Raw genomic sequence first — 72,089 nt, 5'->3', positions numbered from 1 at the left:
ATGAATTTTATCAATGAACTTCATTTCTTTTTTCATTCTCCTTCTCAAAATTTTGTGAACTTTATACTACAAATGATGAATTTTATCAATGAACTTCATTTCTTTTAAAATTTTTTGATGATTTTATAGGGACCATAGTGAAGTGGAGGGAGCTTCATATGAGTTCCTTGTAATCGTTCCTTTTGAAAATTCAACCATACCTTATCCCCAACCTAAAAATTATGAGGATTTTGATGATGATCATGCCTCTATTTGTACTTCTTAGTGGGTTTCGCCAAAATTTTGTGAACTTTATACTACAAATGATGAATTTTATCAATGAACTTCATTTATTTTTTCATTCTCCTTCTCAAAGCATGGTACCAAGCTAGGTTGCATAATTGGGATAGAAAATTTTATTTGTGCTAAGGGCTGATATTTGAGGCAAATTTCAAATAGGATTTGGCTAGTTGAAGTATCAATTTCCTTATTGTAGCTATGTCGTACATATGGAAGGATCTCATCCCATCTATGAGGATGTTTGGATTGATACATAAACATGATTTGAATAATCATTTGATTAACAACCTCTCTTTGGCCATCTACTCGAGGATAGAATGTGGTAGACTTTGTTGATTTTGTGTCCATCATTTCCCATATTGAAGACAAAAATTTACTAAGAAACCTACTATCCCTATGTAAAAAAATGCTTTTTAGTAGCCAAGAATGAACCCAAACATGCTCCAAAAAGAGTTTTGTTGTTTCTTTTGCAAAGATTGTCTTCCTATAGGCCACAATATTGTCATTTTTGAAAATATATCTACTATAACATATACACAATCATGCCCATGTTTAGTGATAGGTAGACTGAACATAAAATCGATTGAAATTAAATGCCAAGGTTTATCTAGAATAGGAAGTGGTAAATATAAATCTATCTTATGAACTTTAGGCTTTGCAATGACACACACTGTACATGCTTGAATGTATTTAATCACATCATTTTTCATTTTTGGTGATTAAAAATATCATTTTAGTATACCAATAGTGTTACCCATTCCAAAATAACATACAACCTTACTATAGTGATCTTCCTATTTTAACTTCTTATGTTCTCCCTTTAGAATACAAGTTTGGCCAAAGTGGTAAAGAATTCTATCTTGCAAGTAGTATTAAATCACATGTTTATGTGGCACAAGCTATGTATAACCATTAGATAACTCATTATCATGTCCATACAAGTGGTCCCAATTTTATGTTTGGTGACCACATTATTCTATTACCATGGTTATTCCTACAATTGGAGGCCTACTCACAAAATTTGTTACCTTATTGGCAATTCCTTTCTTATGATGAATGTTGAGATGAAATTACTAAAGAGAAGATGACCATCTTTAGTGTCTATCATTCTTTAATTTTCCTTTTGTTTGAAAAAATTGAAGGGCTTTGTGATCTATTTGGATGATAGTCTCCTTCCCAATATATAATGTTTCAATTGCTTGAAAGCTTGCATAATAGAATATAATTATTTATCATAGGTGGGATATCTAGTCACTATAATAGAAAAAGTGTTAATATGTTAGGAAACTAGATGTCCATGTTGCATGAGGACTTCTCCCAGGGTATATTTTGATACATCGATTTGTATTTCAAAAGAATGTTGTAAATTAGGAAGAGATAAAACTAGTGTAGAACATATCCTTCATTTTAACTCCTCAAATTCTTGTTTTTGAGCACCTTTCCACTTTGATTTTTCTTTTATACCTCCTTATAATGATTGATTCAAAGGACAAGACAAATCTAAAAATCCAAACACATACATGCTATAAAAGTTAGGTAACCTCAAGAAGCTACACAACTCTTTGAGATTCCTTGTAGCAAGCCAATGCTTAATTACATGGATCTTTTTATATCAACATGAATAACCTCACTATAAATAACATATTCCATGTACTTAATACATTGCATACCAAAACAAAAAAAAATCATACTTGCATGGATTCCATGGTCTTGCAATGCAGAAAATATATTTTCCACATGTTGCAGATCTTCTTCCCAAGCTTTACTAAAAATTAGAATATCATCCAGATATACAACTACAAAAGTGTCGATGAATGGCCTAAGCACATCATTTATCATCCTCATAAATGTGGTTGGGTCATTTGTGAGAAAAACAATCATCACCAACCATTCAAATAGTCCCTTGTTAGATTTAAAAGTAGTCTTCCATACATCTATTGGATCAATTGGTACTTGATGGCACCTAGGTTTCATGTCAGTTTTAGTGAATACTTTTTCCCCTTTAAGTTGGTCTTAGAGATCATCGATCCGAGGAATTAGATATCTAATTTTAACAATTATTTTATTCAATGATCTATAATCAATACAAAGCCCTGATGTACCATTTTTTTCTTTGCAAGAACAATTGAGCTACTACATGGAGATGCACCTAGGTGGATATGTCCTTTCTAAATAAATTCTTGTATCTACCTTTTTATCTCATCATTTTCTAAAAGTAACATCCTATATATCGGTGCATTAGGAAATGGTGTTAATGGTATCAAATTAATAGAGTGTCTAACTTGGCAATGTGAGGGTGCCCCTATTGGTAACTCAAACACATTTTGATATTTTGTTAAAATCTGGTTCATTGATCTTTGTTGTTTTGTTGTGATGGACACCATGGAATCAAAATTACACACATTTTTCTTTTTTTTCTTAATATGAATCAATATTAATAACACAAATGTACTATTTTGGGCTATTAGTCTTCTATGTTGTTTGGCACTAAAAAAATATGCAAGTGTGGAAGACATGCTACTCGAATTTGGTATTTTTGTCCACCTAATTTTACTATCACTTTTTGTAGTCTAGACTCATACACCCCATGAAATTGATACATGTATGGATTCCTTAAGAAAATATCACACACATCAAGAGGATCTACATCATTGATCTCCTCGTATTTGAATGGTTTAATGGAATATGAAAGATGACATTTCTTGTTCACTTGAATATCTCACTCTTGGCTCACCCACCCCATAGAAGATCGTTTCATGTGTGATGTTGTCTTCAGATTCAATATTTTATAGTCTTAGTAGATATCAAATTCTTTTGACTATCATTATCAACAATAAAATGCAATACTTTCCTCCTACCCATATTTGTGAATGGAATAATATCTCTTCATCATCATGAGAAAATACCTTTACAATGACCACTGTGACATATCGGTCAGCCTCAATGATTTTTTTATCTTCCTTTTCTTTTCCAAAATATTTCATGTCAGTTTCAATAGCTTCTTCATTGGTTTCCATCATTTTCTTTATAGTTCTATAATCTTTAGTGTTACGAGAGGGACTTTTATGGACTTCACACCACATAATTGATTATTTCCCTATTTTGTTTATGCCCCACATATTCTTTTATAGTGAATTTGGAGATGGATCCTTGGCTATTTGTTTATTGATTGGCTTATTACCTTAACCTTTCCAATTTTGGTTCATTGGATTTTCAATCCTCCATTTTTGTTTGAACTTCTCCTCAATTTTTTACACATATTTGAAAGCACCAAACAATGTTTCTATATTCAATAAAACCATTTTACTCTAAATATATTTATTGAGACAGCTCTTATACTTAATAACTCAATTTTTTTTTGAGTTTTTGATGCCAAGATTTGTAGAAAGAGCATGAAATATGCTGGTCTACTCCTAAATTAACTAGTCTTTCTTCTATTAGAGTAATTTTCATTACATTTATTTATGTTCAAAGGTATCCTCAAGGTAATAATATTATTTTATATGCTCCACAAATTCTTCCCATTTTGGATTTCCATCAAATATCATAGAAAATTCATGTCCATCCTGAGATTCTTGGGTTTCTTTAGTTGTTAAGTGAACCTCCCATGCCAACTTCACATGATTCTCAACTTTGAGGAGGGTAGAAGTTATCTATTCAATATCTGAAAAATCATTAACAAAAAGGTAACTCTCCAATTTGGACAACCAATTGTCAACATCATCTATGTCAATTTTTTCTTGAAAAGTTGGACTATAAATAATCACTTGCACCTTGAATGGGGTTTTCTTGCCGAATTTTAAATTTCTAGGACTCGCCTTGGACTCTTGTTTTGCAAGAATTTGTGAAAATTGTTGGATCATTTCTTCAAATTGTTTACTTAATTCATCTTCCACTAGTGTTTTGAAGGATTTACCCATCCCATCAGGTTGTTTTTTTCCCATCTATGACCATGTGCATCTCAAAGGAAAATAATCTAAAAGATCTCATGTGCCCAATCACAACCTTCAATATGATGACCATGTGCAATGGGATATATAGGAGTGAAAATTCTCTGATACCACTAATTTGAATTAAGAATTTAGATTACAATACCTAATGTAGGACCTATGGTATTATGATTTAATTGAAAGAAATTAAAATGCAACAATATATATTTTTCCAACCTAAAAAGTGATCCATTCAATTTGAAAATATATTTTACATAAGTCTGATGGATCCCAATCCCAAGGGTCACCATATTCCTTGGAAATGAAAATCAAGAGTCCGCAAGATAATTAATTAAAAAATAAACTGTAGCAACTATGGAAACTAAAAAATTCTACATTACAGATTACCTATACTTGTAGAAGTCATAACTTTCTATTTGTCTCTCAAAATCATGAACTATCAGAATTTTTGGAAAGATCTTCTAAACCTATACATTCATTGACCAATTGTTTAAACATTGTTACACCCTCTTTACACTATTGAAGCCCATAAATACCCTAGAGGCCTTCCAAAGTATGAAATACTAGAACATAGAAAATACCAAATCAAAGATTTTGGTATTTTCCCATTTTTTCTTGTGATAACATCCTCGACATCTTATTGGACTATGTTATGATCATGTGTAGACCCTACTAAACATGTCTGAGTGGACTAGAAATCTTGGCCTATCTAGGAACATTATGATCTAGATTGATGTTTGATTTTAAATTCTCTCCTTGAGTCATCATTTTAGGACCAATTTATAGATTTTCATAGAAATTGATGTTAGATTATAGACTATCCCCTTCATTCATCCTATTAGGACCCCTTTAGACACAAATTTATGAACCATGTACAACATGAACAAGCATAGAAAATTATGATAGAATGATGTTTAATTTCATATTCCCCCCCTGAGCCATTCGTCTAGCATGCATGTATGAGCTATATGTTGTGATATACTTTAAAAAAGATGATGGATTGATATTTGATGATTGAGTCTACTCTTAAGACATCCTTTTAGGAATATTATCAAGCTTGATGTTTCATATATTATGTAGACAATGAGTGTTTGATAGATTATCTAGAATATGTTTCATAAATGATGTATATCAAACATTTAATAGATTAGAATTTTATCAGTTAGCTTATAAAATTATTATCTAGATTGATGTTTCTTAAATAATGTTTGATTAATTGTGTAAATTATTGTTCATTTATTATCTACAAAAAATATTTCATATATAATTTATATTGTGTTTCATTTCTTATATACATTACATGTATAGTTTAATAGCTTTTATGCTTTTATACTTTTTAAAATTAAATTAAATATTTAGGTGCATATGTGCATACATATATTTGTACTAGAGAGACATCCTACTCATCATGGATGATGAGAATATTCCACTTGAATAGCCTATTTGACCCTAGGTTATTTATTAGTTCTCTAACTAAGAGATTTAGAGACTGCAAGATTCCCTAATTAGTGGTAGCTTCTCCAACATGTATAGTAGTACATGTCAAACTATTTTAGGAACCTTTCTTAGCATTTTGGATGAGATTCATGGTGCTAGTATACATGCTTCTCACACTATTCAAAGTACTTGGGAGTAAGAGATGAGAGGTCTCTTCAGGTATTTCTTTGGATGAGGTATAGGGCTTAGTTTCCAAATAGATCCTATAGAGGGAAAACTTCCCTCATTTTGTGGACAAATTTTTTTTGAAGGGATATCAAGTTACAAAGTGCACAAATCCACTCATGGCATCACTGATATAACCGTGCTTCCTTTTTGCTCATGGTCATTATCAAAATAATGACCACATTCTACTCTATTTTGCACATCTTTCTATAAAGGTTCTCTTAGATAGGGTGGTGAATTATAATGACTTTCTAAACCATTTAAGATAGGGTAATGCTAGACTTCCTAATAGGGATTCTTTCCATTGAAAGGGTCATCAGACACTAGTACAAAGGGTTATTATCATAGAGATGGCACCTATTATTTCTCCTACATCAGGTACCTCAATAGATGACTTTGTTCATAGCACCCATTTGCAAGGTGCAATTTAGAGAGTTGGGGAAATTTTAGTGTCTTTTAGATCCATATCTATTGACTAGGATGGTTAGTACTAGATGTCTCATAGGTGCTCTAGATTATCATATGCATTATCATTAGCAGATATGTATAGTGCAACAAGTTTCCCTTCACTTTCCAGCTTAGATGATCTTACTAGAGATATGGAACAATTATCACTACCTAGTTTGGCTTAGGATATACAAGATGCATATTATTTCATAGAAATACAACATGGTATACCCATATCAGATGTTTGAGTTTGCATGAGTAGTATTAGATCACATCCCTAACCACATTCTTTGCATCACTTAGGTGATTTCCATAGTGGTAGTTCACATAGTAATCCACCTATAGAATGATCTATTATTGTAGAGGCAGAGAAATATAATATAGAACCTTCAACCCATGCATGGCAAGGTCAATTTTCATATATAGGGTTTGATGAAATTGTCAATATTATCTTGTTGACCATAGATTGGATGGATTTTTTGGTATGAAAGCATTCTACTTCAATGTCATCTCATCTGGTCAATCAAATATTTTCTTCATTATTAGGAGATGGCCCAACCATTTATTTTTTAGATGTAGATGTAGGGCTAGATGAGGCCCAACAAAATGTTGATGCATTAGTGATGTAGTAACATCTTGGATACTTTAGATATCTTGCATCACCAAAAAAGATTTCCTTTCTTTGTTCCTAGTTTCTTTTTGAAGGATGGTTGTTTCTATTCACGTCTTCCCTTTCTACACATCATCCTCTTAATGTGGATCTATCATGGACCCTTTGGTTGAGAGAAAAAAACATAATTCCATCACTTGGGGGAGTTATCCTTTTCTTTGTTTGATGTGTACTAATCTCTTAGTTTCTCAAGTAATGTAGAGGTTGGCTTTAGTAAGGTTTTATGTGACATAATAGAATTACATGCACTTGGAAATAGCTTTGTGGAATACTTTGCTATAAAATTAGAAAAAAAATTAGATAGAAAGAAATTATAAAATATTTCTATTCACATATTTAGAATAACTAGGGGGAGGCATGGATTAGTTATCCAATGTCCAAATTTCCAAATCAAAATATTTAGCAATTAGCAAATTCATACCCATATATCTGTATCATGCATACATCCATTAGATCATCCAATACTTAAACTTTGTAGTTTACTGTCCTAGGTCAAACTTTGTAGTTTATTGTCCTAGGTCAAAACAAATTTTTAGAAATGTAAACATGAAACATAACATATTCAATAACAAATTTGGCACAAGGATTTAATGTGGAAATCAAAATTTGGGAAAACAACCAGTAACATGCTACCAATTTTCACTCTTCTAAAGTAATCCATGTTAAAGGCTAACCCTATTAAAGGTTACAATGCACACTGTTAAATGCAACCAGGTTAGAGGATTTCAATCACCTTGTTAGGAGTGAGCCTTAAAGGACTTTAGAAAATTCCATTAGAATGTTAGCCCATTAAAGTATTTACTAATGATTATTAGTTCAACCTTAATCCAAAGGATTTATCCAAAATGATACAATTATTAGAGAGTAGAAGTAGGACTTGATTAATAAGAAAATGCAACTCATTTGCAGATTACAAATCTCTGCTTAGATCTCGATTTTTCTTTTCTTTCATTCTCTTTCATCTCTAATAGCTTGTTCACTCCTTCAAGAATTCAACCCATTAATCCTTCTTGCTCAATATGTCATTTGAAGATTCATCCCTTAAGCCTTGATATGAAGAAATACAACTTTTTCTCCTCTAACTCTGTCTTACGCTTCAACAACCATTGCTTCTAGCTTAGTATCCCCTTATAAAGAGAATTATGATCATTTTCCACTTAATCATAATCATCCATCTTAGGGCTAGGTAAGATTCATTGAATCTAACCATATTTCTATTTTGTTCTTCCTCTTGAAGCTTCCTTTGAAATCCTTATCATATTCACCTCAAAATAGTTTATATTGAATTCTATGCCACCAACTCATCAAGCTTATCTTCTACATGCTTCACACAATCCAAGAAATCATCTTTGTCAACTAAGATTCAGTGAGTCTACAATCAACCTCTTATTGTTGTCACTTGGCAATAACTTGTTTCTGCTGCTCGACACAAACTGGATCACTCAAAATCCACTAAACTTTACTTAGCACATACTATTTTTTTACTATCAATTAACACATACTAAATTATCTTGACATATACTATTTTTCCATTTTACTTGATACTAGCTGATTTTCTGCTCGGCTTGAACTAACATCACTCTACTCTGATAAATCACTTAGTCAAGCTTACTAGACACATTTTTCTTTTCTTCTACTTCTATAATTAGTTAGTGCATCCATCCATTGCTACACTAGACTAGGTTCCTAAAGCAGTGGTTAGTCATGTTTATGACTATGTTTGCTTATGTGTTTTAAGTGTCTTTTTTTTTTTTCTTTAATCAACCTTTATTAAATGCTTAAATGATTAGAAATGGATTGTCCTTGTGGATTATTTGGTTATGTGTTGTGGACATTTACCTTGTTATATTTGATCTAAGAGATATTTGTTACTTATGCTATGTTTCACATTTGAGATGACCTAAGGGTTGGATGTTATACTTTGATTTTAGTATCATAGATGTTAAACTACTATGCTATTCAATTGATCATATTACATGATGATGCCATTTTAAGATGACAATGTGTTTTATGGTGATATCTGGTTATCCATTATTTGGACATATCTCTGATTATGTTATGTGATATATTTAATGCTATGGTTATTTACTTCTTTCTTGCATTGTTATGCTTTATACCAACATGAGTGATGTAAATAGATTATTTTTATATAATTAAATAAATGGTTAAATTAGATGATTTAATGCATTTATTACTTTGGCTATGTTATTATATGCAATTGCACTTGATCGTGTTGTTTAGTGTGCAGGATTTATATCCCTAGCAGTGGCACATGGAGTTAATGTTTCAACTATTCATATTTTACCAATGTCATCCCTATTTGATTGACATATCTCTATTTTAATTATTTAATTAAACCTTTCAGTAATTATTAAATTTGAACTCATTTGTATTATTTGATTAGACTAGTGAGCATGTCTGTGCACTTAGAGCTTTGCATTTTTGTGAAAGTTATTAAGGAAATTTATGTGTTTTTGGGTTTTTGGGCCTTTTAATTGATTTAATTTAATTTTTGGCAGCTTTTCCATAGATGAATTCCTATTTCTAGGATTAGCCTATTTTAATTTTGGGTCAATTCAGGATTTAACTAGGTTGGCTAGTTATTTTCTCTAATCAATTACTCACTTGAAAAGTGAATAAATATCAAAAAAGGAATTTAATTCCTAGCCTCTCATTTTTAAATTTGAAAGTTGGAGAGTGAAACCCAAAAATCCTCTTCATGAGGATTTACTATTTTGTTTTTTGTGTGAGCTATGGTCATGGGATCGTCAAGAGGATGAGCTCATTGGATCCAGCTCGGGGAAACCTTGGATTGTCATGATTTTTAGCTACTTCTATAGGATATTTATTTTATGGTTCAGATTCTCATTTTTCCCTTCTAGCTATGAGGTAGGGCTTTCCTATTTTCTTGTTTCTACTTTTGTTTTTGGTAGCCATTTGTTTGGGGGCTGAGAACTAGTGTTCCCCTACATTTTTGTATGTTAGGTCTACCTGGTTGGTTGGGTATGAGCATTTTCCTATTTTTTGAGATGAGGGTTTGGGGTTTTACACTGTTATGCTTCCCATTTTCGCATACGGTGTCCAAACTTGATTATTTTTGGATTTTTGGGTGTTTTGTACCCAAAGGTTAAATGGGTTTTAATTTCAATTTTTTTCCAAAATTTGGGGTTTTTACCTCATTTTGCATGTTGTCCTATTTTCTAAGGTTTTCTTGGCATGAGTTTAGTTATGGACTTGGATCATCCTTTTGGATGTTGGTTAGACCTTTATTGCACATTTATGTTTGCATTGAGATGTGTGTCACATTCATATTCCTAACATTGTATTTAGTTGAGTGATTTTATACCTATTGTTTTGGTTTGTTTGGACCTTTGTTATTGTTTCATGGACACCAAGATTTCTGTAGAATCCATACTTCTAGATTGAGGCTGATTGACTGAGTTCATGATGTTTTGTCTTGTTGCATCATTCAGATTCATGTAGAATCCATACTCCTAGATTGAGGCCGATTGAGTGATTTCATGATGTGTGGTTTTATTGTCTTTGGTATTCGTGGAGAATCCATCTTCTCGAGTTGTTTTTGATTGAGTGATCTTTTCCATTATGTTCTCATCCAGTCCTTGTGTTATGATCTTTGTGATGGTGGTGCACTACACATGAGTATGTGCACATACATTTTTTGGGTGACTTGTGAGGCCCGATCTTCCATGGATTTGCCAAAAGTTATGAGCATCAGGGTTGGGTTGGGAGTATGCATGCCCATGGGCACTTAGCATAGGATGAGCATGGGTAGGGTAGGGTAGCATATGGAGTTAGCTTCTATCTTGTAGCTTGGTGACCTCAGTCTCATAGGGTTGGAAAAGGAAGTTTTAATTAAGTCATAATTAAAGAAAATGTGTGAATGGTAACAAAACTGAAGATAATGAAAAAGTTCTATGCGTTGGCCTTCAAGGGAGTACCTTGAGGGAGTGTCTGCATTCGTATGATGGCCTCAAAGGGAGTACCTTGAGAGTGTTTCCACATGTGATCCAAGCTTGGGATTTTGGATTCCAAGTGACTCTCCATGATGTTAGCCCATACTTAGTAGCCTATTGAGTGTCTAACCAGGAACTGTACTCCTTGCATTGTCTTAGGTTCTTGGTTACAACCATCATACTGTTTGGCGTGAGTGTTAGCCATGGATTTTATTTTGTGTATTTTTGGTTGGATCATTATCTCCATCAGCATGGTGGGTGTAGACCTATAGGTGCCATGTGGTTGGGAGACATAGCTACCTTCACCACTACTAGGGATCGGTGTACAGAGATGGTCTTTTTCCTAGGGTGACCGTTGCTGGATATTTTCACTTGATACTTCAGGTTTCAAAGTATGCCTTCTTGTGATTTATGCTTTCACTGGAATGCTTGGATATCATGTTTAGATGATTTTAGTTTCTTTAATGCATTTCCATATTATGATGTTTAGCATATGACTAGATGATGTGAATTGATGTATTTGATTATCTATTGCTTATTGGTTTAGCATGTTAGATTTCCATATTATGATGATTAGCATGTGATAGGAGATGTTATCTATTGGTAGAAATATCTTATGTTTTAGCTCTAGCATGTTAGATTTTCTTATGCTTGTATTGTAGCATGTTTTAGTAGTGTCATCCCTATTACAATAGTACCAATGATCTGATCGATGGCTTGGGATGTTACATGTGGGGGACGGCTAGGATCCATGATGGTCTTATGATGCCATTAATGGTTGGGAGGAACCACATACTTAGTTTTTTTTTCGGTTATTTTGATGTTATTTCTATACATTACGATGTTACGTATGTTCACTAGGATGTTTAATCTAGTATTTTTCCCTTCACTGATTGTTAGATTGTTAGATGTAGATTTTTTTTCTTGTAGTGTGTTGGAGTGTTTATGCCTTGAATTGTGGATCCAATGCTCGCCAGTGTGGAGGCTTGTTTTCTCATTTCATTCCTTATTTTGACCCTTAGAGTACTTTTCTCTCTTTTCCTAGGTGACCATGTGTCAGCATGGGGCAATAGAATATTGTGTTGCATGGCCATTGAAATTGTATCATGGATCCCTTGATTCTATCACTTGCCTCTTGGAGAAATATCATGCTATACTTTCCAGTATCGCACCTGCTTGTAAGAATTATCGTATGATACCTGTAAACTATTGCATGCATTTGAGAGAAGTATCACCCAGTCCCTAAAAGTGTCACTCTCCTTCTTTAGGAATGTTGCACGATACTTTCTAGTGTTGTATTATAGTATCACCTAGATTTTTGCAAAGACCTGTGCAGGTGGGCAACATGCACTTTTCGGTTTGATCCAAAAATTTTGGGAGTTGTTTGAGGTACCCTCTTAGGTTTTATTCATTCCTTTGGTGTCACATTTTGAATTTAGAATGTGTTCGATTCCAATTTAGTTATCAATTCTTCATCATTGATCATTTTGGTTAGTAGTGGCATTTGGAGTTTCATTAGTTGCTGGGATGCTGGCTAAGTCTTCCAGTATGATCTATGTGATCCCTATATTATGTTGACATGTGCATTCATACTTATTAAAAAAAATAAAAATAAAAAATTATTATCTTAGCTTGAATTGAATCCTTGTTCCAAGGATCTTCGGGTGGGGCATAACACTACCATGGTAATTTGGTATCAAATCTAGTAGTGTGTGGTTTATCATGTTTGGGGTACTTTGTGTGTAACTCTAAGTGAGGGTAGTTGTGAGTTTCTCAAAGTGATTTTATTTCTTGGAAAGTTTTGGGATCATGATGAACCTTGTTGAACATCAATTCTAGGGTGTTAGAACTAGTTTCTAACCTATAACTTATAAAAGGTTATGATCTTTGCAAGAATGATTGTCAAAAAGGTTTGACGTAGGGGATATGCATACAATTATATTGTGGATATGTTGAGACAGATTGTAACCACACTTGAAACTATCTAAACAACCATGAGAAGAAGAGTGCATCTTGAGGATGCTAGGGATAAAGAAGAAGAAACTGCAACAACAACAAATCATGAAACTAAGCTAGAACAAACTAAAGTGAGACTTATGAGAGATTTTAATAGAGATAATTTAGTACCCATTTAAAAAATTTATACATATAGTAGAAGACTTGGCACTTGATGTTTCTTGATTGAATCTATTGGATTAAGAAATATTTTGATTGTGAAAGTACTCTTGAGGATAGGAAGGTGTGGATAGCAACTACAAAGCTAAAAGGAAAAATATCTATTTGGTAAGAACACATAAAAAATAATAGAAAAATATGAGTAAAGGGAAAGATAATGACTTGGTTAAAGATACTTGATAAGTTGAAAAATAAATTCCTTCCTCATGATTATTAGTTTAAGTTTTCAAGAAAAATGAAAATTTTGAGATAGAAAGACATGATAGTGAAGATTATATTGAAGAATTCTATAAGTTGGACATTAGATCTAGACATATTAATAATGAGGTTGAGAAATTTTCTAGATGCTTCAATGGATTGAGAACTTCTATGCACAATGAGACTAACTTTGTAAAGATTTAAAATGTTGAAGAATCATATTTGTAGACCTTGCAAGCTGAAGAAATTTTGGCAATTAAATAAGAGAAAAGATAGAGAGAAAGAGGTGCAAGATTTAAGAAAAGTAGAGGAAGAACTTTTGGAGAAAGTGATAGATTTGATAGAACATCTAATAAAAATGGTAAATCTAAATGGAAAGAACATAAATGAAACAAAAGAAGAGGTAAGTATATTATAGGTAATTATAATGGTCGCTCTAGAATAAATAATTGAAAGAAAGAAGATAGATCTTGTTTAAAGGTACTTGTTTTAAGTGTGGTGGAGAAGGACATTGATATTTTGAATGTAAAATTTCTAGTAAGAAAGAGTTAAGTATTACTAGAAATGATTTTATTTAGGGAAAATTTATTTATGTACCCAATGAATCTAATAAGGGAGAAAACTTGAGGATGAGAAGAACTTTGTAGAACGAGCAGTTGATTAATGAACATGTTATGAGGAAAAAAAAATTTAAGTCCAAATGTAAGATTGAAGATAAGTGTTGAAAAGTGATTGTTGATAGTAGTAGTTCTCAAAATTTGTCATCTCAAGAATTGGCAATGAAGATTAAATTGCAAAGGTTGGAGCACCCTAACCATTATCACATTGGTTGGATTAAGGATGAATAGTGCCTTATGAAATTTAAAATTGGGAATTACTTTGATGAAGTTTTGTGTGATATGATGCCTATGAATTGTTGTCATATAGTTTTGGGAAGACCTTGGTATTATGAAAGGAATGCTTTTCATGATGGTATATAAAATCAACATACTAATTGGGCTAATGGAAAGAAATAAATATTAGTGGCTTTGATTGAGGAATCTGAGGAAGTTTAGTTTACTTCTATAATAGTTTGTTTGGTTGAGAGAAGTTAGTTTGCAAAGATATGAAGAAATAGAATGTTTCCTTTATTTTTATTCCTAGAAAGACTAATTAGTAAGATAAACTTGAGCATGCAACTAAGGTAAGATGTTTGTGTTGGTTTCTCTTAGTTTTCTTGTCTATCAGTGTCAAACACTTAGTGTTATCTAAGGAAGATTCAGTCCATCATCACTGCAATTGAGTTGCTCCATATAGGTTAAGTCATGTAAGGACTCATAAATAGTCATGTATATGTCAAGCTCTATAGGAGCCAACCAAGTCTTTTGTTGCTGTGTACTTCCATACAAGTTGAGTTTAGTGAATGATGATCAGCCAAAGCTTATAGATGTCAAGTTATACAAAAGGAGTCAAGTTAGTTAAGGTTGAGTAACTTCAAGAGGAATAGCTATGACCTAGCATTAGAGACACTGTGCAATGAGTAACATAGGGTGAACAAGAATGTCTAAAATGGTACAAATTTTGAGATAAACCATTTTAAGGTGACATGTAAATAAAATTCAATGAACATCTATATTTTTACAATGGTTATTACACATTTTGACATGGATCACTGATCCCTAAGAAGGTAGGACAACCAATCAGATGAAGAGGAAAAAAGGGAAATATCTAAAAGACTCTATAGTTATTTTGAAATAGACAGGTCAAAACCCTATTTCGATATAGACAAGATGAAGGAAGTGAAGTATTATGTGAAGGAATTAGATTTTGGAGACTACTAGAAAATATTATCAAGCAACTGAGTTAGTGACCTAATGAAGAAGTGAAGCACATAATAAAGATATACCACATGAGAGATCAAATCATACATTGGAAGGAGTAGATCCATAATAAAAAATTATAAGTGTAGATGAAAGGATCATGTACAAAATGAATTTTGATAGATGGAATAAGGGTAAATCTCTTAATAAAGTGGTTTTAACATACCTTTGTAAATCATTTAACAAATTAGTTACTTCATTGTAAATGTTAAATTCTTTAATCAAGGTAGACCTAATATTCCATTATATCTCTTAACAGAACAAACTGCTTACATGGTAGATCATTAGAAGTGATCAAATTTGTAGTCCTAACAAGCTACCTTTGTTACTATAGTAGTGAATATTTGTGGGTGTCATCCTCACCCTAGTTTTACCTTCACCTTGGAGGGTTTCTAGGTTATTGAAATCTTTTACTTTTACATTTCATGGATGTGATACATAGTTACATGTATTTAAGCAATTGATATTTCAAGTTATTCTATGCCTAAACTAGATATCAGATGGTTAAAATGGTGAATATAGTAAAGTTTCTTTAAAGGATAAAAGTGTTATAGATCCTAATTCACCCCCCCACCTCCAGAGTATCATGGTTTCACAATAAAATTTCAACAATTGACATAAGAGTATAGTTCTCTTGAAAGAAGTTAAACAACTTAAGAATTTTGATCTTTAAGATGGAGGCTTACAAACTAGAGTACACATAAGAGATTTATTTTTCAGAGTGATTGTGATGCTACATGGATTTCCTTACACAATTATTTCTAAAAGAGATACTAAGTATATTGTTTATTTTTGGAGGACACTTCAAAAAAAATGGGTAATTAGCTTAAGTTTATTTCTACATTTCATCCATTAATAGATGGAATAATAGAGTTGGCAATAGAGGTTTGGGTAAACTTTTGAGATGTTTAATTGGAAATAAAACTTCTAATTGGGTCTTGTTTGTGGCACAAATGTGGTTTATGTATAACAATTCGATGAACTAGAGCACTAAGAAGACTACTTTTGATAGTGTGAATGGTGTAAGTCCTAGAGGAATTACTAAGATAAAGAACTTAGATATCTTTAAGTGATGATTACTATCAAAGATGAAGATTTTGTGGACTTTATGAAGAATTTACATGAAGAAGTATAAAATATTCTAAATGAAAATAGTCAAGGATATAAAGATAGAGAAAATAAGGAAAAGAGACATGAGATTTTTGAGGTTGTAGATGAGCTAATGGAACATTTAATAAATAAATAAAAATATAGTTGGTACATAAATTAAGTTGAAAATGAGGAAGTTTGAACCTTGTAATATCTTGAAGAAACATGATAGTGATATTTGCTTTGAAGTTTAATTGCCTGAGGATATGGATATTTCACTTGTGTTCAATATTTTAGACATATTTAATTATCATGAATCTGATGAAGAGATAAATGATTAACTTGATTACCTTAGGAAGAATACACATTGAATTGATAAGATTCAAGATACTAGAATAAGTAAACGAGCAAGAGGAAAATATTAGAAAGAGTGCTTGGTTTAGTGGTTGACTAAACCTATTGAGAATAGATCAAGATAAGTTGGATATTTATGATACTTCTCATATCATTAGGGCTTCCTAATGTGGACATTGGTTTTTATTTACCCCAAGTGTTTGATGCAGGAGCATCTGGGGTACTTTGGCAATCTTGCATCAACCAAATTTATAGTTCCTTTCATTGTTCCTATCTATTTTTTTACGAGTGGCCATTCCCATTTGGGTTTTACCTTTTTCTAAAGTTATCTATTTAATGTAGACCTATTTTGGATCCTGTACATAAGCTAACAATAATTAATTCCATCATTTCTAAAACTTATACCTCTCTTTTTTTGTGACATGCTTATTTCCTAGTACCTAGAGTAAAGTACAGGTTAGGCTTTGATGAGGTTTCATTTCATACCAAGGATTTCTGTAGGCTTAGAAATTTCTTTGAGGATCACATGTGGATATATCTATGTCCTCGATAAAGTTAATTTTCTTGCTTGTAGGTCATTGAATTCTCCTTTTTCACAAGACTTATTTTTTCATAATAAACAACTAGATAGGCTAACATGTGGTCTTCCATTATATATATTTAGAGATCTAGGATTAGAAAAAATAAAGTAATTTTTTTGAAATTAACAAGAAAAAAAATTGAGGGTTGACCCATAGTAGAGAAAAACATCTATCCGAAGATTAGTTGGAAGTCATTAGAATAAATTTACCTGACCATCTGACTAAATTTCAAAAACCCTCCCATAAGCATAATAGTAAAGTAAGTTCCACAAATAACAATGAAAGTATTAACAATATACATAAACTTGGCCATCAAATATGAGGTGTCCATAATACTAGTCCAACATAGAAAACCTAAAGGGCACAAAGATTTAGAGAGAAACTAACAAACATAAGCAAAAAAAACAAAATAGGAAGCACACTAGCATGAGGTAACCAATCAGTGGTTCCTCAAGTTCTCCAATAGTAAGTGAATATTGTCATCGACCAAGAATTCATATAGAGTGCAAGTAGTCACCACCTCCTTGTCATTAGTTACACCATCCTTATTAGTCTACATGAGGTAGAGTGTAGCGGTGGTTGATTGCATAAGACGTAGCAATAAATTAGAAAATCTATCAAACTTATCCTCCTAGTCTATATTCCTTTTGATCAAGATCAACAATGGACTTCACAAACATCTCCACCTCTAGGTTTCCCTACATTTTGTCATTTTTTTCCACCATTACATGTTTATGTTGAGTGTGCTCTCTCCAAAATCCTTTACCCTTATCTTCCCCATCTCCCTCAATGATATCCACCTAGGTGTGGCTGCCTAGGTTACCCATCCTAACCAGTGAAGTGACCATTTGCTACTCCTAAAATTTCTCAAATCTCCTAGAGTTATGGGTAATGGTATCAATTTTGAAAGTATATGAAACCTTGGAGGGAAGTGGACTATTCTGACCCTCTTTCATTACATCCTCATTCTTATCCTCACTCTCAATTTCTTCCTCATCTTTTTCCTTGTAATTTATTGGAGTAGTCATGCATTTAGGTCTAGGGCTAGAATTTTTTCTAGAGTTGTCCAGCATAGACATGCCTAGAGTGGTCAAGGATTTTTTATCTCTCAACTTTTTGCTCAACTTATAAATGCCCTTCCTAGAAGTGGTGCCAGTATTTTTAACATCCAAGATCTCAATTTTTTCCTTCTTAATTTTCTTAGGAAATGAAGTGGGGTCCTCATCAAGCTTGGTCTTGGTAGGGGGGGAGGAAATTTGACTATTAATTTTCAAGGGCAAAGGATTAAGGCTCAAAATTTGAGAGTAAAGGCCATTGTAAAATTTCAAAACAAGAAATACCAAAGCTTGATGATAAACAAAGTATTTTTTTCACTCCTCAAGTTTCCTTCTAATATTGGACACACATTGTTAGGATTAACCTTAGATAGAAATAATAGTTACATGCAAATATAACCAATATTAGAAAATAATAGTTCACACATTAGAGAACCCAAGACACCAAGGTTCACCCAATCCCTAGGCTACGTCCACCAACAACAAGTCCAATATTATTATGATCTAGTGATTACAACTTGATTACACATTGTAATCCCTTACAACTCAATACTACTACAAGAACCAATTTTTACATCACACCTTATGAAAATCCCTAACCCTATGCCCTTTTATACAAGCTTTTTGTTGATTAAAAAATTAGAAGTAGAATAGTAGAAAATTAGTATCCAAAGCCTTTTACAATATAAGGTCATCTTTGGCTTTGGGGGAATTTCCCTTGAAAACCTCCATGAAGGCATTGTCCCTCGACCTTTCCTTGTACTATGATAGCGAGCTCACCTAGGGCACTACCCTAGAATACTGTAGGGGTGGTGCCCCTTGACCCCATCTTGGAGGATTGCCCCCAAACTCTTGTAGAAATAATATGGGGAGAAAATCATGTTGAATAAACCTCTAAGTCAGATTAGGCTCCATATCTCAACAATCTTCCACTAGGAGACTAATCGGACTCCACAACAATAACCTCTCACTTGGAGACTAACCATAGCACTACCAAACCTATAGCTCCCACTAGAATATCAAACCACACTAGATTCAATTGTCATTTTGTTTCGTTTAGTCAAGAAGACCAACTAAAGCTGAAAAGGAGTTCACCTTCTCCATTGCTACTACCTTGGTAAACATATCTACTAGATTATCATCTGTATGTATCTTCTATAACTTTAATTGTTTATCATCCAAAACTGATTGAATAAACTGATACTACAACTATATGTTTTTCTTCTTTGAATGTAGAGTAGAATTATTCACAAGATAAATGACACTTTGACCATCTATAAACAAATAATTATCCCTCTAAGGATGTCTCAATTCTTCCAAAAAGAACTAAAGCCATATCATCTCCTTGGCTACCTCTATAGAAGCAACATACTCTATCTCTATAGTAAATAAAGAATTAACCTTCTAAAACCTAGAAACAAAGCTCTCTACTACCCAAATAACAATAAATATATAATCTATAGTACTCCACCTGGTATCAATATCCAATGCCAAATTTGAGTCAACATAGCCCTATAAATTAGTAGTAGAGCCTCAAAAATGTGAACACTTACTGGAAGTACCTCCCAACTATCTAAGAATCTATTGAACTATATTCCAATGCTCAATTCCTGGATGACTCATATACCTACTAACAACTCCCACTACATGTGTAATATCTAGCCTTGTACATACCATAGCATACACCAAGCTTCCTATAGTTGAATCATAAGGTACCTTGGACATCTTATCCTTCTCTTTTTATCTCTTGGGATACATCTCCTTAGTTAACTTCAAATGACCAGTTAAAGGTGTGTTGATAGCTTTATCATTCTCCATAGAGAAATGTTGTAACACCTTCTCAATATAATTAGCCTAAGATAATATCAATTTCTTGTTCTATATATCTCTACAAACCTTCATACGAAGGATTTTTTTTTCTACCCCAAAATCCTTCCTAGCAAATGCATGTGCTAATTGGCATTTTAGCCCCTTGATGTGATCTATGTTAGACCCAACTACAAGCATATCATCAACATATAAACATAAAATAATGTAGCTTCCATCATCCAACCTCTTAAAATAAACACAATGATCTGAGTGGCACCTATTGTATCCATGCACCATTGCCAAGGTGCTTGCTTTAAGCCGTATAAACTTTTCTTCATTCTACACAGTAAGTTCTCTTTACCTTTGACCTTTAATCCCTGTGGCTATGCCATATATATCTCTTCATCTGAATCATCATGAAGGAAGGATTTTTTAACATCAACCTACTCCAACTATAAATCTTCAGTAGCCACAATACTTAAAACAATGTGACTAGAAGTCATTTTAACAACAAGAAAAAATATGTCATCAAAATCAATGCCATTTTTCTATGAAAATACTTTTACCAATAACTTGGCTTTAAATCTTTTCTTATCTTCATTCTCTTCTTTCAACTTGTAAACCCACTTACTCTATAAAGACTTTTTACCTACAGGAAACTTGCATAAATCACAAGTCTTACTTTTTAGAAAAGAGTTCATTTTGTCTTTCATTGTAGACTACCACTGAATCTTAGTATCCACTTGCACAACGTCATCATAACATTTCGGTTCACCAGCATCAGTAAGTAAAATAAAATACAAAGGTAGGAGAAAATATTTCTAGATGTCTACTTATCCTTGTTGACCATCTAACATTCATTGGGGTGTGAGGTATTTGTTGTTGTGATTGTTTCAAATCGTGAGGAATGGCTGGAACATCAGTTTTTTTGAGTATCATCTAGAACTACATAATCATCTTCTTTATTCTCGTGTTGCTACAACAGATCTTTGTACAATAGTTTCTCATTGAATATGGCATCCCTTCTTCATACAATTTTATGATTTTCAAAATCCCAAAGCCTATAACCAAATTCATTAATGCCATATCCAACAAATATACATTTCTTTGACTTAGCTTCTAGCTTGGTTCTATTTTTAGAATCTATAAGAGCAAATGCATCAGAACTAAAGTTCTTGAGAAAAGAATAACTCACCTTCTTACCAGTACATGGTTCCTCTAGAATACCATATCCCAAAGGAGTGGAGGGACCTCTATTAATCAAATATAAACCAATATTTATAGCCTTTACCCACATGTTTATGGGAAACCCTGCATGCAACCTAATGCTACTTGTACACTCTATTATAGTCTTGTTCATGGGTTTAGCCACTCTATATTCCTATGGAGTCCTTGGAATAGTTTTCTATCTATGAATACCATTAGTGGATTAATAGTCTTCAAATTCATGACTACAATACACACCACCATTATCAAATCTAAGACATTTTAATTTGTTTTTAGTCTCATTTTCAACCAAGCATGTCCATTTCTTAAAAGTTTGAAATACATCATATTTTTGTATAAGGAAATAAACCCATACATTTCTAGTTGCATCATCAATAAATGTAGCATAATACTGAGAACCATCAAGGGAAGATACTTGAGTTGATCCCCATACATCTATATGCACAAGCTCTAATCTTTCACCTTTATTTTCTCTCCCAATCTTCACAAAACTCACTCTATTTTCTTTTCCATACACACAGCTTTCATAGAAATCATTATTAACACATTTTAGAACTGGTAAAGGAAGTACTTTCATACCTTTCTCACTCATTTGCCCAAGTCTATTATGCCACAACGCTATATCAAAATCTATAGAAGCTATTTATTCTCCCTTCTCAATTACAACAATTGTTCTTGGACATTTCTTTTTTCCTAAAATAATCAAATTAGAATGAACAATATGACCTCTACAAAGATATAAGTTTCCTACTTTCACACCTTTTGCTACTATAAGGGAACCTTTTGAAACCTTCAAATTTTTATCATTAAAAGTAACTATACAACCCTCATCACCAAGTTTCCCCACTGAAATTAAATTCTTACTCAGCCTTGGAACATTTCTTACCTCATGTAGTAGCCAATTTTTCCCTTTCCAACAATCTTACAGGGTTCATTATCCCCCAAATAAACAAGCCCAAAATACCCTTGTGTTAGTTTGTGGTGACTAATCAGGAAAGTAATGTACATACTTCATAAAAAAAAAATTGGTACTATTAATAGATTCGCCATTCATAGATTCACCACTAAAGTAATGGCTAATATTCACCAATTTGAGGGTGACATATAGTAACCCTAAATTAGTTTAATACTTGCATAAAACAACTTAGGGTTAGGGTTTTTTTATAGTTGTGATGCAAAATTGGTTCTTGTGGTAGTATTGAGTTGTAAGGGATTACAAATTGTAATCAGGTTGTAATCACTAGATTGTAATAATATCAGACTTGTTGTTTGGTGGACATAGCCCAGGTATTGGATGACCCATGTTAAATCTTGGTGCTTTGTGTTCTTTTCTATGTGATCTATTATTTTCTATTATTGGTTATATTTGCATGTAATTATTATTTTCTATCTATTGAGTGGGAGTCTTATGGTTGAGTGGGAGCGATGGAGCACAAGGGTAAGTTGAGGGTTGATAAGTTTAACGGGTAGAACTTCCAATTATGGAAGAAGCAAATGGAAGAGTATCTTTATCAGAAGGATTTATGGAATTTGTTGGAAGGCAAAGCCAAGAATCATGGATCTATGTCAAATGACAAATGGGATCTTTTAGACAAAAATGCGTTTGGAAGCATTTGATTATGCCTAGCACCATCAATGGAATTTAATATTACAAAAGTGAAGACAACAGAAGAATTGATGCAAACCATAGCAAAACTATATGAAAAGCCCTCTGCTTCAAACAAGGTATTTCTCATGAATCATTTATTTAATATGAAAATGGAAAAAGGTGGATCTGTTACAAATTATTTAAATGAGTTTAATACTATTACTAGTAATTTATCCTCTATGGGTGTCAATTTTGATAAAGAAATTAGGGCTCTCTAAATTTTGTGTTCTTTGCCTAAAAGCTGGAATGGCTTGGTAATGGTTGCGAGTAATTCTATTCCTTGATCTAATACCCTAAAATATGATGATGTGATCAATGTTATTTTGAGTGAGGAAACTCGTGGAAAAACCTTAGGTGGATCTACATTAAGAAGTGCTTTGAATGCACAAAGCAGGCGTAGAACGATTGAGAGAGGAAGTAACTCTAGAAATTGTGGAAAATCAAGAGGAAAGTCAAAGGGGAGGAGGTCTCAATCGAGAGGACCAAATGACTATTAGTATTGTGGAAAAAAAAGGCATAAAAACAAATATAATTGGAATCAAAAGAAAAATAAAGGATATAAATCAGATGGAGACAAGGAGGAAAATGTGGTAAGTAACAAATATGAAGAGGATGCTTTGCTTCTATCTTTAGAAAGTGTTGATGATTCATGGGTTTTAGATTCTAGTGCTTCATTTCATGCTACACCTCATAGAGGTTATTTCATTGATTATGTCCAAGGGGATTTTGGGCTTGTTTATTTGGGGGATATTGAACCCTGTCAGAATGCTGGAAAGGGAAAAGGGAAGATTAAGTTGTAGAATGGGAAACATTAGCTACATCATGAGGTAAGACATGTTCCAATGCTGAGTAGGAATTTAATCTTGACAGGGCAACTCGTTGATAAGGTTTGTGTAGTTACTTTTAATGATAGAAATTGGAAGGTTTCAAAAGGTTCCCTAGTAGTAAAAAAGGTATGAAAGTAGGAACCTTATGTCTTTGTATAGGTCATATTTTTCCTTCTACTTTAATTGTTTCAGAGAAAAATGAATGTTCAGGAATAATTGCTTTAGTTAAGTAGGGAGAACAAATAGTTGCTATAGGTTCTAAGACAACATTTAGCATGACAGATTTGGGCACATGAGTGAGAAAGCTATGAAAGTACTTCATTCAAAGAAAGTTTTACTAGGTCTAAAATGTGTTAATATGAATTTTTGTGAAAGTTTCATATATGGAAAACAAAAGAGAGTGAGTTTTGTGAAGACTAGGAAGGAAAACAAAAGGAAGAAATTAGAACTTGTGCATACCAATGTATGAGGACTAGCTCAGGTATCTTCCCTTGTAGGCTCTCATTATTATGTTACATTTATTGATGATGTAACTAGAAAAGTATGGGTTTATTTCCTTAGATATAAATATGATGTATTTCAAGAAATAGAAATGCTTGGTTGAAAATGAGGCTGGTAAGAAATTAGAATGTCTCAGATCTAATAATGGTGGTGAGTATTGTAGTCATGAATTTGAAGATTATTGCTCCACTAATGTCATTCATAGACAAAAAACTATTCCAAGGACTCCACGGGAAAATGGAGTGGCTAAACATATGAACATGACTATAATAGAGTGCGCAAGGAGCATGAGGTTGCATGTTGGGTTTCCCTTACACATGTTGGTGTAGGCTATCAATACTACTATATATTTGATTAATAGAGGTCCCTCTACTCCTTTGGGTTGTGTTATTCAAGAGGAAGCATGAACTAGTAAGAAGGTGAGTTATTCTTCTCTCAAAACCTCTGGTTGTGAAGCATTTTCTTACATAGATTCTAAAAATAGAACCAAACTAGAAGATAAGTTGAAGAAATTTGTATTTTTTGGATATGACATTAATGAATTTTGTTATAGGCTTTGAGATTTTGAAAATTAGAAAATTGTAAGAAGTAGGGATGTCATATTCAATGAGAATGTGTTGTGCAAAGATTTGTTCCATCAACTTGAGAAGAAAGAAGATGATTATGTAGTACTAGATGATACTCCAAAAGTTGATGTTCTAGCCATTCCTCATGATGTGCAACGATCACAACAATAAATACCACACACACCAATGAATGTTAGACAGTCAATAAGTGAAATTAGACCTCTAGAAAGATTTTCTCCCTTTTTATATTCTATTTTACTTACTAATGCTAGTGAACCTTAAAGTTATAATGAAGCTGTGCAGGGGGATACTAAGATTCAGTGGGAGTTTGCAATGAAAGATGAAATGCACTCTTTGTTGAAGAATAAGATATGGGACTTGTGAAAGTTTCCTACAGGTAAAAAGGCTTTATAGAATAAGTGGGTTTATAGGTTGAAAGAAGATGAAGGAGGTAAGAAAAGATTTAAACCTAGGTTAGTTGTGAAAAGATTTGAATAGCAAAATCACATTGATTGTGATGAGATATTTTCTCTTGTTGTTAAGATGACTTCTATCCGTACTATTTTAAGTCTTGTGGCTATTGAAGATTTTCATTTGGAGTAGCTTGATACTAAAACAACCTTCCCTCATCTTGATTTGTATGAAGAGATATATATGGCTTGGCCACAAGGATTTGTAGTCAAAGGCAAGGAGAACTTAGTGTGCAAATTGAAGTAAAGTTTATATGGCTTGAAGCAAGCACCTCGGCAATGGTATCTAAAATTTGATAGTTTTAGGCGTGAGCATGGTTACAGTAGGTGTCATTCAGATCATTGTGTCTATTTTAAGAAGTTGGATGATGATAGTTACATTATTTTATGTTTCTATGTTGATGATATGCTTGTAGCTAGGTCTAACATGGATCACATTAAGGGGCTAAAACCCCAATTAGCACATGCATTTGCTATGAAGGATTTGGGGGAAACAAAAAAAATCCTTGGTATAAAGATTTGGAGAGATAGGAAGAATAGAATGTTGATGCTATCTCAGGCTGATTATGTTGAGATGGTGTCGCAATTTTTCTCTATGGAGAATCCTAAAGCTGTCAGCACACCTTTACCTGGTCATTTGAAGTTGACTAAGGAGATGTGTCCTAAGACACAAGAAGATGAGGATAAGATGTCCAAGGTACCTTATGCTTCAGCTATAGGAAACTTAATGTATGCAATGGTATGTACTAGGTCAGATATTGCACATGTAGTGGGAGTCATTAGCAGGTATATGAGTCATCAAGGAATTGATCATTGGAATGCAATAAAATGGATTCTTAGATATTTGAGAGGAACATCCAATAAGAATTTACACTTTGGGGGCTTTACTACTAATTTATAGGGCTATGTTGACTCAGATTTGGCAGTGGATATTGACACCAAGTAGAGAGCTATAGGTTATGTCTTTACTATTGGTGGGGTATTCGTGAGCTACGTTTCTAGGTTACAAAAGCTTAATGATTTATCCACTAAAGAGGTAGAGTATGTAGCTACTACAGAGGCAACTAAGGGGATGATATGGCTTCATTTATTCTTGGAAGAATTGGGACATCCTCTAAAGGATAATTGTTTGTTCACAGATAGTCAAAGTGTCATTCATCTTGCAAAGAATTCAACTCTACATTCAAAGACCAAAAATATATAGTTGCAATACCATTTCATTCGGTTAGTTTTAGAGGATGGAATGTTAAAGCTAGAGAAGATACATACAAATGATAATCCAATAGATATGTTGACAAAAGGTAGTAACAAGGGAGAAGCTAAACTCCTCTTCAGCTTTGGTTGGTCTTCTAGACTAAACATGAATAACATAACAGTAGAGTCCATGGTGGTTTGACCTAGTGGGAACATCACGGAGTAGCACCATCACTATAGGATTAGTCTCCAAGTGGGAGATTGTTATTTAGTGTGGAGCCTAATCAGTCCCCAAGTGGGAGATTGTTAGTTTGTGCTGACTAATTAGGAAAGTACTATACATACTTCATAAATTCTTTGGGGCTATTCATAGATTCACCATTCGTACATTTTCCACTAAAGTAATGGCTAATATTTACAAATTTATGGCTAACATGTAGTAACCCTAAAATGGTTTAATACTTATATAAAAGGGCTTAGGGTTAGGGTTGTTTTATAGTTGTGATGCAAAATTGGTTCTTGCATTGGTATTGATCTGTAAGGGATTATGGATTGTAATCAGATTGTAAACACTAGATTGTAATAATATTAGACTTGTTGTTTAGTGGACATGGCTTAGGGATTGGGTGAACCATGTTAAATCTTGGTGCCTTGTGTTCTTTTCTATATAATTATTATTTTCTATTATTGGTTATATTTGCACGTAATTGTTATTTTTTGTCTGTAGTTTAATCCTAACACTTTGGACATAATCAATAAAATAAACTCTATGAGGTGTAGCATGAAATGAAGCACCTGAATCTAAAACCCATGAATCGTCAACACTTTCTAAAGATAGAAGCAAAGCATCCTCTTTGGATTTTTTACTTACCATATTTGTCTCCTTGTTCCCTTCTGGTTTATCCCCTTCATTATTCTTTTGTGTCCAACAATATTTCTTCTTATGCCCTATTTTACCATAGTACCAACAATCTCTCAAATCCTCTAGATTGGGATCTTCTCCCCTTTGAATTTCCTCTTGATTTCCACAAGTTTTGGAATTAAATTTTCTATTTTAGTGGTTTTGCATTGGCTTTGTGCATTCAAAGAACTTCTTGATATAGATCCGCTTGAGGTTTTCCTACTAGTTTCCTCACTCAAGATAATATCAATTACATTATCATATTTTAGGGTATTAGATCTAGAAATAAAATTACTCATAGCCATTACCAACTCATTTTAGCTTTTAGGAAAAGAACACAAAATCAAGACAGCCCTAATTTCTTCATCAAAATTAATACCCACATAATGTAACTAGCTAGTAATATTATTAAACTCATTTAAGTGATCTACAATATATCCACCTTTTGAAATTTCCATCAACTCTTATGTTGTCATCACTTTTGTAATGTTAAATTTCAGTGATGGTCCCAAGCTTAACCAAATGCTTCCAAGTGCCTTTCAGTCTAAAATATCTCATCTCTCATTTGTCATAGTTCCCTAGGTTTTGTTTTTTTCTTCTTGTGGCTTCCATAAATCGTTTTGATAAAGATAGTCCTCCATTTGCATCTTCCACAACTAAAAGTTCTACACGTTAAACTTGTCAACCCTTAGCTTACCCTCCTCTTCCATTACTCCCACCTAGTCATGAGACTCCCACTCAACTATGAAACCTTCCTGTAGAGGATTACAAAAAATAAATGACATTGGTCTAGCTTAAAAAAACAATGATGACCATCTGGCTCTAATACCACTTGTTGAGGATTAACTTCATTCAGAAATAATAGTTACATGCAAATATAACAAGTATCAAAAAATAATAGATCACACATAAGAAAACACAACACATCGAGGTTTAACATGGTTCACCCAATCCTTGGTCTACATCCACAAATAGCTAGTCCAATATTATTATGATCTAGTGATCTTATAACATGATTACACTCTGTAATCCATTATAGCTTAATACCACCACAAGAACCAATTTTGGCATCACACCTTATGAAAATCCCTAACCCTAAGCCCTTTTATACAAGCTTTTTGCCACTTACAAAATTAGGGCTAGAATAATAGAAAACTATTAGCCAACACCTTTTTCCCCTTTACCCTGTCTCGGGCCATAGAAAAAATATGGGGAGAAAACTATTCCAAATAAACCTCCAAGTTTTATTAGGTTCCACATCATAACATACATAATCCTCTATAGAGTGTAATAGGAGAAAAAATGAAGGAAATACAATCTTTTTTCTGAAAGTGATTCAAATTAGTGAAATGATATTATTAATAAACCTTGACCATGTCTTCCATTGCAATATATCATATAATGGCACAATTTGGCTATAGGCAATATTTTTACAGTCATGGAAAAATTTGAAAACATAGAAGATGTTATCTATTATTTATTGTGTTGCACCATACAAATTGAGAAACTAAAAAAGACTGAAATAAGTGATTGAATTATGTTTCCCGTAGGTTAGTATATAGTTGAATCATGTATGTAAATATAGATCTATGTTCTTTTATGAATTCAAATTTATTGACTTATTTGATTGACCTCTATGCAGTTTCTATTGTTGTACAAGGAACATATTTGAAGCCAAATAGAGTACTTAAGAATGGGATTCACTTCAATGATTATCAACCTAACAATAAGGTATATCAATATAGTAACCATGTTATTTTTACTAGTCTAACTCTTCATCTAGTCAAAGAACCTAGAATATGTAAGTGGAGGCTCGATATTGATTATTACACAAAAATATTAAATATTATGCAACAACTAGTTGACCCACTTGATAGGAGATAGAAACAACTTGTAATTTGAAACTATTTGAACTATTTGAAATCTGAAATTTGGTTGAACTTGACCATTTTCAATTTTCAATTTGGTTGAATTAAATATATATTAATTTTAGTCTTTCATTTAACTTGTGAAGTTTAAATTGTGATTTATAACTAATTATAGAAATTAGATACTTGTATGCAACTAATTAGGACATGTGCCTTGAGCAGAAGAAATTTGAACACTTGTCTTAATGGGATAAAATTAGGACTTGTGTCTTAAAGGGGTTATGTTACAACTTGTCACTAATTATATATTACCTTTACTCTTTCATTTAACTTGTGAAGTTCAAATTGTGGTTTATAACTAATTATAAAAATTAGAAACATGTATGCAACTAATTAGGACATGTGCCTTGAGGGGAAGAAACTTGAACACTTGTCTTAAGGGGGTGAAATTAGGACTTGTAAGTAATTATATATTACTTTTACTCTTTCATTTAAGTTGTTTAGTTTAAATTCTGATTTTTAACTAATTATAGAAATTAGGAGCTTCTATGCAACTAGTTAGGACATGTGACTTCAAGAGAAGAAATTCAAACACTTATCTTAAGAAAAATAAATTATGACTTGAGTTTTAAGGGGATGAAATTATGACTTGTAAATAGTTATATATTAATTTTAGTCTTTCATTTAAGTTGTGATTTGTAACTAATTATTGAAATTAGGAACTTGTATGCAACTAATTAGGACATGTTCCTTGAGGGAAAGAAGTTCAAACACTTTTCTTAAGGGGATGAGATTAGGACTAGAATTTTATCATATGTAAATATCACTTGCATTATTAGGAATTAGGAATTATTTAAAGTTAATTACCTAACCCTAACCCTAAACAATATCATATTTATTCATCAATTTCATGAACCAACATAATGTAACATAATCTAACATAATCCAACATAATCTAACATGTAAAACAACATAGTCTAACATAATCCAACATAACCTAACATTTTATTTAACATAATTTCCAATATAATAGAAATCTCTAGAGAATGTATATATGTATGTCCATCATGAAATTTGTATAATATAGATGAAAGTGTAGATAAAAATAATCTATAAAAAAAAACTATAGATTGTTAGGTGTAGGACTATCAGCATGACGTCTCCTCATAGTGTGGTCTAAAGAGTGACTATTAGGATGCTGACTAGGATGTGCTAACCGCTATATATATATATATATATATATATATATATATACATATATACATATATATATACATATATACATATATATATATACATATATATATATATACATATATATATATATGTATATATATATATGTATATATATATTTATGTAAATATATATATTTATGTATATATATATATGTATATATATATATATATTTATGTATATATATGTGTATATATATATATATTTTTATGTATATGTATATATATGTGTGTGTGTGTGTGTATGTATATATATGTATATATACATATATATATATACATATATATATATACATATATGTACATATATATATATACATATATGTACATATATATATATACATATATGTACATATATGTATATATATATATATGTACATATATGTATATATATATGTACATATATGTATATATACATATATGTACATATATATATACATATATGTACATATATATATATGTACATATATATATGTAATTAAATATCTTTTAAATTTAAAAATTGCATGCAATTTATATATAACATTTAAAACTCACATGTGTCTAATTCAAAAAATTAAAACTCACCTATCCACTATTCACATCATTGAATGAGTCTCAACAATGTACATGATCTGGCATAAAAATGGAGTAAAAAGAGCAATGTCCCCCTACAATACATACATACATGTGTTGAAAAAATCAAATTCAAACATATATTTAATTACAAGGTCACAATATGTATACGTGCATTAATTATTAGTTGAAAAAATAATTGAAATTTTAACATGAATGTAAAAAAACTATAGATTTACTTGTGTAGATACTGGTATTTGGTAATACTCAGACTACCTAGCATCAATCATGTCCAACAATATATCAATATTTTGTTGGGCATCATCTAGTTCCATCTCTCTATTGTCTATTGGAAATAAAGATGGAGTTACTTGGGGGGGGGGGGGGGGGGGTGGGTGGAGGGGATGAATTAGTTACTATAAAATAAATACATAGATCCCTTAGATGTCTGATAAAACTAATTACTGCTGTCACTTAGTAGACATGTAGAAAATGTTCTAACTCAGTAAATATAGAGTATGTCTTAGTTTGGTAGATCTAATTTCAACAGTAATAACTTGAAAACATGAGAGAAAATAAATGAACACAAGAGACACCAAATTTAATGTGGAAACCCAATATGGGAAAAACCACCAATGTAACTAGTTACTATTTTTCACTCTTCTAATGTGGAACCCTATTAGGAGCCAACCTAGTCAAAGTTTACAAAACACACTTTTAGGTGTGACCTTTTTAGACAATTTAATCACCCTATTAGGAGTTTCCTTGTGAGAGGTCTTAAAACAATTCAATCCAACTATCACCCTGTTAGAGGATTTACAAGTATCTATTAAACCAACTCTGTTAAGAGATTTTAGATCACTACTAAAATGGTTAGAGAGTGACAATGAAATGACTTGATTAAGATGCAACTAAATTGTTGAATCTAGATCTCTATTCTGGTCAAAAACTTGATCCTTCCTGATTGAATATTACTTTGCTGATCCACAAGGATATCTATTCATCCTTTGAGTTTGCTAACACACTTCCGTCTCAATTCAATCAATACACTTGCATACTTGTAAATCACAACTTGACCTTGCATTTATATCATCCAAATTTTCAACTCGGCTCAATACAAATTATACTGATCAATAATCATTACCATAGTTGGTTAGAACCAATACTTGAAATAATTGAACTTCATATGCCAAAACAACAAAATCTTTAATAAGTCAACCTTGCTTGATAAACACTATTCCTAGAATGATTTCTTGTGTTAACCAATAGAAGCTTAGTTAACACTATGATCTTCCACAAAATCTTTGGTAACCAAGTGTACTCAGTTAATACTAACTTTGACAAACTTTCCTTCATTAACCATGGGAACTTGGTTAACATAGCTTCCTACCATAATTTCCTTCGATGCTTGAGTAAGCTTGGTAGAGATTACCTTACTATTGATATGACATTTGTATGACATCAAAGACAACACATAATTAGACAATTGTATACAACAATCTCTCTCTTTGGCATTGATGTCAACACAACATGTCATAGCATAATGAAATTTGAGAACAAGACTTTCTTTGATAGAAAATTTCTCCCTCTTAGATTTTTCATCAAAAACTTCTTCTTCATGCAATAATCTCCCTCTATGAAGGAATTACATTACTTCTATGATAGTATACTTTTCCTTCTAAAACAAATTTTAGAAAGATATGATAGTAAAATCTCGCTCTTTGAAAACACATGACAAAGAAAACACATGACAAAGATAACACATACCAAATTAGTATCAATGTACCTTGAGTACTAATTCATATGCAATGTTCTCTTGACTATGCAACATCAATTGATTGATCTTTAACTAGGTTCCTGTTGATGCATCACTAAAACTTCATTTAGTGAGCTTTAGATAGGGGAATGACCCCTAACTTACCTCTTAGATACAAGAATTCATCCTTAGTTAATGGCTTGGTAAATATGTCTACAATCTGCTCTTTTGTATGGACATATTGCAATCTAATTTCTTTGTCTTATGCCAATTCTCTGACAAAATGATATTTTATAACAATATGCTTAGTTTTGGAATGCATCACTGGATTCTTAGATATGTTAATTGTGATAGTATTATCATAGAACATGACAACTGGTTCTTTGATCTCAACCTTCATACCTTGCAAAAATTGTTTGAACCAAACAATGTTAGAGTAATTTATTGATGTTGCAACATATTTTGCTTCTTCCATGGATTGGGATGTGCTGTTTTGCTTCTTATTTGTTCAAGATACCAACCTTATACCAAGAAAGAATGCTCTAGCACTCATGCTTTTTCTATCATCAAAATTTCCTACCCAGTCAACATTAGGTAAATACCTTTAGCTCTAGATGTCCTCCACGTTTATACCATAAACCATAGTGTTCAATTCCTTTCAAATATCTCAAGATTCTTTTGATTGCCATCATATGATTTTCTCTAGGTTTTTTCAAGAATCCTGCCACTATACCAACTGTTAGAGCAATATTAGGTCTTGTATGAACTACATATTGTAATTTCTCAATAATTGATGTATATAAGGTCTAATCTACCTCTTTGGAGTCATCATCTTTGGTTAGCTTTAGTCTAGTACACATGGGGGTTCAAACTAATTTTGAATCTTTCATACCAAACTTCTTGTGTATCTCCTTGATGGACTTAGACTGAGTAATGTAGATGCCATTATTGCTCTCCTATATCTCTAATCTAACAAATAATTTAATCTCACCAAACATAGACATTTCAAACTTTTTTTTCATTTTCTCTAAAAATTCTTTGTATAGATAATCATTCCTTGTAAATAAAGTATCATCCACAAATATTTCCACCAATACAATCCTATTATCTAGTCCTTCCTTGATGTACAAACTACTGTTATCAATAGTTCTTTGAAAACCAATTTGTATAAGGTAATTATGTAATCTTTCATACCATGCTCTAGGAGCTTCTTTTAGACCATACAAATCTTTTTATAATTTGTAGACCATGTCCCTTTTGTCTGGATCAACAAAACTTTCTAGTTTTTCAATGTAGACTTCTTCATCAAGAATACCATTGAGAAATATAGATTTACCATCCATCTAATAAACCTTAAATCCTTTATGTGTTGCATATGCAAGTAAGGTCCTGACACCTTCTAATCTTGCAACAGGAGTGAAAGTTTCACCATAATCAATGCCTTCTTCTTGAGAGTAGCCTTTACATACCAATCTATCTTTTTTTCTTGATACCTTACCATCTTCATTCAACTTATTCCTGAATAACCAATTTGGTTCCAATCACATTTTTATCTTTGGCCCTAGGTGCAAGAGTCAAAGTTTTGTTCTTCTCTATTTGTTCAATTTCTAAATTCATAGCCTCAATCCAACTTTCATTTTCCAATACATCTTGGACACTTCTAGGTTCAAATTTAGCAAGTAAACATGTACCTTTTAGCTTACTTCTTGTCATAGTCCCTTTTCATTTATCTCTAATAATTTGATTAGGTGTATGATGCCTTCTGACATACTTGCCCGATACAAGTTCCTTGCCTTTTGAGTGAATTGCACATTGTCTTCCTCTTGAATTTTAACTTGAGATTTAGGTTGTTTTTTCTATGGCTCAAGTTCTTCAGACTTGGTAGGCATTAGCTCAATAGCTTTAGACTGTAGCTCAGATCCTTATGACTTGGTCTGAACTACTTGTGACTCAATAACTATATTGGGCTTGGCAGATGAAGTATCCTTATCATCAAATAGGCTTGGTAAAGTGTTAGATTCATAGTAGACAAATCTTATGTAAACTCCTAGTTCTTTCTTGCTTTCCTCTTTAGCCTTTTCTACAAACTCATCAATTCTCACATGTGTGCTTTCTATGATTTTGTGAGTAAACAAATTCAAACATTTATATGCCTTAATTTTGCTCAAGTATCCTAGAAATATACCTTCATCAACTTTACATCAAAATTTCCTTTTCTAGAATCTTTCAAGATATAAAATTTACTTCCAAATACTTTTAGGTAACTTACATTAGGTTTCGAGCCATACCACAGTTTATAGGGAGTCTTGTCTGAATCCTTCTAAACTCAATTCAAAGTATGGACTATAGTGTTGATAGCTTCCTTCCAGTATTTGATAGCAACGTTGTTTTTAATCATCAAAGTCCTTGCATAATCCATGATGGGTCTATTTCTCCTTTTAGCTATTCTATTCTCCTCAAGAGTACCAAGGGATGATACCTATCTTTTGATTCCTCTCTCAATGCAAAAGTTATTGAATTCATTGAAGAAGAATGCACCACCTCTATCTTATCTTAAGCATTTCAATCCTTTCAATGTTTCCTTCTCTACTGTTTCCAAACACCATTTGATTTTTGCAAATGCTTTTGACTTCTCTCTTAGATACATAATAGTCATCATTCTAGAGTATTCATCAACAAAAAGAATAAATATTTTTTCTCCACTATAGCTTTCAACTCCAATAGGTCCACACAAATTAGTATGCACAATTTCCATGATATCTTCAGATTAATAGTTTTTGCTTTTAAAACTAGTCCTTCCCATCTTGTCAATTTGATAGTTCTTGCATAAACCAACATCTAGTTTCTTTGAACTAGGAATACCTCTTACTTTCTTGAATTTACTTATTTTCACCATGTTATCAAAATTTATATTACATAACCCTCTGTGCCATAACCAACTTTCTTCTACTTGAGCAATAAGAAAAGAGCAATCACCAAGATCAAGATAAAATAGGTTACCTTTTGTTTGTTTGCCTAATCCAATTAGTTTTCCTTTGTCATCCAACAGTCTTGATTTTCCATGCATGGATTCTACCTTCAATCCAATGTTGATAAGTTGTGCCACACTCAGTAGATTATGCTTTATTCCTTCTACCCAATAAGCATTGTCACATATAAGTTCATTGGTTAATGATATATAACCCTTTTCTTTGATACGACAAGGTTCATTGTTTCAAAATATTACAGTTCCACCATCATAATGTTCAAAATCTTCAAACTTTGTTCTATCTCTAGTCATATGATGTGAACATCCACTATCTATGATCCATGTATCAATTTTTCTAACATGAGAGATAAGTGAAATCTTATCTCCTTCATCATCAGATTCATCTTTCACAACAATGTATACTATTTCATCTTCACTATTATCAAAATCCATAGCCATAAAACTAGTTTTTTTACCTTTGTCCTTGTATGATTTGTGACCTTTGAAATCATTTTTTCCTTTGTACTTGTGACTCTTCTTCTTATCCTTGTTATATTTGTTTGGGCACCGAGCAGCAATGTAACCAAATTCTTCACATGAAAAGTAGATTAAGGGAATTTTATCTTTGTATTTTCCTCTATTTCTAGAATATTTATTTGCAAGTTAAGCTTCAACAAATTCAAGATCACTATCTAAGATTTCCTTAGTTTCTTCATCATTGTCTAAATGACTTTCTTTTATCTTCTTCCCTTTTTATTTGATTGAAATTTTGGCCTCAAAAGAAAACTCAATATTTTTGGAAGTTGGAACATAATTGTCAAAGTTGTCTAGCTCAAAAACTATCAATCTTCCTACTAGGACATCCAAACCTATCTTGTTACTTGAATCACATCTTACTTCTTGAATAGCAGATACTCTGATTGCATAGATGGGAAGTAAATTTCTAAGAATTTTACTTACAATAATTTCTTTTTTGATTTCTCCTCCAGATGCTCTAATTGCACTGACACTAGCTTTGACTCTTTCCACATATTTGGCAACATTTTCATCTTCTCTCATTCTCATCTAAGCAAATTTTTCTCTAAGACTTTCTACTTTGGCTCTCCTTACATTGTCATCACCTCCATAGATGTCCTTGAGTTTGTTCCACATTGCAAAAGAAATTTTACAATCTTTGACCTCATCAAATTCTTCATGGCTAAGAGTAGATGCAATGTAGATCATCATGATGTTATGATTCTTTTTCTTAGCAAGATCTTCAATAGATAATGCACTAATGGGAGTTTTGTATTTTGCATCAAGGTATTTGCATCATAAATCACTAATGGTAGCTAGATGAGGTCTCATGAGTCCCTGCCTTGCTAAAAAGTTATCTATGTTAAGTCATAGGATCTCTCTATTATCAGACATCCTAATCTTTAGCTTAGGTCCTTGAAAGCTTCCTGCAAGCACCAAAAACTTTGATACCAATTGTTGGAAATAAAGATGGGGTAACTCAGAGGGGGGGTGAATAAGTTACTATAAAATAGCTTCAAAGTAATGTTTTAGAAATTGCCCATTTAATGGCAACAGAACCAATTCCCCATGTATGGAACTCAACCTAAAAATACTTTCTCTAAGAATTTCCATAACCTGATAGGGACCAATCCACAAGCATTGAAACTTAGTGTGGCTACTCGACTTTTCTTTTTCCTTATCCCAAAGTAGAACAAGGTCACATTTTCTAAATTATTTTATCATGGCCCTCTTGTCAAACCATGTCTTGACGATAGCTTGATGTTTTTCCATGTGCTCCAAAGAAGCTATCTATTTTTCATCCATCTCTAAAAGTTTCATCAATATTATTTGTACTCTAAATGCATCTTCAACATACACACTCATAAATTTCAAAATAGGAATCTTGAGGTTAAGTAGGAATGCTAGCTTTTGTCCATAAACAAGAAAATATGTAGATGTCCCCAAAGCATTCTTGACCCTTACTAGATGTGTCCATAGAGTATATTTGAGTTGTGTATGCCAATACTTGGGATTCTCCTTCAACAAGCATCTTATTACTGTGATCATTTTTTTGTTCATAGATTCAGCTACCCCATTTCCTCTTTGGTAATAATTTGAAGAGAATTTGATAATAACCTAATTTTCTGATGCCCATTGCATTAAGAACACTAATGCAAAAGCTGATCTATTATCAGCATCCCAAATCTAGTAACAATGTGTTCTTCTAAGAAGTCTATATTATGACCTTAGCAGTGCAATTTCTAAAAGTCTCTAGTTTTGTGAAGGGGCGTATCTCAAATACTGGTTGTAATTGTATTGTAGGATGTCTTTCTCTATTAGCACTCATCTAACAAATATGATAAGTGTGTACATGCTCAAATGTATCTTTGAATATTGTGGGCCAAAAATAACATAATCTTAAAAATCATATGAGTAGTTGCTTTTGGTGAACCATGCCCTATAACATACTTATCATGAAACTATTCAAGAACTTCTCTTACTTCCTCACATCCCAAGCACTTTAGGTAAATCCCTTCATAGTTCCTTTTGTATAACTTTCTATCATGCAACATATAATATTAGCACTTTATTTTGAGTCCTCTACTCTATGAACTATTCATCCAACTAGGATACTAATTTTGTAAAAGATTGTAAACAATATCCTTGTATGAGACATCTATTATTATACCCTGATCAATATCAACTTGAGATATTGGCATCTTTTTTTGATCTTCTATACCTGTTTCACTGTCAAACATGAATTTATTTCAATCCCCAACTTGGTTATTAGCTATCATTTTTTATAATCTTTGGCCTCTAACTAACCTCATGGGTTAGATCTCTACATCAAATTCTTGAAGTATCATGATCCATTTCCCTCATCTTTCACCAAGTTCATTTTGCATCAATAATGTCTTGACCACTAGATCAAGTACAATTGCATATAACTTGCTTCTTAGTATATAATGGCAATTTCTTTTTACTACCTTGACTAAAGAAAAATACTATTTATTGAAGTCCGAATAATTCAACTCAAAAAATTTTAGAGGGCAACTCATAAAAGAAATAGGTCTTTCATCTTCCTTTTCCTCCTTCTATGTTAGAATCACAATGCACAAATATTTTGAAAGGTAGTTCATAGTTAGGACTTACTAGAACTAGGGTTGTGGAAATGACCACTTTGATATCCTCAAATGATTTCTTAATCTCTAGAGCACATTCTATTTTAGCTCCCTTTTTAAGTAAATCATTTAGGGGATGAACTATCTTTGTAATTCCACCTATGAATTTTCATCCAAAAATTATCTTTCCAAAGAAAGACTTGAGTTCATTTTGATTGTGAGGAGTCGATAACTTCAAAATAGCCTCAATTCTATCCAGATAAATGGAGATTCTACCTTTGGAGATGATATGACCTAGGAGCTTTCCTTTAGTAACCCCGAAAAAACATTTCTTGGGATTGAGAGATATGTTGTATTTACAACATCTATTGACTACCTGTCTTAGATCAGCTTTGTGAGTGTTTTAGTCCTTTGAAAAAATAGTTAAGTCATCCATGTAGATAACTATACACTTGTTTATTAATCCCTTAAAATCTTTGTCCATGGCTCGATAAAATGTAGCCCTTGCATTAATTAGTCCAAAAGGCATTCTTCTATAGGCAAAAGTTCCCCATTTAGTTGTAAAGGCTTTCTTTAGCGTATCTTCTTCATCAACCATTACCTGATTATATCCCAAATATTCATCCAAGAAAGACATCATGTTTGAAACATTTACAGTATGCAAAACCTCATCTAGTGAGGTTAAGGGGTAATTTTCCTTTTGAGATGCCAGGTTCAAGTTATGAAAATCTATGGTCTTCTTCTGTACATGAACCAAATTAGCCACCCATGTAGAATGGTGAATGGGGAAGATGATCTTGGTATCAAGTAACTTTTTAACTTCATTCATCATTAGTGGTTCAATGATAGGATTAATAGGTGCCTTTGATGGAAAGGTTTGGCATCTAGTTTTAATGGGATATCATGTGTAATAATCTCAAGATCATACATCTTTAGCTCTTCGTAGATCCAAGCAATAACATCCATATACTTAGAATTTAATTTGAGCATATCTTTCCTATCTTGTGCATTGCATGCTTTTCCTATCTTTATCATTATAGGATCTTCATCGATACCTAAGTTGTATGAGTTACAGTCCTCGATCCTCTTTTCTTGGGTCACTTTTCTATTAAGTGTTGATTCATCATGATAAAAAATGCATTCTAATTCAACCATTCCCTTAGGAATAGTGTTGGTTTTTGAATTTAGGATCCCATCTTCATCTTCAAGTCCATCATCCTCAGGTTTGTCATCCAAACTGTCATTATTTTCTTTCCCTTTAAAGTGACCACTACACATGATAAATTCAAGTAGATCTTGATCATCCTAAAAGACTTGAAATTTTGTGATATTGTTTAGAATAGATGGAGCAACAACAAACTCTACTAAAAATATTTTCAATTTTGTTCTCCCAATTGGTTGTAATGCACTTGCTGAAATAATGAGAGCATCTATTACCATTTTTTTCCTTCTTGGAAAAGATTTATGTTCAAAGCTTCAAAATCATCCATTGGATCCCATACTCTTTTCCTAGAAGCAAGAAACCTCTTAACATTATAAGAATATAATAATTTCAATTGTGATATGACCAACTAAGAATCTCCCTCAAATATAAGAGTTGTGATTCCTTTTTCTAGTGCAAAAAGAAGTCCTTAGATCAGCACTTTGTGCTCTACAACATTATTATTACATCTAAACTCTAATTGATATGCTACATACAAAGTCCTACCTTTTGGGTTTATCAATTCAATAACTACGTCGACTCCTAATTTGCATTTGGAACCATTGAACTGAAACATCCAAATTGGATCTTCCTTAGGTTTTCTAACCTTGTGCTTATTCATCCTTAGCTTTTCTTTCACTTAGGCTTGGAAGGATTATTTCTTGGGAACCCATTGCAACTTTTTGCAAGGTGGACTTGATGATTCTCCATTGTGACCCCTTGATAGAGGATGTGTATATTTTTCTTGTTTTTCCTGAATTTCCCCTATCAATTCGTGGATTTCATCAACCTTAGGTCCGGGATGAATGACCAATAATGTCCACCCTTGACTTTTATGTACCATATGGGTATGTGCAAGATCATGGTCAACCAAACTATGCTCTTAAGTGACAATAAAATATCAAAAAAGCAGGGTTATGTCAACTTGACGTGCAATTTTCTACTTGTTACTAACTTTATATCAAAAAGTTGAGAGAAAAGAATCTCTAGAAAATTGAGTCTAGTTTCTAAACTACTAGGACTTATCTCAAAAAAATAAAAATTGATTTTTCAAAATTTTGAATTTTGATGCAATATTACAAAAGTTTGAGAACAAAAATATGAAGTAGACGTATGTCTAACTACCTTAATTAGAATCAAATAATAATATTTTTTAATAATATTGTAGATATAAGTAGTAAACTTATGCCTAGATGTGACATGTATTTTTGGGTACTTTTATTCTAAATTAATAATTAATAATTAATTTTTGACTTTAGTACTTTTGGAATAAAAAAACTCTCGTGTCAGAGGACCTCAACTAATTCAAAACCCTACAAAATACATTTTTTCATTTTTCCCCTTATAGTAGAAGAAACTTAGCACGTGATGCATCTTTTGGATTTAAAAAATGTTGTACCATTTGAAAGTGTTAGAGTAATTAGTTATTTTCACTTATTAATTAAATCACTTTGATTTGATCAAATAAGTTGCCTATTACTCTAGTTTTCTTAAGCTATCTCATAGGTGCATATAATTAATATTTTATTAATTATAATTTGCAACCCTAGCTTTTTTAGGCTTTAGGTTACCCTTTTTGGGTTCCGATCTCCTATATAAGGATTGATCTCTTTGTAATTTATTGAATCTATTGAATAATATTTTTCCTCATCTGAATATAATTTTTCTATGTTTAAATCAAACCCTTGCCTCTTCTTGTCTTTTTCTTCTCTATGACAGGTTTTCTAAATGTAGGTTTTCTTAGGCTTCATGGATTTGATTGGCTTATTTTCTCAAATCCTACATGGTATCAGAGACAAATCTGCTATAGCTTGTTCAATATTTGAAGAAAAAGGGAGAACAAGGGTTTGGCAGATCAAATCTAGTTTTTTTTGGATTTTTTCTAAGAAAATAGGGGGGTCACTAATTTTTGGAGTAGTTTGAGGGCAAGAAAACCTCACAGATGGATTTAGAAGGCATCAAAACCCCCATTTCCATATAAAATTTGTCTGATTTGGATAATGTTGATTTGGGAGGCGAAAAAAATTTCTAACAGGGCCGTATGGTCCCTGACATGCAATTTGAGGCATAAAAATAAAAAAATTGCAAAAAAAATTTATGTAGGTGGTTTTTGGCCCATGGTGGTTAGCTAACCATGGCAGAACCACTAGCAGTTATCACTATAGTCACCACTAGCAACCACTACTAATGGTTCCCGTTTGCAGTACACCAGCCGCCCATAGCCACTTCGCTAGCAGCTCCCTCTATGACCCCACCGTAGCTCTACCCTATGGCGGCCCTCCACCTTCTTGTCACCAGGCCGCCACTCCACCGGCGGTGGAGAGGTTTTGTATTTATTTTTATTATTTTTATTATTTTTTTATTTAGAAAAAAAATTCATGCATTTCAAAGGGCCTATTGGTTTTTCTCTGTAACTTGAGCATACAGATGTATTTTTTCGATCCAAAAAATGCACCAAAAAGTTGGTTCTAACCAAAGATATTTGTGCAAGCTTTTTATAGTTTCGATGCAGTTTGGTTTCCTCTTTTGGTAGTCAAAGCTGGATGTTTTGTTTTGCACTCTAGGAGGCATATCTTGAGCATCCAATCTCCGATTTGGGACTTCTTTATATCATTGGAAAGTTGTTTCCACACTCTTTCTAGTGATTGTGGTTGTTGTTCTAGATTTTGCTCCAAGAATGTTTTATTTAGTCATGCATTTTTGCATTCTGGTGGATATCCTAGTTATTTTAGGTCTAGGGATCAATTATGTTGTTTTAGATTGTTTGTTTTGGCTTGTACTTTCTATTGTACTAGTTTTATGCTTTTCTTGATTATAGCTAATATCATTTGTAAGCATCTTTATGCAAACACTCTGAGATAAAGTGCAACTCTTGCATTTTGGGATCCTTTTCATCATTTTGATTTGTTGTACTCATACTATTTTATAAAGTTCCATGAGGGGGATAGTTGTTTATTATTTTGTGGCCTCTTTCTCTTTTTCCTCATGTAGTGTTGGTGACATGTGCCTTTATAAGTGTCTATACCTCACTCTAGATGTGTCTCATTCCTATGTTGTAGGAGATTTTTGGCCCACCTTTTCAGTTGCCTTTCACCTCACCCCATCTGAATTAAGGGTGGGTTATATTGTTGGTTCTAATGCTTCCTTGGTTTGATGGTTCGTTAGTGTGAACTATGTATTTAGTACCCGATCCTATATACTAGGTGATTGTAGTGGCTGGCTACCTATGAATTTTGGTGAGATCAATCATCTACCATATAGAAATGCTTAGTTTGTGCCTTCTATTTCCATAGATGTTCCACAGATCAACAATCCTTTTTGACAAAGTTTTGTGGCTTCTTCATGTTTTAGTGGTTCTCTTCATGATCTCTCTTTGTTCCTATCTTCTAGAACATTCTTTGCTATCTTCTTTAGGAGTAGGGTTTTTCCCATGTGATTTTCTCTATTTCTCTAGTTTATAGAGATTTCCTTGTAGTGGGTACTTGATCAGGCCTTGTTGCCAGGACCCATTTTCTACTTTCATAGTTGTGCTAGGTTAGCTTACCTCTTAAGTTTTGCTTAAGGGGGGGGTGTTGGAGTAATTAGTTGTTTCCAATTATTAATTAAATCACTTTGACTTAATTAAATAAGTTGTCTATTACTCTATTTTTCTTAAGCTATCTTGTAGGTGCATATAATTAATATTTTATTAATTATAATGTGCAACCCTAGCTTTTTTAGGCTTTCGGTTACCCTTTTTGGGTTTTGAGCTCCAATATAAGGATTGATATCTTTGTAATTTATTGAATCCATTGAATAATATTTTTCTTCGTCTGAAGACAATTTTTCAATTTTCAGATCAAACCCTTGCCTCTTCTTGTCTTTTTCTTCTCTGTGATAGGTTTTTTGCATGCACATTTTTTTGGGCTTCGTGGATTTGATTTGTGTATTTGCTCAAATCCTATAGAAAGTTATAGTTTTTTTTCAAGCAGTGTGTCAATCAGCACTTTGTATGTAACTCCATTAGAAAATAAGTAATAATTACTTACTAAACTCATAATTTGACAAACCTTACATTTATGGAAAGATAAGAACATTCTTAAGAAACCCTTTTCATTTCATCAAATTTCTGTGGAAAAAAGGTTGTCAGCTACATGTTTGAAGTAAAAATCACATAGAAATAGGCTAAAAGCAAATTTTTAGGATGTTCTTAAAGTTGACCATATAGCTTTGGTATCTAAAGATATAGTAGACCTTATAAAGATATTAATTATTTTCATTTAGTATTAGGGTGGGTGGGAAAAAGGTTGGAATAGATTTTGAAATGGTTTGAGATATTTTAGAACTACAAATTTTTTAGATCGCCACTTTTCGGCACACCATGATCCTACACATACCATATTCTTCTCTAAACTTTGATCACTCTAGGGGCAGGAAAAGATAAACCTCTACCATTTGAAGAGGTATCATTGTATGACAGATTTAGATCTTCAATTTCCTATTCAACCTTTTCTACAGATTTGGATATGTTTATAGGACATTGATTTTCTATAGGTTTTGTTGGCTCCTGATTTAATAGTTTTAAAATTAACCAAGAAACCAAACCAATGCATCTAAGGCTAGCTAATTCCTATGATGGATACACTCGACTGTAATTTTGGGTCAACTATAAGGCATAACTCCTTCATTTTAGGCTTTGCAAGACCTAGGTGGGTTAACCTTGAGATTCTAATATATGGTACCAATACAATTTAAACATAAATATGAACCTATTTATAGTAGATCTAACCCTTTTATCTTCTGATACTTATGTAATGACATAAGAATGAAATAGCTACAATTCATAACCTATGAACCCATAAGATAAGTGAGGGTTAATTCTTTTCAGCCCACTACAAAATGTGAAAAAATAAATTGATTTGATTAAAATATTTTGTGCAAATAACTTTCACTTGAACTTGCATTTGATTTAGTGATTAGTGTTGGAGTCGAGGAAAGCCAACTCTGAAGATGCCCAAGATCACCTGCATGCGAGAACCTGTCAAAGAGAAACCAAGAAGGGGAAGAGCATGGAGCAAGGGTAAAAACCCTAAATGGACATGAGAGACACCATGAATGTAAACACAATGAAAATGTATTTACAATGAGAATTGATGTTGTGTTGTGAAAATACAATGAGAAGAGCCCGGTTATAAAGAGCTCATGGAAGCTTGTAGAACAAGCTAGAAAGTGGTAGAAGATAAGTGTGACAACTAGAAGGGAACAAACTCCTGTGTTGTCAACAACTAACCACTACATGCATTAAATATAAAATATTAAATAAATGCATGACCTAAGTAAGCTTAAGCAAATAGAATAAATAATTAATAATTAATTATTTACTCTAACACCCCCCCTTAAGTGCAACTTAGGGAAATGCCTTAAGCTCACAAAACTAAGATGAATACATAATGGGTCTCGGCAACAAGGCCATGTTAGGTACTCATGTACAATGCAAGAAGATGCAACCTCTGTAAGCGAGGAAAGAGAGAAAACCACATGGGAAAAACCCTCCCCCAAAAAGAGGTAAGAACCTAGTGAAGAACAAAAGAAGTCTCCAACTAGGGAAATTGTCCCCTAAAACAAGAACGAGGAGTGATCATGTAGAAGCAGGATCAGTGAAGCATGAAGAGCCGCAAATCTATCAAACTACTGATATGAAGAACCTCCATGGAAGAAGAAGGCACAAATCGAGCATGTCTATATGGTAGATGATCCATCTCACCAAAATGCATAGGTAGCCAGCCACTGCAATCACCTTGTATATAGGATCAACCACTAAATACATAGTTCACACTATCAAACCATCGAACCATGGATGCATTAGAACAACAACATAAATCCCCCTTAATGCAGATGGGGTGTGATGATAGGAAACTGAGAAGGTGGGCCAAAGTCTCCTGCAAATGAACCAAGAACGAGGAGAGACGAAAAGAGGTATAGACACTGATAAAGACACGGTCTAACTCACTCTGCATGGGGCTAATGTCATGGAAGGGACACTCACTTGACAAAGGGAGAATGCCTAAAATAGCAAACAAATAATCCCCCCCATGGTGTTTTATGAAAATAGTGCATGTACAACTGACTCAAAACAACATTCATGATCCTCAAAATGCAAAAGTGGCACTTTATCTCAGTGCAATACAAAAAGGTGCTTCAAAATGATAGCTACAATGATTAGAAAAGAAAAAGAGCTACAAAAAAAGAAAGTACAGTCGAAAACAAAGCAAACCATGCCAGGAAAATAATCCTTGGGCCTAAAACACTCAAAATATCCACCATAGAGAAAAAATGCTAAAATTATGATAGAAAGACCAGAGGCCAAAAACTAAGGAAAAGGACTACATTTCTGAAAAGGTGAGAAAACTAGCTTTCCAAAAATATAAAGTTTTCAAAAAACTAACATGGGACGCAAAAGATATGCATGTCAGAGTCAAAAATAGGACTTCAGACTTCAATAAAAAAAAGCAATAAAAAAGCATCAAAACCTAAAAATACCTATGCCAATGTCTCCATCTCGAAATCAACTTTCTGGCACTTCTTTCGGATCGGAAAAATACCTCCGTATGCAAAAGTTATGGCCAAAAAACCACAAGTAGGTCCAAAACCAAATCAGGAGAGGTGCAAGGTAGGTCTGATGACACATGCTGACATCAGCAATCTATGCGATTAAATTTGATGGCTTGGAGGCTTTCACCGCAAAAAAGGATGCCACATGGAATCACCATGTGGTAGGTACGGATGATGACATGGCAGGGGCCACGTGGGAATGTGCCACATGGCACACCTGCTACGTGTCACGCACAGTCACTGCTGACTAGGCACGGGGTGCTGACTGTGTCGGGCGCTGAGCTATCGGATCTGCAGAGCTGGAGGCAAAGGTTAGCGGGCGGAGGTGGAAGCGGCACCGGTGGAGCTATTGGCGCAGAGGGGGCGCTGCCCAGTCACGGTGGTCGGTGGCTGGCCTGCCGGCAATGGCTCTGCTGCGGTGGCACTGCTGTAGTTCACCGCTGCTGCTACCGGCGGCAGAGTGCGTAGGTTGGGTGGTGGTGGTGTGGTGGTGGCTGCTGGGTGGCCGCCCGACAGAGTGTGCCAATTTTTAATTTTTAATTTTTAAATTTTTTTGACCATGTGTCCGTACGATCCGTACGGCAGACCGTGGAGGCTTCAAAAAATCCCCAAAATTGCCTTGTGTCGAAAATCAAAAAGTTTTATATGAATCCTAACTGCAAACGGCCTTTCAGATCCAATGGTGATGTTCGTTTGGGCTGAAAGTGCTCCAAAAAATTGCTGATCCCCCGATTTGAAGAAAAATTGCACAAACAAACTAGGGTTTGTGACTTCAAATCACGAGTTCAAAATTCTTCAACGAGCTGCAACAGGAAGGCTCTAATACCATGTTGGAGTCAAGGAAAGCCAACTCTGAAGATGTCCAAGATTACCTGCATGCGAGAACCTGTCAAAGAGAAGCCGAGAAGGGGAAGAGCATGGAGCAAGGGTAAAAACCCTAAACAAACATAAGAGACACCATGAATGTAAACAAAATGAAAATGTATTTACAATGAGAATTGATTTTGTGTTGTGAAAATACAATGAGAAGAGCCCGCTTATAAAGAGCTCATGGAAGCTTGTAGAACAAGCTGGAAAGTGGTAGAAGATAAGTGTGACGACTAAAAGGGAACAAACTCCCATGTTGTCAACAACTAACCACTACATGCATTAAATATAAAATATTAAATAAATGCATGACCTAAGTAAGCTTAAGAAAATAGAATAAATAATTAATTATTAATTATTTACTCTAACAATTAGTGCCTTATCCATTGAAACATAGAGTCATTACCAGCAAGATGACCTAACTTGATTACCTTACAATTAAGTTTGTCAAGTGAAATCCCCAAATTCTATTCTTATGAAATATCCCATTCATATACCAAGAAAGCCTATCAGAACATTGAAGCATTTACTTAACTCCTTGAGTCAAAAGCAAGAATAGATCTAACATACAACTCATCCAAGCTGCCTTAAATCAAATGAACCTTATCGATTTAATCTCAAAGTTAATAGCATATGAAGAATTAGGAGACAAAATAAGAAAACCTAGATAATTCATTGTAAATCCCCTTTTATATTTATATTTGGAAAGACTAAATACATTAAACTAGTAATACTGAATGCAAATCAAGATACCTCACATGATCTAGCATAAATTACCATTATCCCATAAATAATACATGGAATAAAATGAAATCTACACAAGAGTTGATGTGTGGCCTTCATTGCTAGACCTCAACTCAATAGATAGGAAGCAAAACCATCAACAACACTAGTTTCACAGTAAAAACTGGAACCCTACTGGTATCATAGAAAAAACTACCAACCTGGTATCATAGTAGTGAGTAATTTCTCTAAAATTGGAACCCTACTAGTATCACAAAGAAAACTACAAACCTGGTATCACAGTAGTGAGAAACTTCTCTAAAACTATAACCCCCTCAAAACTAGGACCCATTACAATGGAGAAAGAAAGAGAAAGATATAGGAGGAAGTCAATTCCTAGATCTATTCTGCATCTGACATGTGTCCACTAGAAAACCTCCTCGAGAAGTTAAAAGAATCTCTCTAATCTCCCTCTGTAACTACATATCAAATCCCCATCATTTTTCCTTTCGAAAGCATAAAGTTTCTCAGATATTTGATGGAAATCATAACTGATTGCAAAAGACAAAGAATTCTAAGAAATTCTATCAAAATTAGGAAAATTGTGAAATACCTGTAGTAAAACACATCATTATGCATCAAATTTAAAACAAACTAAGACAAAAAAGTAGATCAAATGCATCCCAACTAAATTCTATAATTGCATTGATGAAATCATTTCCTAGAACTAAGCATACCACTAAAAACACAAAACCCCTTGTAGAATGCACCAGTGACCTTCTATGTTAAAACCAGCTCCAGAAATGGATAGCTTATCTCCTTCTGGTTCCAATAGTATGGTACACTGCATATTTTGCATTGAAATCATGCCACTAAGACTAATTTGAAATTCTAGTTCTCGGACCATGAAAGAGCATAAGATTGAATTTTTTAAAAAATCTATATAGTTGAACTATATAAAACTTTAAAACTCATTTAAATTTTTCAACTTTGAAAATTTTGGTGTGTTCAAATTAAATAAATCTAATTTAAAACTTTATTTTGTCCCTTTCCATTTCCCCCTAATCATTCATTACCAAGTGTCCACCTTTGATTTGTTAGGCCCCACATCCACCATGCATTTGAAATATCTTAATCTTCCCATATCATACGATCTTAAGATTCTACTTTTCTTGCACTTGGTCCCACTTTTCCACATGTCACATTAGCACTTCCCCAGATTGCTTAAATTCCTTGTGTTTTGAAAATGCAGGTAAGCGCCAACCCTTAATCTCAGTAAGATCAACGATCATACTATTTTGTTCGGCCATAACACCCAATAAACTATATCAACAAATAGAAAACCTCCATGTGAAGTAGTATATTCTGAAAAACCCACACAAGTGGGTTCCTTATTATCTTCTAAAAAAAGTGGGTCCCTAATGTCACATTCACCACATGTTAGGCTAGCACTTCCCTACTTTATCTAACTAGTGATCACTTTCAAAATGTAGGCAAGCGCTAGCCTTCGATTTGTAAAAGATCAATGGTGGAATAACTTAAACCCTTTTGACAATTTGAGATAAAAGTGATGACATTAGTGAGGACACATGTTAGTAAGGCACTTACCCGCTTTATTTATCTATCAGGCAACTTCACCAAGCAGAAAAGCATTATCCATTGATTAAGTCAAGATCAATGGTGGAGCCAAGTGATGTTATTGGAAACCATGTCAGCCTAGATAGCTTATGGAATTTTGAGACCCTATGATATGAAAGGAGAACAATTATTAGTAGTTCTGGTTTATCTTGTGGCATTGACATCATTGTGGACTGTTGAGATAATGGGTGTTGCACACATTGCATAATATTGTTATTTTATTATTTTATTTTATTATGTAATGTTGTGCCTAGATGGACGTGCAACATGTAAAGATTCCCATGGAATATTCTTGATGAGTTGTATTGTAACATTGTGAAAATATTTCATGTAATTATTTAATATTGGGGAAAAGAATTAAATGCCCAATATTAAATGTGGGGTCAGTGGGTTAGGTAGCACATGTTTTTAGCACATGGTTTATGTAATACCACTTGGTGGTTTTGTGGGACTTGCTACTATATAAGCAGCCACAAGGGTTGTTGTAGTGAGTGAAAGAGAGTGACAAGGAGAAGAAAATAGGCAAGAGTCGAGCGGGACAACGCTTGATAGGTTAGCCAAGGGAGCATTTGTGAAGGTTGAAAGCATGGCATGGGATGTGTGGATTCATGCTTGTTCACATAGTTTGCTCGATTGTGGCTATGGCCATGAAGGCTTCCATGGTTGTATGGCAATGGTTTTTTTCCTGAATAATACATGATGATGGATGCTTTTGGAGGCTGGGTTTTTCCCTCAATGAGGGTTTCCCAAGGTATATCTTGTGTCACATTTTGTGGGTATGTTGTCTTTTCTCTTGCATGTGAATTTTAATTCCATGTTTATTTTAGATTTATTATGGGTTATGTGAAAATGCTTATATTCTTTGTTGCCAAGTTTTCCTTACAAGTGGTATCAGAGCTATGGTTTTATTATTGTAACCCTAGATTGAATCCATGGGAATGCATGAGAGGATAAAAGAAAGGGCAAGATATATGAATAATTATTGCAGATCTGAGGGTTTTGGGTTTGCTGTTATCATGGGATGTTAAAAGATTTGGGCATGTGAAATTGTTGGACAAAAATATTTTTTCGGATGTTTCATTTAAAATGAGGGTTTTGGGGGGTAGCTTGCAGAAATGACCTCCTGGGTAAAAATAGACCTCACCATTGGATCCGGGTCAACATTTCCATAAATTTTGATATATAATATGCCCTAGTTTGGCCATGTTCAGAGAAAATGAAAGAGTTTTTTGGTTTCAGCCGATGATGACCGTCAAATTTAATCCCGTCGGAATTTTCGTTACTAAAAAAAAATTAAAAATGAAAAATCGTACTGAAAATGGTAAAAAGACTGTCTTAGTAAAATGGCCATAACTTTCTCTCAGAATATCAGATTTTAGAGTTCTTACAGGCGTTAGAAAGCTAATTCAGAGCACTACAAGATGGTATAGGTTTGGTTCTGTGATTTTAAATTTTTTTTAGGTTTTCAGAGCCCTAAAGTCAGATGTTGTTTATTTTGAGCACGAATTAGGGCATAACTTGGGCATACGGAGTCGGATTTTGGACTTTGAGTAGTCAACGGAAAGCTCTTGGAGAGCCCTACACATTGGTTCAGATTTGGTGCAGGTTTGGCATGATTTATTTGTTGATATATGATCTGAACAGTTTATAAGTATATTTTGACTATGGTAACATTGTGAGTTTATGGCATTGGAGATTTAAGATTTGATGTCATTGTATACTCAGTTCATATTTTAGATTGGTCTCATGATGATATGGTTATCAGTGTTTGGATATGCATGATGACTTGTTGGGTCTACAAGTTGTGCAGTGTTGTAAGTGGTCTATACTTACAGGTTGCATTTATAGCTTGGTTATGGGTTGTCTTTGCCCATTGATCTTTCATTATTGATGCATATTCAGATTGGTGGCTTGGATTTGGGTTGTCTATGCCCTAAGTCACATGATTTTATCTTCATGTAGAAGGGATGAGATGTTGTTACCAGGTACAGTCATGGCAGAGGATTGTGGTTGACTATGCTAACAGGTTGGACATATTGAGAGCCAAATGCTTGGTTCATGGATGTGATCATGGTGTCATAGATTTTGGCATGACATGATTAGTTATACAGGTACATCCTTGATGTTCATTAGCTTGGATTTCTGATTTGGTTATGGTGGTATATCTTCTTGATTGAGGATAATAGTTATTTGGTTCCTTTTGAGGAGCTCATGATGTGCACTTTGAGTTCTTTGATGGTTTGATGCCTTGGTTGATTCTCATGGTTAGAGGATGGTTATTTTTCATCATGATGTCATGGATAGCTTCGATACACGGTTTAGTGGGAGCTTGTGACAGTGATGGGGTGACAGTGCAGGATTAGTTCCTGGTTTGGTTTATATCTTCTTGGTTTGGAGAGGATGGATTTTATGATGCCATAGGTGACTTGGTACCACGGTTGAGTGGGAGTTTTGTTGGCATTGATATATTTATTGAGTGTTTGCAAATATTGGAGGTTTGTCTTAGATCCTGTTGCTGCAGAAGCATCTTTGACATTTGCATGGTGCACTTGTTATCTTCATAGTGTTTGAAGATGGTTAGATCTTGAGGACTCATGGAGTTCTTGGTTATCTTCATGGTATGTGGAGATGGTTCTTCTTGGTATGTGGAGATGGTTCTCTTCATGGTATGTGGAGATGGTTTTCTTCATGGTGTGTGGAGATGGTTGCATCTTGAGGACTCATAGGGTCCTTGGCAAAGGTGTGGTTTATGCTTTTATTTGGCATGTTATCCTTGGTATGAGGATGGTTTCATTATTATGTCATGGTATACTCTTGATACGCGTTTAGAGTTGTGACATGTTATGGTGTGTTCATATGGAGCATGTTATCTCTTTAGTTGAGATGGTAAGATCATGTTGTCATGTTTATGTTCCTGAGGCCATGGTTGGAACTTTGACATTGATCTTAGTTTAGTTTCTTGGTATTGAGTACACTGATCATAAGCTGGATACTTCATGATATTGCTATGTTGCATTTGGAGTTGGCATAGATTGATTGGTTACAGGTGCTCATGGATACTTAGAGATGGTGGTGACGCTGATTTCTCTTGGATTAGAGAAGTATTTTTTGGGATAGTTGATGGTTTCAGCAGGAAGTCCGAGGAGTAGTCACCTGATATGGACTTGAGAGGAGATTGTTCTTAGATGAGTCTTGGTTGGAGACTTGGGTATCTTGATGAGCATTCTCATTCCCCACTCTTGGTCTACTCGGCGGTTTGCTACTTGAGAGGTATAGCCCATTGTTTCTCTCAGTTGCATTATATTTATGCTTGTCTTTCATGGATATGGATCTTGAGCTATGGTACATGAGTTAGTTCTGGAGGGTTCATTTGAGAGATGGTTTAGCATTGGTTATCTCCATGTGCATATGTTGTTATGCTGGTTGAATTTGGGAGATGGTTTTATATTGGGCATATTCCTTGGATTAGGAATGGTTATTCCTTGGTTTAGGAATGGTTTTATTGAGTTTGATCTTCTTGTGAGAGGTTTACATCCATGATTAGCTATATGGTATGGTTTGGGTGTTTTTGAGGCTTCTTGTTGGGGTTTTATGGAGGAGATCATACTTGCACAGTTTACATCTAGAGGTGTGTGTAGAAGGACATGATACAGGTTATGATTTGCATGGTTTCTCTGGTCTTGGTTATCTTCTTGGATGTTCAATTTTTCCTACATTAGATTTGAGATTGGTTAGAGATTCTGATCACTGGTTTGTGCTCATGTATGTCATGTGAGAGATGACATGGTTATTTCTTTATCTCTTTCCTTTGTTGGTTGTGGAGAACTTGGAGACTATTGGAGACTTGTTATGAAAGTTGTTCTTGCAGGATATCAGTTTATGTATTGTGGATGTCCTTGATACTACATGGATTCACTTCTTTGAGATGTTGTGAGTGGATTGGTTATAGATTTGACATTATCTTTTGCAGTGGGAGCTTCTTGGTATATATGTGACAGGTATTGTTCTTGAGGCTTGTGATTGCAGGTTGCAGATTGGATATGTCAGTGATATGAGATTCACTTGTTATACCTTTGAGGTATGGATAGTTGGATGGGTTTGGCACTTTGTTGTGGGTGCTATTTCAGCTATGGATATTTTGACAACTACGGATACATGTGATTACCTTTGGATCAGGTTATTTGTGCTTGGAATTTCAGTTGGTACAAGATTTTATGATCTTCTAATGCGACAGGTTGGGTGGTTTTTTCTCTTTGGATGGCTTCTATGTATGTCCAGTGGGAGTGGCATAATAGGAGGTGAGATCATTCATGTTCAAGATGCTGGATACTTTGATTTTGTTGCGGGTACCAAGATGGAGCACTTGGTGTATTTTGATCCATGATGGTGGATGTGCTAGGAGGGATTGTTCCCTTGTTCATTTATGTGGCTACAGATTGACCCTATGCAATGTATACAACAAGTGGGAGATTGTTGAGATAATGGGTGTTGCACACATTGCATAATATTGTTATTTTATTATTTTATTTTATTATGTAATGTTGTGTCTAGATGGACGTGCAACATGTAAAGATTCCCATAGAATATTCTTGATGAGTTGTATTGTAACATTGTCAAAATATTTCATGTAATTATTTAATATTGGGGAAAAGAATTAAATGCCCAATATTAAATGTGGGGTCAGTGGGTTAGGTAGCACATGTTTTTAGCACATGGTTTATGTAATACCACTTGGTGGTTTTCTGGGACTTGCTACTATATAAGTAGCCACAAGGGTTGTTGTAGTGAGTGAAAGAGAGTGACAAGGAGAAGAAAAATGCAAGAGTTGAGCGGGACAAGGCTTGATAGGTTAGCCAAGGGAGCATTTGTGAAGGTTGAAAGCATGGCATGGGATGTGTGGATTCATGCTTGTTCACATAGTTTGCTCGATTGTGGCTATGGCCATGAAGGCTTCCATGGTTGTATGGCAATGGTATTTTTGCTGAATAATACATGATGATGGATGCTTTTGGAGGCTGGGTTTTTCCCTCAATGAGGGTTTCCCAGGGTATATCTTGTGTCACATTTTTTGGGTATGTTGTCTTTTCTCTTGCATGTGAATTTTAATTCCATGTTTATTTTAGATTTATTATGGGTTATGTGGAAACGGTTATATTCTTTGTTGCCAAGTTTTCCTTACATGGACATGTGTCCACAAGGTGCTTCCCTGCATTATTTAAATTTTTTGCATCTTAAAAATGTGGGCAAGTGTTGGGCTTTGATCTTGCACAAATCAATAATCACACAAACTTGTACCCTTATATCATCAAGTAAGCTAACTTGACCAATAGAATATCACCTTCTAAACCAACATGCTCTAACAAGTCTCACAGTGGCATGGATTGCAATATTAAATCTGAGCATTTTTGTGCTCATGACATCATTTGCAACTTGGCATATATGTGTCATGTTCCATCAATGAATGTGCTCCAATTTAGTAAGGCTTTACAACCTATCATGACTCAACATCCTCCTCAAAGCTTGGTCCTACTGTGCCGCACAGTGCATTGGTGCTTGCCCACATTGTTTAAATTTCTTGCATGTATGTAATGCAAGGAAGCACTATCTATTGATTTGACCAAGATTGACGATGAATCAAAAACTTTTCTTATTAGGATCTAGTCAACAATGTTGACCAATGAAATACTTCTTCTATGATCCAACTCACGTAATGGCTGCCATGGGAGACACATTACTAATATCCTCTAAAAGAGTGGGTTCATGATGTCACTAGGTGCCACATGTCAAACAGATGCTACCCGGCTTTAAATAACTACAATGCATTTTCTTGGAGTGGGGAAGCACCAGCCACTGATCTTTGAAAGATCAGTGGTGGCCCAATCTAAATCTTAAAGGCTACTAGTAGCATGTCATCTATCATCATCTTGGACAAGTGTCAGCATAGTGCTTGCCCACATTATTTAAATCTCTATCAACCTCATCAAGTGGGTAAGTTCTGATTGTTGATTTAGCACATATCAATAGTGCAAAAAAATTGAATGCAAAGTGTCATTCTTATTAAATGGGCTGACCATTGACATCACTAGAAATTAGAATGTGCATTGACGAGAACTGACAACTCTGTACAAAGGGTCTAACACATCTGATACTCTATGGACTTTATGATGCACTGAGGTTCCAACGTTACAAAAGCTACGTGGCACAAAGGCACTTTCCCACTTTACTTAAAGTTCTTTCACATCCTTAATGTGGGAAAGCGTTGGCCTTTGATCTTACACAAATCAACAATCACACCATTCCTTTTCAATTCTGATAGTTTTGACATGGAACAAGTGACCAAAAGCTTTTGACACCATGCACTTTTCGATCATCGCACCTCCATTTCAAAACACCGCTAATCAATTTTATGGTAGTCAGTATGTTGCTATACATAAAACACTTACATCTTCACATGGTGAAGATACGACTATTGTAGATCTTGTAAAGATCAGACGATGGGAGAGAAAAGGAAAAAGACACTTGACGACACAAAATATTTAAACAAGACATGGAATATTCAAGATTTGAAGAGTTTTATGCCTGAATAAATTTAAAAGTAGCACAAGACTTAGGGTTTGACAGATTTTTCAAAGGTTATTCAAATTCAAGACCAAAGAATCAAATACCCTAATCAGAAAAATAATGAATTCAATTCAAATTTTTAATCAAGGATTTGGAAAAAACTTATTTTGTAAAAATTAGACCAGTAGGTTCATCCTTTGGAATGCTATTTCCTTATATTTTCATCATTTGCTTTAATACCTTAGAGACTATTTCTTGACACAATGAGCATTCAGACTCTGAATGGATAACCTTATGTAATTGGCAAAATACTAGGAGAAGTAGGATATTGGGTTTAGCTTCTTCTCCTAAACATTGTAAGTTAGCTACCATGTTGTCTATGAATTGTGTCATGATTTTTTCCTTTGGGATTGGAGCCTTGGATTTTTCATCTCACTCATCTAATATTCTAGTTAAAGATATATCAAATGCGATCACTTTGTAAGAGCCTAAATTTGATTGTAAGAATGCCACCTCGTTCAAAGTATTGTAATCTATCATTATAATTTATAACTTTGGCTTTGCATCTATCTTGATTTAATTATTCAACCCTTTTGATGGTAACCATAACTAAGTGAATTCTATAGAAAACTACCCTCTTAAGCATTTCATCCATTCTTTTCTTAGAAGTAATCCATACATTTCTGAAACATCAACCACATGTATATCAATGACATCTTGAATCCGAGGGTTGATTGTCAACCATATCCAAACATCTTTCAACACACCAATGACTTTCACCTCTATCTTATCCAACTGTATCACTGTTCTATTAGAAGACTAAGGAATGACTCCCAACCTCTAGCACTATTGATAGTGGCATGACATTACATGAGGCTTCTGAATCTATTAGGAAATTGTGAAGATTCTTCCCATATATCCTACTACTAAGCAAAAATAGGGGCACCTAAGCCTTGTCTTTAAACATAGTTGGTATTTCCTTTGAAGTGTTAACCTATTGACATACTATCTTTTGAGGGAATATATTTTTATTATGGGGTACCTTTGTATGATCTAGATTTTTTGTGAGCACTTCTCATTGTTGTGGGCAGTTTTGCAGCATGTCAAACATGGACACGTTAGCTTTTTCTTGTTTCAAGTCTTCCACCACATGATAATTTTTAGTAGACCAAGTAGAATTTTTCAATATTGTTGGCACATTCCATTAACTCTAATATTTTTGTCCTATATACAGTGGTATAATTGGTACTGGATTGTTACTCATTCTTAGATCAGGAGAAGTTGATTGTAGTACTGGAGGAATTCCATCTGTCATAGTTTCTTTTCTAAGTAGATTATGTGTTTTTTGATTGTCATTGTGAAAAGTAAACATCTCTTTAGGTTGAATTTCTAGTACTTGACTAAATAGAAAAGAAAATTCTTCATCGGGAAATTGCTCCACTTTTGTGTTCTGCATAGAGTTGTAAGATTCTAGCAACATAGTATTAAATTGTACTAGAGGAGCATGGTCATTAAATTGTGAATTCTAATTCATCTCTTGATTTCCATTATAGTATAAACTATCATTGTTAGATGTATTTGGACCATTTTCATACTAATTGATATCTATATATTAAACATTGTTGTTGTTATTATCTATAGGAATGCTTCTATTATTTGAATGAGTTTTCCATTGTCGATTCTATCTCTGGAAGACATTGTTATGATCAGGAGGATTAAAGTTGCTCCCTCCATTATTGTTTCTTGTGTTGTTATTCCCAATATTGTTGTTTCCATTGAAATTCTTGTTGTAACTTTGACCATAATTGTTGTTGTAAGGACTAGTGATGTTTCTCTAAAAGTTATTATTTTGTCCTTGTGACAACCTTAGATGAGTCAATTCATTGTTCATCTATGACATAGTCTTTTTCATTTCACCAAATTTAGAAGTTAAAATTTTGTTTGCCTCAACAAAAGATGTTGTCTTTTGTTTAAAGAAAGAAAATTTTGGAGGTTCATACGCTAGATATGTTAGATCGAGGTTTTGCAAAGTATGTTCTTGTTGTAATGGAATTGGATTCAAAGGTATGAATTGGCTAGGTAGTGTGAGTGCTTTGACGGGATATGTTGGCATTATTGTGATAGCTTGAGCTAGAAGCATAAATCGTCCTGTATTAGGATTGGTTTTCTTAGTAAAGATGATTTCTTCTAGAAAAACTTTATCCAATGTATCAATATTTGTTGCAGGAAGTATTCTTAAAAAATAGCAATAAGATGGTCCATAGCATTGAGATAAATCTGAATAGTATCTTCAACTAGTATAGTGTATGGCATTTCCAACTTGCAATATGCAATGTGAAAGTGATGATTGAAGTGCAAAACCATCTTAGTGGGGTCCCTTTTTCTTGATATGAATTGTTGATATAATACAGCTAGGTTGATTAAAGTTTTGAATTGCTCCAAGAACAATCTTTTGAAATTATCCTAGTCTCCAATACATCCCAATGGAAAACTAATGTACCAATTAAAGGCAACCTCCCATAAAGAGTAGGGGAATAAATGAAGAACCACATTCTTGTTAGCAATCTTCTTTCAGTTGCAAATTTCTTTGAATACTTTAATGTGATCTTTAGCAGTTCATATCTTTCCACAGATGAACCTTGGGTAAAACTTCTCAGGATTCTTAGGAAGGTTATTGAGTATGCCTACCAAGTTGATTGGTGAATCTATAACATTTGTGAAAAAGGCCATTTGAGGATTTGGTGGAATGACATGTGGTTATTGTGGAGGTGGTACTGAAGAAGATGATGAAATGTTGAATGGAAGTAGTTAAATTTGAAGTATTCCTTTACCACTATGGGACTTGTGAAAATGGCTAAGATTAAGAAACTCTTGTGCACTTAGTGAAGATCTCAAAGCTCATTGAAATGGGGAGTCTACTTCAAAATCCTCCAATTTGCATCAACTCCAAAATAAGTGCACCTCTATAGAAGTACACTTTCTCACAAAATAAAATGCACCTCGGGATTTAGAACACTAGAATAGTAGCGTAGTAGGCACACCTAGCACACCTAGCACACCTAGCCTAGTAGCGCACCTAAAATTATTGAAATTTCAAACAAAATTATAAACTTGTAAATAGTGTAGAATTTTGAAGTTTTGGAAAAAAAATATTTATTCCAAAAGTCAAGAGGTGCTCCTTCTAGCACCACTTCTATTGAGTTGTCATTTTGCATGATGCTTAATAATAGGAATCCTTTCGAACTCCTCTCTTCAAAAGTAAATCTTGGGGATCAACTCCAAGGTTCTGAGCAATCTTGTGACCTACTGGAATCCACTCAGTTGAAGATAAATGTGAGTGTTCATGAGGAGGCCTTTACTAGTTTGGATGACTTCATATAAGATGTGGAATCTATTTGCTACTTCAAAATAGTAAACACACAAAAAGAACTATATTTTTTTATTTTTCTCATTTGTCAATGAACGCAATCTAACAATGAAACTAATATGAATTTGTTATTTAACAAGGGGTTAGTAAAGAAAATAATGAAGAGAAGCTAACAAGAAGTTTAAGCATATAACATATAAGTAAAATCCTAATGGACATATGCTATGGAAACAACACATGTTTGAGTTAAGCCTTCATAGAAATCAATGGGTAACCAATGAAAATAAGATTAGTGCTTTCTTAATTCCACTAATGCAATTGTCGATGGAAATTCAGTAATTGTAAGATGTTTTGGTTTTCATAAAATGACAAGGCCACAAAAAGTGCACTCATGTGAGATTAAAAGCTATGCAAGAACAATATTATGATCTCTTCTTGAATAAGACAAGTCAGTAGAATTTGTGAAACCATAGAAAACACTAGAATTAAAAGATCATACAACTAGAAATAATGCAATGAAATTTTGGCTTAATCACATTCAATGAACATACATTCACAAAATATAACACATTTAGGCAAGAATCACTACACTCCAAATGCATGTACCAAAAGCATATATTATTGCAAAATAAGGGCAATCCCGATTATATATTGCAATCCTGTATTTATAAGAAATCATCTCCTTAATTTGTGTAGAGAGAGAGATATCTTCATGCAACCATATGCTTTTAAATTAATAAAAGAAACTAATTATGTACAAACTAACTCTCTAACCAATGTTTAATAGGACTCCATCCATTTTTATATGATTAATTGGATGCATGATTATTTACATGTCTTAAAACAAAGAAAACATGAGAAAATAAGAAGAAGAGATCCTTCAATCAATGTAGAAGTATTTGGAAGTCCTAAAAATAGAAGCTTCATCCTTAGTACGTGTCTGTTGGAGTTAAATTAATATCAAGATGCATTTTTGATACATGGAAAGCTCTAATTTGGAACTAGCAGTTAACTATTAGGGCACCTCTAAAGAAGCACACGATGAAAGTAGTGCACCTAGCACACTAGCGCACCTAAGACTTCTTCAAAATCTTCCAAAACATTCTTGCAAAAAGTGCACCAGTGCTCTTGGTGGAATAATGCACCTTGGAGGCCAAAAAATGCAAAATTTCACTAAGTGTCAAAATTTAAATTTTGGCTTCTGGGTTTTGTTCCCCTTTATACCAAAGCTATGTTTGGGTATTTTCCCTTGAGTTTCTCAATTATTTTAGTGACTTTCACCAATTCGGTAAATCTAAGGAATTATATTTATCCTTTACTATGTGCCTATAATTATCCACTTTTATATGGGTTTCAACAAAATCCTCGAGTTTTGTATCAAGCTCTAACAATGCTTCCTCTATTCTAAGTGCCTTTTGGATATCTTCATCATTACAAACTTCATCAAAAGTTTTCCAAAATTGTGAAACTACTACCTCTACTAGTATTAGTTTATCTCATTAATCATCCTAAAAAATGTCCAAAAACACACCACTATAATGCTTCTCAACTTCCAAAATTTTCTCTTGGGCTTTTTCCTTGAGCCTATGGATCTCCATGTATAATGACTCCATTACTTTATTGCCATATTCAATCTTTTTGATCCAATAATTTATCTTATCTAATTGCTCAACTATATACATATCCATTAGCATCCAATAGCTTTCGCCTTTTGATTGCCTGTAACACCTATAAATCTTTTTCCCTGGTATGCACTTCTTCCATTAAACCAAGATCTTGGTTCAAAATTGCAACTAACTTATCTGCAGTAACCTACATAACATGCAATAATTTAAGATTCCCTTGGATAATCAATATACCTTTCTCCTCAAAATTTTCTTGCCATTGCTAACAAGCATTCAAAAATAGGTCCAATTGTATTGTGCCCCTAACTCTCCTTTCAATTGAAACTTTCAAAGTCTCCTCGGTGTTAGTGGGATCCAAGGGGCCAACAGATTTTCTCAAATATCCCTTTAGGATTTCACTCTAACACTAAAGTGTTATTGAGTCTACCCCATCCAACTCTAAGCTCCTAAAAACTTCCTTCATCCTAGTCATAACCATCAGCTTTGTAGTTTCAAAGGTTGGGTTCCCAAGCATGACCTCCTAGATTTGATAATCTCATGGAGTCAATTATTCATCATTTGACTATAGATGAGGGATAAGTACATGAGAAAAAAGGTCATGATTCTCATCACTCATAACAAAGGCTAATTCTCATGCATCCTTTGGAGGTGAATTAGGTTTCCATAATAGTTCTATCAGTTTCATCATATCATCCTCCTTAGTGGTGAAATGTTGATCCTTGTTTCTTATGACTTGTTTTCTAAGTGACCTTGCAATATGCTTCATTAGGGATTTACCTTTCAAGGATGAAGGTGTTTTCTCAACTATACCTTTTCCCTTATTGCCCATTTTTGGAGTCTTCTCCCTTTGTGAGAGATTTGTGTCGATAGTCTTTGTATCTGTGGAGCCCACACTTCTCACCTCTATGTCTTGGGAAGTTTGTTGAGGTTGTTCACTTATCTATCCCTCTTCTAACACTTCATTAGTGGATACTTTTAGTGGTCCTTCCTCATGTTCTATCTGGACCTATTCAATTTCTATTCCTAGAGGAAGAGAGGTAGCCGGTCCCTTGTCTACACAATATGTCACCTATAATTGGGATGCAAGAACTATCTCAAGTCCTTGAAATTTGGGGGGCATCTAATTCCAGTCCTCTTGTTAAGGTTGATTGGTTTGTGTGTCTCTAATCTTGTTCCCAACCAACTCTGTACCCATGGGCATAAAGTCAAAATCTAATATCTAAAAGCCATCAGTGCCCTCTACATATTTCTCATCTATCCATTACTGCATCTCATCCTTTGATGTAGTGGTCTATGTGGCTTCATCTGGGATAGATGGTGGCATAACCATAAAGCTTCTCCTTCATTCTTGCTTTGTGGCTCTGGCTAGCCAAGTCCTCTGACTTTGAGGTAAATTATCATCTGCATCATCATCACCCTCTTCTTCAGCCTCTTTTGGGATGGGTTAAGGGATTGATGGAAAAGGGATCATTATCTTGATCACTTATTGTCTCATCTTCACCGAAGTCTTATTTTCCTTCTTTTTGGTGCCGAGGGGGAGGCTTGTTCTACTTATTGAGGTAGAGAAACCTCTTCTCTTTTTATTTCTATTTATGTTTGGCCTTATGCAACTAGTAGCACTTGAGGATTAGTTTGCACTTGTGTGGCTTCTATATTTTCTGGCACATGTATATTTTCCTCTCCTTGTTGTGGAGGTGCTAGAATTTCTCCCTCTTTAGGTTTGGCTCATTGATGAGAATTCTTCTTTCTCCTTCCCTTTCCTTTTCCCTTTTGAGCTCGATAATAACCAACCAGCCTATCAAGTTGGTGCACTATTTCTAGCCTTACTAGTGACTAAGCTGTAAAGGTAGGGATGCTGACCTTTTTCCCTCTACCTTTAGGGTATGTGCAGGGTTATGGTGTGCCAAAAAATGGCGATCTAGAAAATCTATAGTTCTGAAATATCTCAAACCATTTCAAAATCTATTCCAACTTTTTTCCCACCCACCTTGATACTAAATGAAAACAATTAATATCTTTATAAGCTCTACAATATTTTTTGATACCAAAACTATATGGTCAACTTTAAAAACATCCTAAAAATGTGCTTTTGGCCTATTTTTATGTGATTTTTACTTCAAATATGTAGCTGACGAGTTTTTTTTCACTAAAATTTGATGAAATGAAAAGGGTTTCTTAAGAATGTTCTTATCTTTTCATAAATGTAAGGTTGATCAAATTATGAGTTTAGTAAGTAATTATTACTTATTTTCTAATGGAGCTACATATAAAGTGTTGACTAACACACTACTTGAAAAAAAAAAAAAAACTTTCAAATGGTACAACATTTTTTAAATCCAAAAGATCCATCACATTCTATGTTTCTTCAACTATAAGGAAAAAAAACTGAAATTTTGAATTTTACAGAATTTTGAATTAGTTAAAGTGGTCAGACACAAGAGTTTTTTTATTCCAAAACTACTAAAGTCAAAAATTAATTATTTATTATTTATTTAGAATAAAAATACCCAAAAATATGTGTCACATCTAGGCATGATTCTACTACTTATATCTAGAATATTATTAAAAAAAATATTATTTGATTTTTATTAAGGTGGTCAGACATACGTCTACTTCTTATTTTTGTTCTTAAATTTTTGTAATATCGTATTAAAATTCAAAATTTTGACTAATCAATTTTAATTTTTTTGAGATAAGTCCTAGTATTTTAGAAACTAGATTCAATTTGTTCGAAATTATTTTCTCTCAACTTTTTGATATAAAGTTAATAACAAGTAGACAATTGCATGTCAAGTTGAGATAACCCTAATTTTTTGTTTTTTTATTGCCACTTAAGAGCATAGTTTGGTTGACCATGATCCTGCACATACCCTTTAGGTGGACAAGCTTGCACATGGAAGATTACTATTCCAAAATTGGATCAAGTTTGAAGGCTTTCTTGATCCAATCTTGCATCAATTTGATGACATGCCTTGCCCTATGGTTGATATCATAGTTTTCTTTTCTATCAATCTCAACATTCATAATAGGCCACTCACCAATCTTTTTTCTATTGAATAATGGATCAAGTAACTCCTCCATAACCTGTTGAAATATCTTCAACAAAATCTTTATCTTTAAGGCCTTCTCTACCAAATACAAATCCATCCTCCAATAATCCCTAATACTGACATCATAGTCTTTTGTCATATTCATCCAATGATCTTCAATGGCTTCTTCATGTTGAAAGATTTTTCCTACTAAGTATTGCACTCTCTCAATATTGTCAAAATATGCTAAGGAGAATTATACTCTTCTAATGGATACTTATCCCATTCACATTCAAAAGAGGGGATATCTTGCCTCTAATCCACCTAAAAGGTTCCTATAGCCATAGGCCTCACCCAACATGCTTTGTGCTACTTTCTAACTCTATCATATGTAGACAAGATTTTTTGGGAGATATCCAAGAGAATAAGCCTTTCGCTAGGATATCTAGGGAGCTTGTTGGGGCTAATAGTTGTACCTGCTAGCCTCTAATATCTAAATATTTGGAATTGGACATAGTAGGCTTTGACTAGTGATATTTTTGTAGGTACCTCCTCTAATATTCTCTTCAAATAATCTCCTTCTATGAATTCATGTAGAATTTCCTATTGCTCTTCATCAACACCAACTGCTCACACAAATTCTCATTGAGAGTAGAACCCCAATCTAATGGCATTTCTTCTTTCTTTATTGTTTCAATAAAATGTACCATAAAAATGTTTAAGTATCCAACTATCGACAAACCCATAACTCTACTCAAAGGTATGATTGAGTATCCAATGTCTTCTTTCATGCATCCTCTTTTCATATCCACTTGCTGGTTTTATTTTCGAGAAGAGTCTTTTCTATAAGGTATGAACATTGGATGATTTTAAAAGCCTCATCAATATGTTCTTAATACCATCTTTCTGCATACTCATAGGTTAGCATAATTAATTGATCTTCCCTTGGGAGATGGAACACCTTCTCAATGTTCTTGGGTAGGAGAGCTCAAACAATCTCTCCCATTATGCTCTTGACTACCCTCTCCTTAAGAAAAAAATGTTCTATACGTGTCATGCTATGTTTTGGAGTTTGCACTGACACTAGGAGTGATGTTGCATTAATGAACCCTGATCGAGTTAGTGTAGAGATCATCTAAGACCTCTTATTTGGATTGTTACATATCTTTAAAAACTCTCCCAAATCTGTATCTCAAATCTCAAAGTTGTCATCCTAAAACTGTAATTTTGTTAAAATGCCCTAGAACATAAACACTAGTGGTTTTGGTGCCATTTTCTCACCAAGGGAGTATGAGGAAGATGCTATCAAATCTGAATAAAAACACATCGATTAGTCTAGAATTGAAAAAAAATGAATTAATCACACCATAGAACTCACTTGTACAAAAACCCAAAAATTAATTGTTTGAAAAACCTAAAAACACTATTTTTAACAGTAAAATTCTAGAATTGGTGCACCAAGCACACCGAACAGGTGTGCCTAATGCATATTTTAAAATAAGAAACATTAAGGATGTTTTCTGCACATCAAGTTTTGAGAATTTAGGTTCTTTTACATTTTCTTTTTAGGTGCTCAGTAGCGCACTTCATGTGGTGCACTACTACACACCTAAAAGGTTTTCTAGCTTATTTTTAAAGTTTTTTTTCTATGGGAAATTGAGTGCACATTAGCACACCCGGGTAGGTGTGTTGATGCACACCTAATTGTGTGTCTATTTTAATTTCTTAAGTTTTTTATTGTTTTACATTTCAAAAAATAGAATGGTGCACATTAGCACACCCAAGGAGTTGCACTATTGTACACCATAATTGTGTTTTAAATTTGTCTTTTGTGTACGATGTCAGGTGGAGCAAGGAGGGAGGAATAGAGTAGCATGACTATTGGGGTGTGGTGATGCGGTGTGAAGTGAGGCAAAGGAGATAATAAGGTAAGCAGGGAGGGGACTATCATACTTATATAAACCTAAGGACCCTTTAGGCATAGCTACACTAAAATATGCACAACTTCCATATTTGCAAGGATTGGCATAATAGCACACCTAAGAAGGTGCATTGATGTGCCTCCTTATTTTGAAAAATGAATCATTCTTCAAAAGAAATCTAATTTCTCAACACCTAGGCTTCTCAGTCAAGACCTAGACAAAAACTAAGACACTAGATAAGACCTCAAAAGGAGTCAAGCCTCAAAATAGGGATCCAAAAATCCCAATAAAGAATTAGGGGGTTCCCATTTCTAATTGAAATGGGGCATGCATTGGTGAACCACAACAATATTTTCCAGGACCAATTGTGGCATCTCAATTATTTCATCTAGACTAACTTCTGTATCTGGTGAAACTTCTTTTATTGATTTCCTCTTTCTACTAGGTGAAGAAGTGTTTCTACTGGACACTTCCTTGTGAGTTCATGAAGGGGTGTCACCAATCAGTCATTCTTGTGCATCTAACCTTGAGCAACAATAGTTGTACTTGGTTTAGGTATATTTGATTCTTTTCCTTCCTGGATATAAGGTGCTAAAATAATCTTATTATCTATACTTATTTCTTTTTCTTCACTTTCTTCCTCTGAATTTGTGAGCCTTCACTACTTGGCCGCTCGAGTGTCAAGGGTGTTGGCATATATAGGGGACATGATGCCTTATGGACTCAACACACCTAAAATCTCTCCACTATTATTATTATCTTCAATACGTATACTGTATGTCTCTTCTTTCTTTGTAGATAACCAAAAAATGTAGTTCCACAAAAACTCACTTTTCTATTGTAAAACTTAATCTTTATTCAATAATATAAAAAATGTTCTCTATTTTCGAAAAATTCTACTCCTATACTGCTCCAAAAGTGTGTCTTGTTTCTCATAAGATAAATGAAGCATTACTCTGACTAATGTGTTAGTCCTTTTCTTTTTCTCTTCCTTCTCTCCATTTTTCCATATTATTCTCAACCTATCATATAAGTCTAGAGGCATTTATTTCTCTATTTCACTAGGAGCTAGTTTGAAATTTGAGACCATTTCTACCGTAGCCTCCTTAATTTTATTTCTATCATCATTATCTAGTGTATCATATTTTATAAATCTAGAGCTAGATAAAATTGGGGAAATCCTATATTTGTGCATACCTCATCAATAGACTTAGGTTTCCTCTAAGGTGGTTCTTTGACTAATATCTTTCTTTTAGTTTTGGGGGCATTGGGCTAGGTAAACTCTTCTACTTTATGATTTGCATACTACTCGACACTAGAAGCTAGCCTAGTCCTTGGCTTGTTTGGTGATGGAGGTATCATTTTCAGCCTATTGTTTGTTCCTTGAACCTTCTTTCTCGGTGGCATGAAAACAACTAGCACTTTTCCCCTATTACCTTCTTCATCCTCCTCTTCCTCATCATCACTATCTTATTCTTCATCTTCACTAAGACCTTGTGTCAGTTGTAATGGTCCATTCCCCTTGCTTAGGGTTCCTAGTTTAGAATATAGCTGTTCAATGATTTTCTTCCTTTCCTTCTCCTTGGAAGCTATCTTAATTTTCACAATTATTCTTTCTATGGATTCCTTATATCTAGCAAAAGATTCAGCCTCAACATCTATCTCTTCTTTTAGTATTGTACCAATATTTGCACTCCCTACATCAGTATTTATCTCATATTCAAAATTTTGTAACCCAACTTCCCTCGGCTTAACTATTTGTACAAAAGTTTTGTCCATGTGATCAATAAGAAAACATATGTCGTTGTAATGTTTTCTGACCAATTCTTCAAGAATCCTCATTCCACATTTAATGCTTTTCTTAAATTCATAAAAGTAAGAATTCATTACATTTTCAAATTTTTCTCCTATTTGAATAGTATTCACATTGATCTTCCTTGTCACTGGTTTTTCTTGTTCCCATATCAAATGACCAACGCTAGGAAAATACTTCTAGATGTGAAAGAAAATACAAACAATGATGACCTCTATAGCTTGGCAAGATCATACTCATGATCTTTCATCATAATCTTCATGCTTGATCCATAGCCATACAAGGCACACTATTCAATCTTCTTAATCGATAGAATTTGTGAAGAATGAATCGGATTGAAAATTCAATTAGTAAATCATAAATGTTGGTAATGGATAGACCACATCCATTCCACTTGGCTCTTGTGTTCACCTCAATTTATTCATGGCTCAAACATTGCATGATTTTATTCTTGTCTAGGATTGGGAAGCTTGTAAGCCTATGAATCATTTTCCTCATGATCTTTGCTAATCCATTATGTATACAATACTTCATGTCATGAATAGCACTACACTTAGGTGGAGGATAACTGCCACTCTTCACCATTTGGGTTCTACTAATCTCTTGACTAATTCGAATAGTTGATGAACTGCCATGTTTGTAGCTATGGTTCAAATTTCTTCCTTGTCTCGATACTTGACATAATTTGGATCTTCACTCCTTCAAGATTCTTAATCAAATCACTCTTGAAATCTTTATTTTTTGCTAAAATCAACAAATCACTTTGTGCTCTCAAAAACTTGAATGGAAGGTATGTGAGAATGTATTCAAAAATTGTTATATACCTTGTTTTGATCGATTTAGGCTCTCCATTAATGGTGTGTACTTATGTGAGTGGAAGTTAGTTTTCTTGGTGCATATTGATGCCTTTCAACTAGGTCTTTGTAATATAGATCAATCTCTTCCATGGCATTCAATCTCTATCATTCCATTCGGTCTCTTCCACATCATTTTTGAAATGCCCGGTCTACATTGTAGTGCTTATTCAACATAGCAAATTTCATTTCCACTCAACAACATTTCACAAAAAATTTCTTATGCATCTTATGTATGGAAATATAAGCTATTGGCACATTTTCATGTGAGGAACTAATGTATGATATATCAATTAAGAATATAGTTCCATACATGTCTCTTTTTCTTACTTTGAGATGACATGATCACCTTCTCCATTGGATTGGGTGACCTCAGCTCCATTAGCTCCACTATTTCTATCTTTTTTTTTCCTATTCCATTTCTAGTTCATTTCATATCTAATTTTCTCAATGTCAATTTTTCCTTTTTCTTTGTCCTTTTTCTGGTTTTCTAGAATGTATTTGAGCCCTATAATTCTTGCTTTGATGTCCAAACTTTTGGCATTTGGAACATGCATTGTTAGGTGCATAATTCTTCCTCTGATTTGTGTAGTAGGTTCTTGTTTGTGATTTGCATTCATACAATTTGGGCCCATACTTTTGATAGTTATAGCAACATCCTTCAAATCTAGGTGCAGTGGATGTATTCATCAGTCTTGACCTACACTCATGTATTCGATGTCCTTGTTTCTTATAGTAAAAATAGTAACTAGTAAATTTAGCTTTACAATTTTGCATATTATGTTTTCTTTGACATATATTTTTAGTATGACCAAATTTTCCATAGTGATAGCATGTTGGTTTGTCCTTTGACTTTGGATTCCTCAGTTTTCCATTCTTGGATGATTCTCCTTTCTCAGTGAGTGAATGTTCTGACCTATTAGAACAACATGACAAATTCATAAGTTCTTCAAAGTACTTCATTGGTTCCTTTGGTTCATTCAATCTCTCCATAGATTCCTTCTCATTTTTTAGTTTGTTCTTCAGTATGTCATTCTATGATTTGAGATTTACAATTTTACATCCTTGTGGTTCAATTCTTGATTTGGAAGCATTAGTTGATTCATCATGTCTAGTTGATTGCTAGTGAGATTATGCACATCTGATATCCTTTCTTCAAGTCTAGTAGCCACTACCCTTTTCTCTTCTTTAGCCATAGGTTTGTCTTCTTCAACTTTCTTCTTTTGTTTAGTCACTTCACATAATCATACTGATTGCATTTTATCTTATCCTTTCAATACTCTTATTTATGCATCCATGAATTTTTTCTTGTCAAGTAAATAAGAGGTTTCTTTTTCATTTAGATTGATTGATTAAAATAGTCCTTCACTTTAAACTTCTTCATAGGAAAATGGTTTTATTTGTATTGAAATTTCCTTTCTCCTTTTATTTTGTAAACTTACAATAAGAACTATTGTTGTTTTCTCATTAATATCAAATATATGAATGAGACACATTGCTACCTAGTATAAATGCCATATCTATTGATTGATAAAGAGGATTTAAGAGTTTCTCATAACTATAGTGCCTAGAGGAAAGTTTAAAGTTATGAAAATAAAGTTATAATGGACATTTTATTAGACAAACTTTCATAAACCAAAGTAATTCTTTATCTCAAGAAAGCTAAGCCAAGCCAATCAAAAGAGTAAAATTCTAAGAAGTGTCAAGTAGTGCTAGTGTCAGCTAAGCCACAATTAGTGCCAAGCAAATTAATTGTCAACCAAGTATCAACATTGACTAAGAAAGTTAGTAGATGTTGAGCCAAAATATTGTAAAGTTATCGAGTATTTTAGTATTGACTGGGTATAAAAATTTAGTTATTACTGAGTAATAGTAAAAGAAAAAATTCTAAGAAATTGTAAGATCAAGATGACTCAGTTGATTTCTTGGGAGATGTAAAATGTGTTCAAGATAAGATTGATGAGTTGGAGCATTAAATCAATGTGATGATTATGTAAACATGATATAATAGAAGGATCCTAGAGAAGTTTCTAGAGGATGATCAAGAAGATGGATAGATACATTGAATCAAGTTGAATCTAATCATAAACCCTCAGATCTACAATGAATGTAGAAAATGATAAAGAAAAAACTAACTATTTGAGGAGGTATAGAACGGTGTATTTTGGTGTCATGTGAAGTCAAGATGAGCCCAACTATTGTGTGTATGAGTTTTAATGTGAAGGAAGTCACACAAAGAAAGGTTGATAAAAAACACACAAGTGAGTGTATGCAAAGCTAAAAGAGAAAGCTTGCAAATGTGATGTTGTTCTTAATAAGTGAATTTGAGCAGAAGGCTCAAATGTTGATGAGAAGATTCGATTGATTGCTTGAAAGGTGTCCAACAAGATCAAGATTAGAGATTAAAATAGAAGAATTATCATTAAACCACCATAAGAACTAAATAGAAATATAAATTACGAAAAGTGAGTTGTAATCACACAGATCAAAGCCTATTGTTTTTGTTCTTATCATTGTAAATAGTTTTTGTTGAAATCCTTTTAATAGAGTTTGACCCAATGGTCCTTTGAAGATTTAATAGTCTATGGAAATGCTTTAAGTAGGTGACATTCTAAATGGAAAGATCAAATTCCTCTTACAAGGCCACTCCTAACAGAGTGACGAAATCCTCTAACAAGGTCACATTTAACTGGGTTGTTTCCTAATAGACCTCACTTTGAAAGAGTGAAAAATAGTGGCATGTTGCTATTGGGTTTTGCCAAATTGAGCTTCCATGTGAAATCCTAGTGTCAAACTATGATGAATGTCTTATGAATTTTTTACACGTGCTAATTCTTTTATTATGCAATGCAAGTTAAGCTTTATGAAAGTTTTTTAGTAGAGACTGAGCAACAACATGATATGAATGATAAGCATAATAGTGATGTGTTTAATGCTTAATTATTCAAGTGGTACATATACAC

Source organism: Cupressus sempervirens, chromosome 4, assembly GCF_028749045.1.
Source record: "Cupressus sempervirens isolate cs-2001-9-10 chromosome 4, ASM2874904v1, whole genome shotgun sequence".
Taxonomy (NCBI): Eukaryota; Viridiplantae; Streptophyta; class Pinopsida; order Cupressales; family Cupressaceae; genus Cupressus; species Cupressus sempervirens.
This window is presented reverse-complemented; position numbering follows the sequence as displayed.